The following is a 58,338-nucleotide window of genomic DNA, read 5'->3' as shown; positions in this document are numbered from 1 at the left end:
CACACAAGAAGTGACAGTAGTGGACACACAATAAGTGACAGTAGTGGACACACACAATAAGTGACAGTAGTGAACACACAATAAGTGACAGTAGTGGACACACAAGAAGTGACAGTAGTGGACACACACAATAAGTGACAGTAGTGGACACAATAAGTGACAGTAGTGGACACACACAATAAGTGACAGTAGAGTGGACACACAAGAAGTGACAGTAGTGGACACACAAGAAGTGACAGTAGTGGACACACAATAAGTGACAGTAGTGGACACACAATAATTGACAGTAGTGAACACACACAATAAGTGACAGTAGTGGACACACAAGAAGTGACAGTAGTGGACACACACAATAAGTGACAGTAGTGGACACACAAGAGGTGACAGTAGTGGACACACAAGAAGTGACAGTAGTGGACACACAATAATTGACAGTAGTGAACACACACAATAAGTGACAGTAGTGGACACACAAGAAGTGACAGTAGTGGACACACACAATAAGTGACAGTAGTGGACACACAAGAGGTGACAGTAGTGGACACACAAGAAGTGACAGTAGTGGACACACACAAGAAGTGACAATAGTGGACACACACACAGCCTTGTTAGTTTCAATGGTACCTTTATATGCTCTTCCTTCACCACTCTTCATCCCAGGAATTAGAGCTGCCTTCCTCCACCTAGTATCAAGTCTTGGTTGCCTTCCACTCCCATGTTGTATCACCCCTACGGCTTTAGTAATCCTTAGTCAATAATAATAATAATAAAATTATTATAATTATTATTATTATTATTTTTTACAACAATATTAACAACAATAATAATAATAGTAATAATAAAATAATAATAATCATTATTATAATTAACAATAATAATAATGGAGTGACATTTAAACTGTCATATCTAGGCCTCCTCTGCAAAGACAGTGATCATGTGTGAATGATGGTGAAAGTGTTTCTTTCTTGGGTCACCTTGCCTCGGTGGGAGACGACCCACGTCTTGAAATAATAATAATAATAATAATAATAATAATAATAATAATAATAATAATAATAATAAACTTTTACTTACAAGACACTGGAACACAGAAAATTGCACTTGGGAATTTCTTCATGGGAAGACAACAGATCCATCACATCGTGACAATATAATTGTTTTATCGGTATATACATACTAAAAACTGCACGTTTTATTTTTATTAAAATATTCATCATAAATGCACTTTATAGATCCCGTCGCTCGACTGGCAGCGCACTCATCTCACACAAAGAAGTCCGTGGTTCGATGCCCGGTACAGGTGGAATAGGTACCTGGATGTTAGCCGACTGGTGTGGGTCGCATCCTGGGGACAAAATTGACATAATTTACCCGAAATGTTCTGCATAACAAGGCGTTTCCTACATAGTAGTGTTATTGATGTCAACTAGGTCCGTATACCTTGTACATGTACCTGGAGTTTACCTGTACTTGTAGAAATAAAGATTATTATTATTATTATCATTATTATTATTATTATCTTTTATTTTCTATTGGGTGGAGTGGTAAGGCAGCGGGAGGTGTCATTTATGAGACCGACAGCTCCAGCGTTGGATCAGCGTTGAGACTAGCGTCAAGAAACACTTGTCTTGAAGATTACGGTGTCACGCTGTCGGAAACTTCATCAGTAAAAACTTGCATTTATGGTCACAGTGGTGGCCCATGCTAACCTCCCTATGGTGTATAAATATACCTAGTTGAGTGAATCTTATTGTAACCAGCTGGTTCAAGGGTTTATGCACTGGCCTGGAGTTTAACGGCTCACTTGCCATGGGTTCTAACCGCACCCGTACCGTGGTCTGAGGAGTGAATGTTTGTATCTGAATTTACAGCATACTTGCTGCCTGCCAACACTTCTCTTCAGCTACCCACAACCTCCACGCACCACCCAATCAGCAATAACTTCGTATTTTACTGCATGGTATAGTATGCTCGCATATCACCTGGAATAACACCTTGGCCAATCACCAATCCCTTTAAATTTAGGGGTCGTAACCCAACAGCCACTTACCTTCCACCTTATTCTTGAGTGCCATAAAGCCTAGTCACATCTTAGCTAGGATATTGGCTGGGAGTCTGGCCCATTGATAAAAGCCTTTCCTCAGGAGAGATAAACGTGAGGTCTTATACAAGGCGTGTACCTGCAGAATTAGACACCTGTTCAACGTCTGGGTATCTTTATTTGTAGACGTTTCGCCATCCAGTGGCTTTATCAGTACAATACAAGGATGTAATATGAAGAACCTAGAACTATATACAAAATATGAAGTAATCATTCTCTCAGCCTTGAAGTTGGTGAAGAGCACCATAGTCGTCAAGACAACGGTGCCCTTTGCATATAGTTCTACGTTCTTCATATTATGTCCTTGTATTGTACTGATAAAGCCACTGGATGGCGAAACATCTACAAATAGAGATACCCAAATGCTGCACAAGTGTCTAATTCTTCATGTTGTCGGTATTTAATACCATACATTGAGAGTGTGTGTGCGGTTATTGGAAACACGTACAGAGATTACCTGGAGTTTACCTGGAGAGAGTTCCGGGGGTCAACGCCCCCGCGGCCCGGTCTGTGACTAGGCCTCCTGGTGGATCAGAGCCTGATCAACCAGGCTGTTACTGCTGGCTGCACGCAATCCAACTGGTCAGGTACCGACTTTAGGGGCTGCTATAAACTCAGCTTGGCATGCCAGCGTTTCAATTTAATTATCCTTGTTTAACTTATAAGACTCATGCAAGATTTGGTGCAGTCAGAGATGTGTGTAAATAGTGACTTAGTAACTTAATGGAGACTTCACTTGTTTCGGGCGCTGAGCGAAAGTTACCCTCGTGTTCCATTATCCCAGCCTCCTCTACCTCAGTGATCCCAGAGAGTTATCCCCGTAACTCATAACCCCAGTCTCATCTACTTCACTTCACTAGCATTATTGTAATTGTAGAAATAAAGATTATTATTATTATTATCATTATTATTATTATTATCTTTTATTTTCTATTGGGTGGAGTGGTAAGGCAGCGGAAGGTGTCATGTATGAGACCGACAGCTCCAGCGTCGGTGTCACGCTGTCGGGAACTTCATCAGAAAAAACTTGCGTATGTAAGCGTGTGCGTGCGTATACACGTGTGTATGAAATGGTAGGTCTTCGGCAGTGATATACCTTTACCTTTGATGAGTTTCGAGTCTTACTACTCTCAGGGCCCGGCCATGGACCAGGCTCGTCTGGTGCTTGTCTGGTATTGTATTTCAGAGGAGTAATATATTACCCATGGGAAATCGCTAAATACGTAGGGGAGGGATGTCACAGCACCCGAAGATCGAAACGCAATCAAGTTTGATCCGCTGAAGGGGAGAGCAGCTCCATTTCCTCGAATTAGAAGCCCCTCACTCCCCTCTTGATGGGATCCCCCTCCCAACAACACGTTATACATATTGAAAAAAAAATCCCCCATCCAGATTTCCTTTGTGTTCGCAGATTTCCCCGGATTTCTGTTCCTCCACATTAGCCACACTGCGCCAGTATTTACATTCAAAGGCATTTTCAAATGGTCCAAGTCGAAGCGAAACGTCGTGGTAATGTCGTGTCTCCTATGTTCGGGTTATTTATGTATAGTTCCAGTCGCAGTATTGTGTCTTATTGTTCTTTAAAGTGGCATTAGTTTTGTCACTGAGAGTGGATTAAAAAAAAAATGGGTGTGGGCGAGATTTTGACCCGCCTTTCTCTCAGTTCTCGTATATTGTGATGTTTTTCTTGCTGTTTATTGAGCGTTTTGTGCTGTAAATATTGGCAGAGAGACCAGAGAGACTGATATTTTTTCCCTTATCATGCGATTTATGTATGTGCATATTATAGATAAAACTTTAATTGAAAGAGAGAGAGAGAGAGAGGAGAGAAAGAGAGAGAGAGGAGAGAAAGAGAGAGAGAGAGAATCATTGTAACGAGAGAATTGCAAAGGAAATCTCCCTTAACATCTTACAACAGAGTCAGATCAAGCTGCCACTTTCTCACTGGTCTTTCATTGTGAAGTTATCTTGAAAACTGCGTATCAAAGGTGCAAACAGGTGACAACACTGCTGTGAAGTTATCTTGAAAACGAAATGTGTATCTGGAGGAACACACAGGTGATAACACTGTTGTAAAGTTGTCTTGAAAACTGTCTAGCTGGAGACATACACAGGTGATAACTTCTAGACTCCAAGTCCTCATGAAGGGATGGGGAGGGAAGGGGGGGTTGGCAGGGAACTTAGTGCCGGTGAAGGGCTCTTGATCCTGGGAATTAAAGCTACCTTTCCCTTATGATGATCAAACTTGACCACCTCCCCACTCCCCAGGCGCTCTGTGACGCTCAGGGCTTCCCCATAATAATAATAATAATAATAATAATAATAATAATTATTATTATTATTATTATTATTATTATTATTATTATTATTATTATTATTATTATTATTATTATTATTATTATTATTATATGAATAAGAAGAAGAAAAAGAAGATAACAGCAAAGCAACTTTAGAGTCAAAAATAAATATCTCAGTGGGAACATTTCCTTTTGAGAGGGTGAGCATTATATAATCAGCTTAGGCATGCCAGGAGCCTTGGTAAGAGGAAGGGGAGAGGGGTGGGGGGAGGGGAATGGAGGAGAGGGGAGGGGAATGGGAGAAATGGGAGAGAATTTTGGGATAAGAATCTAAAAAAATTAATTTGTGACCACCTAGATTTGTGTGTGTGTGTGTGTGTGTGTGTGTGTGTGTGTGTGTGTGTGTGTGTGTGTGTGTGTGTGTGTGTTAACCTATTTGTGCTTGCAGGGGTCGAATCACAGCTCCTGGCCTCTCCTCTTCATTGGTCAGTACTAGGTCCACTCTCTACCTGCTCCAAGAGCGTTATCATACCTGTGTTTGTGTGTGTACTCAACTATTTTGTGGTTGCAGCTCCTGGCCCCAAGTCATAGCTTCTGGCCCCGAGTCACAGCTCCTGTGTATGTGTGTGTGTACAGGCACACTTTAAGTTCAAAATAAGAGTACTAGAGTTGAGTGGTGCAGGTGGTACACACCAGCAAGAGGCTCCGACTTCAACTTCAACACATATATTTTTTCTGTGTTGAGCTGACTGGGGCTGCTCCCTGACAAAAACTTTTACCTCTAAAAAGGTCAGAGTGAAGATTAGATCCTGCCAACTCTGAAGGGCAATCGTTAAGGACGGAAATAAGAAGAAAAGGGAGAGAGAGAGCGAGCGAGAGAGAGAGAGAGAGAGAGAGAGAGAGAGAGAGAGAGAGAGAGAGAGAGAGAGAGAGAGAGAGAGAGAAAGAAAGAGAGCCCTGCACCGACGTTAATGAGAAAGGGGAAACCCCGCTGGAGGTTATATAGCGTCTTGGGAGTGAAAGCTAATCAGGTTTGCCCTAAAGAAGGGGTGGGTACTTCCAGTTCCTTGGATGAAGAGCCTACCATCATATTGTATCCCTCACCCCCCTCCCTCTTGAAGAGTCCCGCCTTGACGAGGCTGGGCCAGGAGCTGACACTCGACCCCCGACACTCACACACACACACTAATATGCAAGAATTAGACGGGAAGCTCAAAGACAGTTTCAAAAGGATTTATCATCAGAGATCATCCCCCCCCCCCCCAAAAAAAAAAAAAAGAAAAATGGTTAGTCCATAGCCACGTAAGAAAGACGACGACTGTGAAAGAGAAAGTGATAAGACTGAGGAAGGAGGATGGGACGCTGACGGGGAATGACAGTGAAGTATGTGAAGAGCTTAATAAATAGCTCAAAAAAGTTTTCACGGGAGAAAATATGGAAACTGCGGGAAGGTACTGTAGACAACACAGACCAACAAGGAGAGTACCAGCACAACAACACAAGAAATGAGACTTGGTGCCCCGTGGCCTGGTGGCAAAAGCTTTCGCTTCACACGGCGAGGTCCAGGTTCGATTCTCGGCGAAAAGGTGGAAACATCGAACGTGTTTCCTTACACCGGTTGTCTGTGTTCACCCATCAGTAAAATGGGTACTTGGGTGTTAGTGGACTGGTGTGGGTCGCATCCTGGGACAAAACTGACTTAATTTGCCCGAAATCCTCTGCATAACGAGCGACTTTCTATATAGTAGTATGTCATTGATGTCAGCTATGGTCTGTATACCTTGTACATGTACTGGTAGTAAATAAAGATATTATTTATTTATTTGTTGATTTATTATTATTATTATTATTATTATTATTATTATTATTATTATTATTATTATTATTATTATTATTATCCTGGTGGCTAAAGTTCTCGCTTCACACACGGAGGACCCGGATTCGATTCCCGGCGGGGTGGAAACATTTCGACGTGTTTCCTTACACCTGTTCACCTAACAGCAAATAGGTACCTGGGTGTTAGTCGACTGGTGTGGGTCGCATCCTGGGGGGGGACAAGATTGAGGACCACAATAGAAATAAGTTAGACAGTCCTCGATGACGCACTGACTTTCTTGGGTTATCCTAGGTAGCTAACCCTCCGGGGTTAAAAATCTCAACGAAATCTTATCTTATCTTATCTTACAAGAGCTGGATGTAAGAAAAGCAGTGGGACCAGATAACATATCTCCATGGATGTTGAGAGGAGCGAAACCTTTATGTGACACAATGGTATTTACCCACTCTCTCCAGGCAGGACAGCTGTCATAAAATTTGAAAATGGCAAATGTGGTCCCTATTTATGAAAAAGTACAGACAAGAAACTCTGAATTACAGGCCAGTATCTCTAACATACATACTATCGAAAGTTCTGGGGATATGTTAGGCCAGTCATTGAGTACGCGTCCCCAGCATGGAGCCCACCTGGTCAAGCATGTGAGGAAACTAGAAAAGATCCTAAGGTTTGCAACCAAGCTGGTACCAGAACAAAGGAATACGTACGCTTTGAGTGGTTGAAAGAACTGCACCCGACGACCTTACAGGAGAGAAGGAGAGACATAATTACTACGTACAAAATCTAAAAAGGAACTGATAAGGCTAATAGGGATATACTGATTGAATTAATAAGAGGACCAGGATCAAGGGGACACAGGTGGAAACTGAAGACGCGGATGAGTCATAGTGATGTAAGGAATTATTCCTTTAATCTCAAGAGGGTTGAGAAGTAGAATAACTTGGATGAGGCAGTGATGGAGGCAAACTCAATACACAGCTTCAAGGGTAGTTACGATAAGACCTAAGAGGCCCAAAGTCAATGTCGCCGATAAAGGGGGTCTAGAAGGTGGGGCCAGGAGCTGAATATCGACCTCCCGCAAAAACAAATCGGTAAGAAAGGGCACGCACGCGCGAACACACACACCCCAGCGTCTTATAGGCGGGGCCAGGAACTGCGACTTGACTCCTGCAACCACAAAGTGAGTACACACTGACTTCTATATCCGTTCTGTGAAGGTCAGTGTCTGAGCGCCATCTGTTATATAATTCTGCCACTCGCTCCTCCCACCTCTATTTTGAAGTCTCTCTAATTTCTTTATTAAAATTTTCTCCAGTATACTCAGTGACTGCCCGCTGTCTGGAGGGTCACTCCACTTCGCAGCATATATACCCTCAGAGGTGAATTTCTATCAGCGCATATATGCTGAGAGTTTAATCCCTATTTAACTGATTAAAGTATACTTGTCTGGTGATGTAAAAGTTACCGTGAAGCCTTAATAATCTTAGTGTAGTAGATAATAATCTTAGTGTAGTAGATAATAATCTTAGTGTAGTAGATAATAATCTTAGTGTAGTAGATAATAATCTTAGTGTAGTAGATAATAATCTTAGTGTAGTAGATAATCTTAGTGTAGTAGATAATAATCTTAGTGTAGTAGATAATAATCTTAGTGTAGTAGATAATAATCTTAGTGTAGTAGATAATAATCTTAGTGTAGTAGATAATAATCTTAGTGTAGTAGATAATTTTTATTTCAACAAGTACATAATACAACTTATATAGACCATAGCTGACATAAATGATATACTATATAAAGTGCCTCTGGTTATGCAGAGCATTTCGGGCAAATTAGGTTCATTTTGTCTCCCCAGGATGCGACCCACACCAGTCGGCTGACACCCAGGTACCTGCTTATTGCTAGTGGAACATGGACAGCAGGTGTCTTGAGAAAACACGTCCCAATGTTTCCACCAGTACCGGGGATCGAACCACGGTCCTCAGTGTGTGAGCTGAGTGCGCCACCAACCAACCACTCAACCTATTTCCTGACTCTCCTAATCTCTTATTTAATTTTGGGGGTTTTATTTACTTTTTTAGCTTACATAATTTAGTATTATAAGTTAAAACTAAAAACTAACCCTCACATGGAAGAAAGAAAATTACGTTTCGATCCAGCTTGGACCGAAACGTCGTCATAAGATTCTTTCATGTGTGGATTATGTGTGCATTGTTCCAGTCACATTATTGTTCCTTTTTATTCTCAAGACAACAGTTGTGATCATTAACTAATGTTTAGTGAGACATCAATGCTGCCACCATCTCAACTGGGGGATCTCTATATGACTCTTGTGGGTTTAGCGCCTAGTTTTGATTGTAGTAATAATAATAATTATTAGTAGTAGTGGCATTAGTATTAATTTTGGGACGGCAAGCTCAGTAATCATATGATGTAAAAAAACATAACGTAAATCGTCGTTAAAAACATGATTTTCTGTCAGTATGTACTGTAGGTGGGTAAAATATTGGTCAGGAAACAGGACAAGTGTTTCCTAACGCGGATCTTAGTCACATGATGACCCACAGCATCTGACCATCTGACCGAGGCCTTCAGCCGGCTTACCCCTCCACCTCTTTAAAAATTATGGTTATGAAATAAGTCACTCCGCGACTTTTTTGGGTTATCCCAGGTTTTCTATACATATGCTGCTATGTATGAGTAATCTATGTAACTATTTGTGTATACCTGAATAAACTTACTTGTTTGCTTACAGTATGTGTTGTATAACCGTACGGGTTTAGCTCTTGGTGCTGATTGTAATAAAACTGTAGTTAAACTATCGTTCTTTCGTGGTCACTACTCAATATAATAGTGAAAATTAACCATTAAAAAAATAAGTTTTTGCTTCCCTTAGCCCCCTGCCCATGTCATCAGACTTGCTTATTTCCAGTGTGGTCCTTTAATGCTCTCCCTCAGGATGTGAACCACAGCAGTCAGCCAACAGGTAGCTACTTCTAATGTAATTACCATAATCGTACGAGGCTGGGGGAAGGGCAGGAACAGCTGCAGATTTCGGCCAAATTGCCTCTGATTCGAGCAAAATGGGAAAAAATAATGAGAGACCAATTTAGGGAAAGAATAACTTTTCACTGAAAATTTCTTTGTAATTTGTTGAAGGAGTTAGGTATATCTATATAAGATTTACTTGTCTAATATACGCAACACACTGGAATATACTGCACTGTTGAATGAATCTTGTATGATCTGTTGTATGAAACGAGTGGTGTGTTCAAGTGGCTTGGTAGGCAACGCTGTAGTTTCACACACTGAGTGTCCGTGGTTCAATCCCCGGTACAGATGGAAACATTAGGATTTGTTTCCTTGAGACACCTGCTGTCCCTGTTCACCTAGCAGTATAATAGGTACCTGGGTGTTAGTCAACTAGCGTGAGTCGTATTCTGGGAAAAAAATTGACCTAATTTGCCCGAAATGCGCTGCATAACAAGGGACTTTCTGTATAGTGATATATCAATGATGTCAGCTAGGTCTGTATACCTTGTACATGTACTTTGGAAAATTTCACCGACCTGCTGCTGCCGTAAAAAGTTGCTTTGTCTATTACAACGTATGAGCTCAAGTAATTTATCGCTTCTTCTGACCATTCTATCCTCGTCCGTTGTCAGACTCCTCGAGGGGCTATTTGATCTGAGAAATTGTACCTGGGCCTGCACGCTATCCATTTCCCAAGGCATTAATAACCCTTCTGGGCTTAGCGCTTTCCTCATGGATGTAGTAGTAATCGGTTTCAGAAATGAGTCGGTTTATCAGTTATCTCTACCATTCAGAATCAATTACAAGTTGATTTTAATATATATATATATATATATATATATATATATATATATATTTATATATTTATATATATATATATATTTATATATATATTTATTTTTTTTTTATTATCACACCGGCCGATTCCCACCAAGGCAGGGTGGCCCGAAAAAGAAAAACTTTCACCATCATTCACTCCATCACTGTCTTGCCAGAAGGGTGCTTTACACTACAGTTTTTAAACTGCAACATTAACACCCCTCCTTCAGAGTGCAGGCACTGTACTTCCCATCTCCAGAACTCAAGTCCGGCCTGCCGGTTTCCCTGAATCCCTTCATAAATGTTACTTTGCTCACACTCCAACAGCACGTCAAGTATTAAAAACCATTTGTCTCCATTCACTCCTATCAAACACGCTCACGCATGCCTGCTGGAAGTCCAAGCCCCTCGCACACAAAACCTCCTTTACCCCCTCCCTCCAACCCTTCCTAGGCCGACCCCTACCCCGCCTTCCTTCCACTACAGACTGATACACTCTTGAAGTCATTCTGTTTCGCTCCATTCTCTCTACATGTCCGAACCACCTCAACAACCCTTCCTCAGCCCTCTGGACAACAGTTTTGGTAATCCCGCACCTCCTCCTAACTTCCAAACTACGAATTCTCTGCATTATATTCACACCACACATTGCCCTCAGACATGACATCTCCACTGCCTCCAGCCTTCTCCTCGCTGCAACATTCATCACCCACGCTTCACACCCATATAAGAGCGTTGGTAAAACTATACTCTCATACATTCCCCTCTTTGCCTCCAAGGACAAAGTTCTTTGTCTCCACAGACTCCTAAGTGCACCACTCACTCTTTTTCCCTCATCAATTCTATGATTCACCTCATCTTTCATAGACCCATCCGCTGACACGTCCACTCCCAAATATCTGAATACGTTCACCTCCTCCATACTCTCTCCCTCCAATCTGATATTCAATCTTTCATCACCTAATCTTTTTGTTATCCTCATAACCTTACTCTTTCCTGTATTCACCTTTAATTTTCTTCTTTTGCACACCCTACCAAATTCATCCACCAATCTCTGCAACTTCTCTTCAGAATCTCCCAAGAGCACAGTGTCATCAGCAAAGAGCAGCTGTGACAACTCCCACTTTGTGTGTGATTCTTTATCTTTTAACTCCACGCCTCTTGCCAAGACCCTCGCATTTACTTCTCTTACAACCCCATCTATAAATATATTAAACAACCACGGTGACATCACACATCCTTGTCTAAGGCCTACTTTTACTGGGAAAAAATTTCCCTCTTTCCTACATACTCTAACTTGAGCCTCACTATCCTCGTAAAAACTCTTCACTGCTTTCAGTAACCTACCTCCTACACCATACACTTGCAACATCTGCCACATTGCCCCCCTATCCACCCTGTCATACGCCTTTTCCAAATCCATAAATGCCACAAAGACCTCTTTAGCCTTATCTAAATACTGTTCACTTATATGTTTCACTGTAAACACCTGGTCCACACACCCCCTACCTTTCCTAAAGCCTCCTTGTTCATCTGCTATCCTATTCTCCGTCTTACTCTTAATTCTTTCAATTATAACTCTACCATACACTTTACCAGGTACACTCAACAGACTTATCCCCCTATAATTTTTGCACTCTCTTTTATCCCCTTTGCCTTTATACAAAGGAACTATGCATGCTCTCTGCCAATCCCTAGGTACCTTACCCTCTTCCATACATTTATTAAATAATTGCACCAACCACTCCAAAACTATATCCCCACCTGCTTTTAACATTTCTATCTTTATCCCATCAATCCCGGCTGCCTTACCCCCTTTCATTTTACCTACTGCCTCACGAACTTCCCCCACACTCACAACTGGCTCTTCCTCACTCCTACAAGATGTTATTCCTCCTTGCCCTATACACGAAATCACAGCTTCCCTATCTTCATCAACATTTAACAATTCCTCAAAATATTCCTTCCATCTTCCCAATACTGACTTTCCTTGATGTGACAGGCGCTGCACATCAGTCAGTAAGCAAGTCTTGCTTATTAACTGGTTAATGAGAGGACCATCTGTATCACCCTAGCGGGTTTAGCGCTTCTTTTTTATTATAATAGTTAAGGCATTTCAATCCCTTAAGTAGGGATTAATGTATTATTTTTTATGTTATTATAATCAAAACTAAGCGCTAAATCCACCAGGTTATACAGCTCTGCAGAGATTAATGTAAACTCCTTGTATTTACTTAGAGAGACGTACACATCTGTTCATAAATACCGCATAACCTATTCAGAGCTTACTTACTTGGTTTGTGACTTAACAGTTACTGTTTTTTTATTTATATTTGTGAAGTACATATAAATATGTGAATAAATGGCTTCGTATATCAGCATATAATTATGTTAATTGCTTTAGGAACAGTGAGTTTCTGGCACTGTTTGCATTAATTTAAAAGTCAGGTAGTTTTGTGTCTTCCACCCCACCCGAAAGAATTTGGTGTCATACACCGGTCCAGTGGTAATTATACTACCAGCTGTGATTTGATAGCACGTTGTGAAGTTCAAGACGGGTTCTGCTTGTGTTGGGGGATTGACCTCAGATTAGTTTAGTGTTATTTCAGGCCATCGGCTGAAGCTGATTCTCTCTCTCTTGGCCGATGGAGCTGCTTTTGGAGCATTTCGTATTGTACTGTGACTTGGACATTAGCTTAATTGACCATGTTATTCTAGCCCTTGTTGGTAAAGAGATATCATGTCTGTCCTGTTTCCTTCCCCATTCGATAGTTAACTTTTGTTCTCACTGTGTAATTATCGTATAGAAAATTGTAGCATCACACTGCTGATGCATCCAATTGTTAAAAGAAAAAATCTCCCCTACCTGCAACTGTATTACTAGTGTGGGAAAAGACCCAGACTAAGACTTTGTACCTCCAACTGCTCTTCCCCCTCCCCATTATTATTATACGTAATCAAAACTAAGCGCTAAACCCACCAGGGTCATACAGCCATTGAGCATTCTAATGTAAGACTGCTCATGGGTTTGTATGACACTTGTGGGTTTAACAGTTATGATTATCATTGTGCTGATGGGTGTACAGTATTGTTTTGGTGTAGGGAATGATTAAGTCCTAGATTTCTATTTTTTTTTTTTTTTGGCTTGACACTGGATATTTATTTTTAATGAACTATTCATCAGTTTCATTAAACTGATTTTCCCTTTTAGATTGTAGAATATTTCCTTTATTTTTTATAACAAATAACTCCTTTGATAATGACTCTGTCTGACACTCACTCACTTTCCCCATAACCACCAGTTTTCCCTCACTGCCCAGTGCATAAAATGATCATCTCCCCTTCATCATTAGCATTCAACAACTTAACATCCAGGCTTCTGGACTTTGCTGATCTCTCTCCCAATTGTTTTCAGTTCTTAGCAAGAATTTGCTGTTAAATTATTATTATAATCATAACCAAGTGCCAAACCCATAATTTGCTGTTAGAGACTCGTGTGTTCTCACTGATTCGTCTTTTTTGCACTCCCTCATCACTCCTTTTTTCCTCTCCATATACTCTGCCTTCCGCACATCATTTTTTTTTTTACTTGTAAAAAACTCGTGTGTTTTTTTTTCCCTTAGCATCCACTTGACCTCAGCAGTGGAGTGCTAATATACTGCACACACTAGCATTGCACTCTTAAATTTACCCCCATACCTCAGCCTCATTGCTTATACACTTCTAGCTCATGTTTTTTTCCCAATACGTAGTTGGTTTTATCTTTCCAAAACTTGTCTCCTTTGGTTCATTCACTTTCACTACTCTCTTGCCCGTTGTTGCCATACTTATATTTCATCTACCTTTTATTCTTATGTAACTATCACTAATTTTTTTATTTTTTTTTTTTTTTTTTATTTTTTTTATATTTTATTTAAAAAACTTTACAGCTTAATATTAAATAAAGATATAAAATGGGTACAGTAGGATCCTCAATCCTACACAACATACACTAACAAGTTTTAACAACACATTGTAACGGACATAAAAGAGATTACCCATATACATTCACCAAATTTTCCATATAACATACTACTATAATATAAACAATATAAACTATAACTATATAAACTATATAAAATATAAATTATATAAACCTTTCAGATTTGTATAGTTAACATACTGTGACTGACTTATGACAAAGGTTCACAACCTTCACAGTATATAATCGGACTAATAGCCTACCTAAATTTACCCCTATACAATAAGAATTGTTTATTTTATTGAAAACTCAGGTACATTAAATATGTCAACGAGATACCAGGCACTAACTAGATTCTTATATAAATAAATAATAAATTCAAAACACAGGAAAATAAACACTATACACACAGAATTACACACATACACGTATTATACGGGATACTTCATCTGGCATATAACTAGGCGTGGCTTCCGCCTGCCAACACACAACGTATCCAAGACTTAATCTAAGAACTCAGGTGCCTTAAAGTGCACAACAATACGTTAATTTGGGCGACTACCACGGGGCTATTATCATGGACTAAGAATAGGCATTACAGTTCAAAGGTGGATCAGGATGGAGCCACCATTTACTACAATGAAAATATCTAATATAACAAAACGAAAATACACTGTGATATTTGACATCTCAATAAAACACAAATGCCAGCAGCTATAAGTGAACTTATACACTGACAAGATGCACACATTGAAAAATACTGCCTCCACATATAGTTCAAGCTCCATCACAGCTTACAGGAAAACGAAAACTTGCATATATACATATATTATTGAAAAGCACACGGACACGGCATAAAGTATGAACGGAAATAAGAAAAACGTTTCAACTGTGCTAGGAAGCACACCATATACAAAAAGTACACCAATGACTTGTAAATGAGGCATAAAAGACGAGAAACATTCCTAAAAGTTGTATATACAAAGCACGTAAGATATTTTGTCATCACCGTTACATAGGAGACGCACATAAACTCTGAGAACACAAAACATTCACGCACTTGACAAACACAATTAGACACAGCAGACCAGCCCGTTAGATTACCCACTGAACACTCACAACTATCTCAAATCTCGTAACTCCAAGGCTTTATATTCAGGCGGGAAGTCTCTCTCCCATCTCCCCTCATATACCAACCTATTTCGACATTTTGTCCTATAAATCGTCCCTGCTAACACCCTAATTCTACTGTTACTATCAACGTGCCTCATAGCCCATGACACGAAAATATAATCGGCCACAACATACGACACCGCACGCTGTACACGCAAGTCAACCCCACCTACATCAAAACTCAACGCCCGGAGTACCGACAAACCTCCCCCCCCTACCAAACGCAAAACCCTACTGAACCACTCTCGTACCATACCTAAAGTCTCACAGAAATACACAACATGAAAAGCAGATTCCTCCATCCCGCACACCGGACAACCCCAGTCTTCCTCCAAACGCCTATTATACAACACCACCCCAGACGGCAAGATTCCATGTAAAAATTTAAAAACCACTTCCCGTACTTGAGCAGGCAGACGCAACTGTTGAACTCGCCTCCATATATCACCCCACGCATACATGGGATACATTCCTTCAACTCGCACCACGACTACCTCCCTACCCGCCCTTTCTAAGGTACATAATTTTACACAGCGCACGTCCCTCATGTTCAATAATACGCGAAGCATCGCGTCGCACCAAATTAAATTCCTCCCTCTCCACCACCTGCGCAGGTCGTGATACAATTCGCTTAACCCGCCATGCATCCCACCCAGTCGGAGAAAACGACGCTTCACGTAACATGCCATGACACGAGCCTCTAGAGGAATGAGACCCAACCCTCCCTGATGCAGTGGTGTCTCCACCACCGCTCTTGTGAGCCAATCGCATCCAGAACCCCACAAAAATCGATAAATTCTATGCAAAAGACGTTTGACGTCCCCCTGCAACAGAGGATACAGTGCAGCAACGTGCCATACTTTGCTATAAAGCAGGACATTAATGACCACCGCCCTCTGATGCAGGGTTAAATGTCGCGGCCGTAAACTATTTAAGCGCCCCAAGACACTATGTACAACCCTCCCCGAATTGCACGCCCTCATCTGATCGACCTCCCGCATATAATGAATACCACATAGTGATACGATCAACCACAGTCCACCCCTCTGCATCCACCCCATCCCCCACCCACTCCCCCAACTCCATAATTTTCGATTTTTCTCTATTAACACACATCCCCGTAGCCTTGCCAAATATGTCAACAAGTCTCCCAACAAAACCCAATTGCTCCCGTGAACGTAATAACACAGTAGTATCATCAACATAACCCACAAGGGTTGGTCGACCACTACTCGGACCCAACGATGTCTCTATTGCCCTCCCACAAACAGCCCAGTAAAAAGGGTCCTGCATACATGCAAAAAACATTTGAGACATGGGGCATCCCTGACGAATGCCCCTGCTCATGTGTACAAAAACACCTAACTTGCCATTAATTTGTACTTTAAAACCCGCTCCATTGTACAACGAACGGGCCCACATGATGACCTCATTTCCAAAACCCTGCCATCTCATAAATTTCCACAGAACCTCTCTTTCCACACTATCAAAAGCGGCTCGCCAGTCTAAAGCCAAAACACCACCCCCACCCCTCACCCCGCATTCCTCAACAAACTCCCTGATATTCCCATGACCATCATACATTGACCTACCTGGCACACCAAACTGACTCTTATGGATTACCTTATCAAACACTTTCTTAATTCTATTCATCAATATTTTCGCATACAGTTTATAGTCACTACACATCAACGATATGGGACGGTAGTCCTTAATCGCTAACGGCACATCACATTTCCTAACTAAGGCCAACACCGCCGTACGCTGAGACAGACCTAACACCCTCCCCTCCTTCATCGCATTGAGTAAACGAACCATAAAAGTCCGTATTACCTCCCAATGTTTGATATAAAATTCACAAGGGATGCCATCAATGCCTGGAGCCTTCCCCTTACTCATTCCTTGTAGTGCCTCCCACACCTCTGCCTCAGATATAGGCCCACCCATGAGAAGGCGATCATAATCATTTAACTCGCATCGTACGCCTCTCCCCAAATCCTGTATCGCATGCTCACTCACGTCTTTACTTTGCATCTGGATCTTACTCCAAGTATCGACATAAAAACTTATCCCTTCAGTTGTTGTTAAGACCTGTCCCTCACTATACCCGTCAACTTCATCCTGCACCACTAAACTCACAATTTCAGTCGCTTTTCGCCTTTGTGTCTGACTTTGTAAGACGCAAGCAGACGGCTTGTCACCCCACAAAGCCTCCTCCACCCCACTCGAAATGCGCGCCCCATCGAAAACCTTATTTTTCATTACTTGGATTTGTTCTTTAATAGCATCGATCTCATCCACTGGGTAAACCCCAGATGCCTCTCCCTGTGCATAACATTGTCGTAGATGACCCTCCAGGTACCTCTGAAAACCATACTCCATGCGAGTGGCCTCTTTACACCGATTCACATAAAAATACACCGATTCACATAAAAATCCTTAATTCGAGGCTTCACAACCTCATCCCACTGTCGTACTAAATCCCATCCCTCCCAGGAGTCTACTCCCATAGACGCCCAGAAGTCCTCGAATAGTTCCCTATCATCCGCACTTTGTAGCATCCGCGTATTCAGTTTCCAGTATCCCTTAAAACGATGCGGGAGACCTCCCCAGTCGAGCTCCACAAAAACTCCCCGGTGGTCGGAGAAAAAGACGTTCAATACACGCACATTGATTACGACCACCCGCCGAGACACATACACCCTATCTAAACATGCTGCATAGCCCCTACGCACAAAAGTATGCTCAATCCCAAAGTCACGTCCTCCGCGTACATCTACCAACCCCAAACCAGACAACAAGTCACCCAAAACAAGGGAACAGAACCCCGCCCCCCTCGGTTCAACATCTTTACGGCGCACTACACAGTTCCAGTCACCACCTACCACTGTAATTTCTGGCAGGGACCTCAAATAATATACCAAGACATCTCTAACAAAAGTATTTTTAATGTTAACATCATGTTCAGCCGGCCCATATACCCATACAAAACCAACTCTTCTACTACCCCAATCCCCCACGACTCGCACCACGCGACCCTCCCCCCCTTCCTCCCAATGTCTCAGCACAAACGGGCTGGTCGCTTTTATCAACACAGCCACTCCACCTTTCAGACGTCTGGAATGAGTCACATAAATGTCATAACCATCCATCTCAAACAAACTTCCTACTTTATGGTTATGTTCTTGCAAAAAACACATCCACTGCAAAACGATTCAACCACTCACGCACCTGCACACACTTTCTGACAGATTTCAAACCATTAACATTAATAGTTACACACCTAACTGTGTTAAAGGTGGCTTTCCTCTAGGGGCTACCACTCCCTTTTTCTCTTTGCGCCGGCAAGCACCCAAGGCACTTCCCGCACCTTTGGCAATCCCCGTGATATTACCTGCTGTCCTGGACTCGCGCGACCTCCCCGCACCCGTGATTTCCGACCACGTCTTCTTCCCTGAACGTTGTCCAGGGGTCAAGGCATCATCGGAGTCGGACGGGGTAGCCGCACGCTTCCTAGAAACAGCATCTTCAGACATGTCAGTACTTGGGGTATTCTCCTTGTGAATTTCTGCCTCAACAGTGTGAAAACTCGAACTCTCCAAATCTCTCACTTTAGCTATCTGATCAGCATCATCTGCACGTAATTTCCCCTCATTAGAACACAACACAGAATCAGACTCATGCGACGCTAATAGGTCACTTAACGCAGATACAATGTCGGCTTCCATCTCACCTGCCTCTCTTGCTATAGGGATTTCACTGTTCACATGTTCCACCTCGTCAAGGGAGGCAGTCCCAGGTAGAGTCACACAAGATGACTCTAGTAGCATGGCCCTATCAACCTCAGCACTCCATGATGTCATACGCGGCGATGTCTCGACAACCTCCTCTTCCAGAGCCTGACGTGGTACCTCACCGTCAGGTCGACGACCACGCCCCGATGGCGGCTGGCGCTGGACACACTGAGCCGCTATGTGATCCAGAGCGCCGCAGAGGCGGCAAGTTCTTCTCTGTCCAGGGTACGTAACGTACACCTGGGTACGAAACTCCTCCAGTTGAATGTACGAAGGAATCGGCTGACGCAGGGACATTTTCAACGTAAATGACCCCTCCTGAAGGCCATTATAGTGGCCGTCAGACCACCTACCCATGGTGACCAGGTGGATCTTCCCATAACGTTCAAAAACGTCACGTATATCAACTTCATTGGCCTCAAAAGGCACGTTTCGCACACGTACCCACGTATAGTATCGTGAAACGTCATGCAACTGGACAGAAACTGCTGGGGTGACTTGCTTACTTATATCCTGGTACTGGGTCACAATCTTCTCGTACATCTGAGTGTCACAAAACTTAACGAAGATCCGTGTAGTTCCATTCAAGGCGACGCCACACAAGGATTCACGTTGAATACCATAAGTATCACGAATGATAGCTGGCAGTAACACATTTACTGATTCGCCGGTGATAGATCCCTGCGTTAGTTGAATACAAACAGTATTAACGCGGCGGCGAAACGCAGTCGCCATTGTTGTTGATGGTGTAAACACTCCTATCTACCTTTTATTCTTATGTAACTATCACTAATTGATAATCTGACATGTCTGACACTCTACAACGTGCATGTCCATAAATCTACCTACTAACCTTTTATCTACTAATACATAAGGCACAATGATAGCTTGTTAAACTACGTATGTGATATATTGAGCCTTTTTTCAAAATAGGTATTATTTATTACTACACCCCTTTCTATACATAAAGGCCCCTCATTTTCATTTATCCCTGGCACTCCAAAGTTGCCTACATCAGTCTCATTTATTTTAGCAGTTGAGTCCCTTACAATTATTCTCACTCTGTTCAGAACTCCCTAAACATTTGCTAAGCACTCTAAAGTAGAGTTTGTTCCATCTTGCAGTATTATTATTATCATAACCAAGCACTAAACCCATAATGGTCATACAGTGCTGGCCCATCTTGCATGATGTTCATAGTTAAAGCTTTTATAATGCTTGTTCCTGTAATTGGTGGTTTGTAATATAATTATTACTTATATACTGAATTTGACGGTTTTCTTCTTTTTCTTTTTAGTAGGCTATACGGGAAAAGGGGTTACTAGCCCTTTGTTCCCGGCATTTTAGTTGACTCTACAACACGCATGGCTTATGGAGGAAAGATTCTTACTCCACTTCCTCATGGACATAAAAGGAAAAGCAATAAGAACATAAAAACAAGAAAGGTTTAAGACAAAATCAAAGAAAACTCAGATGTGTGTGTGTATACATAAACGTGTACATGTATGTGTAGTGTTTACCTGGAGTTTACCTGGAGAGAGTTCCGGGGGTCAACGCCCCCGCGGCCCGGTCTGTGACCAGGCCTCCTGGTGGATCAGAGCCTGATCAACCAGGCTGTTGCTGCTGGCTGCACGCAAACCAACGTACGAGCCACAGCCCGGCTGATCCGGAACTGACTTTAGGTGCTTGTCCAGTGTGATCTAAGTGTAAGTAGAAGTAGCAAGACGTACCTGAAATCTTGCATGTTTATGAGAGAAAAAAGACACCAGCAATCCTACCATCATGTACAATAATTACAAGCTTTCGTTTTACACTCACTTGGCAGAACAGTAGTACCTCCCTGGGTGGTTAGTAAGTAAGTTTATTCAGGTATACACAAATACAGTTACAAATACAGTGGCCTGGTGGTTAACGCTCTCGCTTCACACGATGAGGGCCTGGGTTCGATTCCCAGCCAGAGTAGAAACATTGGACGTGTTTCTTTCCACCTGTTGTCTATGTTCCCCATCAGTAAAATGGGTACCTGGGTGTTAGTCGACTGGTGTGGGTCGCATCCTGGGACACTGACCTAAGGAGGCCTGGTCACAGACCGGGCCGCGGGGGCGTTGACCCCCGGAACTCTCTCCAGATAAACTCCAGAATACATAGCAGCATATGTGTAGAGAACCTAGGATAACCCAAAAAAGTCAGACAGAGTGACTTATTTCCATTGGGGTCCTTTTACCTTATTATTATAATATAAAGGTTATAATATTTTCTTATTATTCTACAATGAAGATAACATCTTATTATCATACTAAAAAGACTATCTACTACACCAAGGTTATTAAGACTATCTACAATACGAGGGTCATTACTAGGAATATGGTAAAATTTACACGTATGTTAGCTAAAAAATAGAAAATCATTCCCCTCCCTTTCTGTAGCTACATTCATCAGACACCTTTTGGCACTCTTCTTGAACTGGTTCATGCTATGACTGGCTTTGACATGTGCGGGCAGTCTGTTCCATTCCTTTATTGCTGTACAATAAAAGGTGTTTGAAGCCTGTCCAATGACTGTGGGTACTACAAAGTTGTGCTCTCTCCCCCTAGTACTATGATTGCTTTGGTTCCCAACCTTGACAAAATTGACAGCAAGATATTCTGGACATTGTTTGTGAGCAATTTTATAAACATGATTTAGCTTCAGTTGTTTTACTCCCCACAGGACCAGTATCACTACACCATCTTTCAGTTTTTTTGTCAAGGCAGAGTACCAAGAAGAGCAAGCGTAATCCATATGGCATTGTATAAGGGCTAGACATAGGGTCCTGCGAGCCTCAGTAGGTAGACACTGTGCTTGTCTATACAGGAACTTCAGTCTGGCATTCGCTTTCTTTACTACACTGTTCCCTATCAATTCTCCTGACATGCATGGGTCAAAGGGGATTCCCAAATATTTTACTGATGAAACCAAAGTGAGGGGCTCCCCATTACATTGAACATTAAAATTATTTACCCTTCTCAGTTTATGTTTCGTGCCAAAGAGAATGGCTTCAGTTTTCCCTAGGTGTAATGATAGTTTGTTGTCTACTAACCATTTGCTGCAGGACTCCAGTTCCAATGTTAAAACATTAGCAATATCTTGTGGGTCTTTACCTGACACTAACAGAGCACTGTCATCTGCATACAGTAGGAGTTTGCACTTGACACTGATAGGCATATCATTGACATAACATAAGAATAATAAGGGACCCAGAATACTACCTTGGGGAACTCCACATGTTATCGGCAGGGGTTCTGATTCTGTTTTGTTGATTTTGACTATTTGTCTCCTGTTGCTAAGGTAGGACTTAAACCAGTCTACAGAACCTATGCCGATAGCTTGAAGTTTATTACATAATATATTGTGGTTGACAGTATCGAAGGCCTTTTGCAGGTCTAAGGTTACCATACCTATGAGGTTCCCCTTTGACATTTCAGTTCTCAGGTAATCCATCAGATTAATAAGGGAGGTGTCGGTTGAGTAGGATCTTCTAAAGCCCGATTGATAGCTATGGAGAATGTTGTTGTCATTAAGGTACTTAACTACTTGAGAATACACCGCCCTCTCTAGAATTTTAGATATTATACTGAGTATATTAACAGGCCTATAGTTGCTTACATTAGACCTACTATTTTTCTTGAAGATAGGAGTAACTCTGGCCTCCTTGAACCCCTCCGGTATGGTATTAGTGGTGATTGATAGATTTATTATGTGAGCAATAGGGATTGACAGTTCAGAAGCACCATCTTTTAGGAACTTAGACGGGATGTTATCAGGGCCTGTGCTCTTAGTTGGGTTTAACCTGCTTAGTTATTTTTGAATAAAGTCATGAGATACACTTACTAGTTGACAACTGTTTGGGGTTACCCCTTTATTGGTATAGTATGTTTGAAACTTATCAGAGTCTGTGTTAAAGGTATTTGATGCAGCTGGTAGTTTACTTACTAGTGTTGATGCAACAGATGTGTAGTAGGAATTAAAGCAATTTGCCACCTTAGATGTTTCGTGGCATACCTCATTATCGATAGTGAGTACTATGTTAGACCTATCTACTGGCTTATGGCTATACCCCAACTGTTTTAGTTGTTGCCAGAGCTTTCTGGGGTTATGCTTATACTCTTCAATTTTTGAGCAGTAGTGCTTTGCCTTTGCTCCTTTTATAAGTCTCTGTACTCTGTTCCTCACCCTTTGGAATTCATTTAGTGCTGCAATATCCTGTCTGTTTGCTTTAAATCTTTTTAGCAGCTGGTCTCTGAATTTCATATTATCTAATATCTCAGTATTCATCCAGGGTTCAGTTCTTCGTTTAATCCTAACCTCTTTAACTGGTGCAATATTATCAAGGATGGTAGTGAACATTGTTTTGAATTTTTCCCAGGCATCGTTTACGTCCGTGCAACTTGTTATCTCTGTCCAGTCACAATTGTGTAGCCTATTTACCAGTGTTTCTTTACTGTAGTTTCTAGTTGACCTCATTTTTATTGTCCTGTGTAGGCCTATCCTATCCCTAGTGATTTTCCTGGTGCAGTAAATGATGAAATGATCACTAAGACCTGTGGTAATGACGCCTGACTGACTAATGTTCTCAGAGCGGTTACAAAGTATGTGGTCAATTAGGGTGGCTGAGAACTGTGTGATCCGGGTTGGAGTATTAATTAGTTGAGTGTAACTATTTAATCCTGGAATTTGCTTATACCTTTTGCATAGCCCGTTATTTTGCTGCTGAAAACATATTGAAGTCGCCCAGTATTATTGTCTCGCAATTGTTTTCAACTCCGGACATGACTCTGGAAAAGTCTTCTAAGAACTGGTCCTGGGTCGGAGGGCGGTAACTAGTTCCTATTAAGATCGGTTTGGTCTTAGGAAGCAGCACTTCAAACCATAGAATCTCCAGTTTATTGCTATTTAAATCAGGTCTTGGGTTGTAAGCTAAGTCATTTCTAATGTAGGCACATACTCCACCACCCTTTCTGTTCCTATCTAAGCGTTTTATATTGTAACCATCTATTTTGACCTCGTCAGTCACCGTATCATCCAACCAAGATTCAGAGATGGTTATAACTGCCGCCGTAATTTTGTTAGCTAGAATCCTAATCTCTGCCAATTTAGGAAGAAGTGATCTTGCATTGACATGAATAATCATCAACATATGGCAATGGGTCATTTGTATTAAAATTAGGTAAATCAATGTCATCACTGCTAAAGGGTAACTGTGCCAAAGTGCATTTGTTACACACAAAATGAATTCTGGCAAGTAAGTAAGTAAGTAAGTAAGTAAGTTTATTCAGGTAAACACAAATACAGTTACATAGAATTATCATACATAGCAGCATATGTGTAGGGAACCTAGGATAACCCAAAAAAGTCAGACAGAGTGACTTATTTCCATTGGGGTCCTTTTACCTTATTATTATAGTATAAAGGTTATAATATTTTCTTATTATTCTACAATGAAGATAACATCTCATTATCATACTAAAAAGACTATCTGCTACACCAAGGTCATTAAGACTATCTACAATACGAGGGTCATTACAAGGAATAAGGTAAAATTTACACGTATGTTAGCTAAAAAATAGAAAATCATTCCCCTCCCTTTCTGTAGCTACATTCATCAGACACCTTTTGGCACTCTTCTTGAACTGGTTCACGCTATGACTGGCTTTGACATGTGCGGGTAGTCTGTTCCATTCCTTTATTGCTGTACAATAAAAGGTGTTTGAAGCCTGGCCACTGACTGTGGGTACTACAAAGTTGTGCTCTCTCCCCCTAGTACTATGATTGCTTTGGTTCCCAACCTTGACAAAACTGACAGCAAGATATTCTGGACATTGTTTGTGAGCAATTTTATAAACATGATTTAGCTTCAGTTGTTTTACTCTGTCTTCAACATTTAGCATATCCAACTGCTGTAATTCATCCTGGCCTACATGTTCTCTTGGTCCCAGCCCCAGGATGAATCTTACGATTTTGTTCTGGGTGATTTGCAGTCTATCTTTCAGTTTTTTTGTCAAGGCAGAGTACCAAGAAGAGCAAGCGTAATCCATATGGCATTGTATAAGGGCTAGACATAGGGTCCTGCGAGCCTCAGTAGGTAGACACTGTGCTTGTCTATACAGGAACTTCAGTTTGGCATTCGCTTTCTTTACTACACTGTTCCCTATCAATTCTCCTGACATGCATGGGTCAAAGGGGATTCCCAAATATTTTACTGATGAAACCAAAGTGATGGGCTCCCCATTACATTGAACATTAAAATTATTTACCCTTCTCAGTTTATGTTTCGTTCCAAAGAGAATGGCTTCAGTTTTCCCTAGGTGTAATGATAGTTTGTTGTCTACTAACCATTTGCTGCAGGACTCCAGTTCCAGTGATAAAACATTAGCAATATCTTGTGGGTCTTTACCTGACACTAACAGAGCACTGTCATCTGCATACAGTAGGAGTTTGCACTTGACACTGATAGGCATATCATTGACATAACATAAGAATAATAAGGGACCCAGAATACTACCTTGGGGAACTCCACATGTTATCGGCAGGGGTTCTGATTCTGTTTTGTTGATTTTGACTATTTGTCTCCTGTTGCTAAGGTAGGACTTAAACCAGTCTACAGAACCTATACCAATAGCTTGAAGTTTATTACATAATATATTGTGGTTGACAGTATCGAAGGCCTTTTGCAGGTCTAAGGTTACCATGCCTATGAGGTTCCCCTTTGACATTTCAGTTCTCAGGTAATCCATCAGATTAATAAGGGAGGTGTCGGTTGAGTAGGATCTTCTAAAGCCCGATTGATAGCTATGGAGAATGTTGTTGTCATTAAGGTACTTAACTACTTGAGAATACACCGCCCTCTCTAGAATTTTAGATATTATACTGAGTATACTAACAGGCCTATAGTTGCTTACATCAGACCTACTATTTTTCTTGAAGATAGGAGTGACTCTGGCCTCCTTGAACCCCTCTGGTACTGTATTAGTGGTGATTGATAGATTTATTATGTGAGCAATAGGGATTGACAGTTCAGAAGCACCATCTTTTAGGAACTTAGACGGGATGTTATCAGGGCCTGTGCTCTTAGTTGGGTTTAACCTGCTTAGTTCTTTTTGAATAAAGTCATGAGATACACTTACTAGTTGACAACTGTTTGGGGTTACCCCTTTATTGGTATAGTATGTTTGAAACTTATCAGAGTCTGTGTTAAAGGTATTTGATGCAGCTGGTAGTTTACTTACTAGTGTTGATGCAACAGATGTGTAGTAGGAATTAAAGCAATTTGCCACCTTAGATGTTTCGTGGCATACCTCATTATCGATAGTGAGTACTATGTTAGACCTATCTACTGGCTTATGGCTATACCCCAACTGTTTTAGTTGTTGCCAGAGCTTTCTGGGGTTATGCTTATACTCTTCAATTTTTGAGCAGTAGTGCTTTGCCTTTGCTCCTTTTATAAGTCTCTGTACTCTGTTCCTCACCCTTTGGAATTCATTTAGTGCTGCAATATCCTGTCTGTTTGCTTTAAATCTTTTTAGCAGCTGGTCTCTGAATTTCATATTATCTAATATCTCAGTATTCATCCAGGGTTCAGTTCTTCGTTTAATCCTAACCTCTTTAACTGGTGCAATATTATCAAGGATGGTAGTGAACATTGTTTTGAATTTTTCCCAGGCATCGTTTACGTCCGTGCAACTTGTTATCTCTGTCCAGTCACAATTGTGTAGCCTATTTACCAGTGTTTCTTTACTGTAGTTTCTAGTTGACCTCATTTTTATTGTCCTGTGTAGGCCTATCCTATCCCTAGTTATTTTCCTGGTGCAGTAAATGATGAAATGATCACTAAGACCTGTGGTAATGACGCCTGACTGACTAATGTTCTCAGAGCGGTTACAAAGTATGTGGTCAATTAGGGTGGCTGAGAACTGTGTGATCCGGGTTGGAGTATTAATAAGTTGAGTGTAACTATTTAATCCTAGAATTTGCTTATACCTTTTGCATAGCCCGTTATTTTGCTGCTGAAAACAGATATTGAAGTCGCCCAGTATTATTGTCTCGCAATTGTTTTCAACTCCGGACAAGACTCTGGAAAAGTCTTCTAAGAACTGGTCCTGGGTAGGAGGGCGGTAACTAGTTCCTACTAAGATGGGTTTGGTCTTAGGAAGCAGCACTTCAAACCATAGAATCTCCAGTTTATTGTTATTTAAATCAGGTCTTGGGTTGTAAGCTAAGTCATTTCTAATGTAGGCACATACTCCACCACCCTTTCTGTTCCTATCTAAGCGTTTTATATTGTAACCATCTATTTTGACCTCGTCGTCAGTCACCGTATCATCCAACCAAGATTCAGAGATGGTTATAACTGCCGCCCTAATTTTGTTAGCTAGAATCCTAATCTCTGCCAATTTAGGAAGAAGTGATCTTGCATTGACATGAATAAAGTGAAGGCCTGTTTTCATAAAACAATCATAATCATCAATATATGGTAATGGGTCATTTGTATTAAAATTTGGTAAATCAATGTCATCACTGCTAAAGGGTAACTGTGCCAAAGTGCATTTGTTACACACAAAATGAATTCTGGCACCGTTGCTATAATTGTACATACATCCATCATGCACCCACCCCTTACACCTTTTACATAAGGTGCCTTTTCTGTTTTTCATGCGTACTTTAGTACAGTGTATGCACCTGTTTGGTAGTGTTTGAGATAATAATGGCTGTATTGTCTCACACTGACCTATGTATGCATTACATATGGAGTTAAGGTTATCATTCCTAGCTACTAGACCGTCATTATTGCCGTCATTTATCTGTCTGTTTTGCCTCTGCACAATAGTTTGAGGTCCTGGATTAATTTGGATATCACCACTTAAGAGCGCTACAATAAGAGCTGTGTGCCACTGTTTCTGTTTAGGTATGCGGTGTTGCCATACCTTGCGGCGATAGTGAGGTTTACTTTTCTGGTAGGATGGCAACTGTTGGGCTTTTACTGTCCAGGGCGCTGTTACTCCATTCACCTTTTCCAACCCCCGTGACTGGTTTCTTTCTTCATGGAATTGAAGAAGAAATATAAATATAATTATGCCAGCCTGTACCCCCCTAATGCCTGCCATTTTCACTCTTCGCTCTTTTACTCATATACAATAATATTTATTTCTCTTTTCCAGTCCCTAGTACACTTAGTATCTGCTTTAGCAATCACCACTGCATTACTAGTAAAATTTCCTCTTCAGAAACCATCTTCACTGCTCACTTTTCCCTTAACTTCACAACACCCTTACATTTAACCCCTTATTCACCCTCCCCTACCCACCTCACTTCACAGTCTGGCTTCACCAATTAACTTCTAACTCCTTTCCATTCTGGTAGACCAGAAAGGTTTAATCCATGGTTTTATCCTTCCAAATCCCCCTCAATTCCATTTATCGGGGGTTGTGTCGTGTTGTTGTCTCCTGACCTGTTTTGCTGACTCAACCATTTTTAAAACACTGAGGGGAGTAACACCACCTGACTTTCCTTGAGTTTATAGATATATTTGGCTTTTTCTGCTATGATTCTCTCACTGTACACTGGTCAGCTGAATATAGGTCAGCTACTAAAACATTAACCTTGACTATTTAACTATTCACTTCTTTCCCAAGACTGTCACTGAGGGATAACCGTCCTATACCTTGGAGTTTTATACTGTTGATTTGACGATGTCTCCTGTGTTTCCCTCTCGTTAGCACTGGTACAGGTGATATGATGGTGGTACAGATATGATGCTACTGTCAACAGATGAACGTCAGTAAAGATGAGAATTTCACTTCGCTAGTTGTACGTCTGGCAGTAGCGGCTGTTTGAATGCCGGTCAGCCATGTTTAAAGGCTCAAATCTTTCCCTCGTTTGGCACTGACGAAAAAAGTCCTACAGACCTGTCATTTCCTTGGAGATTTAGTTGATCAGGTTTTCTGCCATGTTGTCTTCCCGTTAAACACTGGTGCAGTTGATTTGTAGGTCAGTTATTTCACTGTAGTGGAAAACGTCTCATGTCTGGTTCACGTCTGGCAACAGCAGGTCTGGTACTTGAATGCCAGTCCCTCTTTTGTCATATTTAGTCCATTTCGTTGTCGTCACCGTCAGTTTTTATGTCACTATAGGTTCCTTGCATGTTGTTGCAGCAGTACTTGCCAACTTGGCCATCACTGGAGTTCGGATAGGCCCAGGGGACGGCAAGATGTAGGAGCAGCCTTGTTGCTGCTTGCTGCGGCCAGCCAAGGGAAACCCGGAGGGGTTCAAGGAGGCCAGAGTTATTCCTTGGTATGTTGGTCGTCATCATAGAGGTATGAGGCAGCTAGAACTGCAGCCCCAGCACCAGCCACACCTAGCCCCACCACTCGTCGCCTCATACTCATACTACAGCTGCAGCCACAGCAACAATAGCCACAACTACGGCAACAGCAACGAGCAACTGTAACTCAACCTTACAATGGAACAATGGTGACCACTGCTGCCATTGGTCCGCCTCGTTCTCACTCCTAATTGCTATAATTGTACATCCATCCATCATGCACCCACCCCTTACACATTTTACATAAGGTGCCTTTTCTGTTTTTCATGCGTACTTTAGTACAGTGTATGCACCTGTTTGGTAGTGTTTGAGATAATAATGGCTGTATTGTCTCACATTGACCTATGTATGCATTACATATGGAGTTAAGGTTATCATTCCTAGCTACTAGACCGTCATTATCGCCGTCATTTATCTGTCTGTTTTGCCTCTGCACAATAGTTTGAGGTCCTGGTGGCCTGGTGGCTAAAGCTCCCGCTTCACACACGGAGGGCCCGGGTTCGATTCCCGGCGGGTGGAAACATTCGACACGTTTCCTTACACCTGTTGTCCTGTTCACCTAGCAGCAAATAGGTACCTGGGTGTTAGTCGACTGGTGTGGGTCGCATCCTGGGGGACAAGATTAAGGACCCCAATGGAAATAAGTTAGACAGTCCTCGATGACGCACTGACTTTCTTGGGTTATCCTGGGTGGCTAACCCTCCGGGGTTAAAAATCCGAACGAAATCTTATCTTATCTCTTATCTTATCACCACTTAAGAGCGCTACAATAAGAGCTGTGTGCCACTGTTTTTGTTTGGGTATGCGGTGTTGCCATACCTTGCAGCGATAGTGACATTTACTTTTCTGGTAGGATGGCAACTGTTGGGCTTTTTCTGTCCAGGGCGCTGTTACACCATTCACCTTTTCCAGCCCCCATGACTGATTTCTTTCTTCATGGAATTGAAGAAGAAATATAAATATAATTATGGCAGCCTGTACCCCCCTAATGCCTGCCATTTTCACTCTTCGCTCTTTTACTCATATACAATAATATTTATTTCTCTTTTCCAGTCCCTAGTACACTTAGTATCTGCTTTAGCAGTCACCACTGAATTACTAGTAAAATTTCCTCTTCAAAACCCTCTTCACTGCTCACTTTTCCCTTAACTTCACACAACCCTTACAGTTAAACCCTTATTACACAGGTTGGTGTCTACCAGCCTACTACCTGTCTAAGGGCAGTAGTGTGGTGTATTATTATTATTATAAAGGGGAAGCGCTAAACCCGGAGGACTATACAGCGCCTGGGGGGGGGGATGTGGAAGGCATTCAGGATTAATTCGGGGAACTGGAGCACAGATCCAATTTCCTAAATCAAGAGCCCCTCACCAACATCAAGGAACCTTCCTTGAGGGGTGTAGTGTGGTGTAAATAGTATTATGCAGAAAATTCGGAGTGTAGAAATTAAGAGGTGTAGAGTTAAAAGTATTAGAGGGCTGAAGAGGGGTTGTTGAGGTGGTTTGGTCATTTAGATTATTATTATAATCAAGGGGAAGTGCTAAACCCGTAGGATTATACAGCACTTGGGGGGGGGATGTGGAAGGCATTCAGGCTTAATTCGGGGAACTGGAGCACAGATCAAATTCCCTAAATCAAGAGCCCCTCACCAACATCAAGGAACCTTCCCTGAGGGGTGGTCATTTAGAGAGAAGGGATCAAAGTAAGGAAGGCAGAGTAGGGGGTCGTCCTTGAAAAGGTTGGAGGGAGGGGGTAAAGGTTGTTTTGTGGGCGAGGGGCTTGGACTTCCAGCAAGCGTGCACGAGTGTGTTAGGAGTGAATGGAGACGAATGGTTTTTGGGACATGACGAGCTGTTTGAGTGTGAGCAGGCTAATATTTAGTGAAGGGATTCAGGGAAACCGGTTGTTTTTATATAGCCGGACTTGAGTACTGGAAATGGGAAGTACAGTGCCTGCACTTTAAAGGAGTGGTTTGGGATATTGACAGTTTGGAGGGATATATTATATATCTTTATATATGCTTTTAAACTGTTGTATCTGGGCACCTCTGCAAAAGCAGTGATTATGTATGAGTGAGGTGAAAGTGTTGAATGACGATGAAAGTATTTTCTTTTTGGAGATTTTTTTTCTTGTTGGGTCACCCTGTCTCGATGGGAGACGGCCGACTTGTTGGAAGAAAAAAAAATTGATGAGGGAAAAAAGGTGAGTGGTGCGTTGAGGTATATGTGGAGTCAAAAAACGTTATCTATGGAGGCAAAGAAGGGAATGTATGAAAGTATAGTAGTACCAACACTCTTATATGGATGTGAAGCTTGGGTGGTAAATGCAGCAGCGAGGAGACGGTTGGAGGCAGTGGAGATGTCCTGTCTAAGGGCAATGTGTGGTGTAAATATTATGCAGAAAATTCGGAGTGTGGAAATTAGGAGAAGGTGTGGAGTTAATAAAAGCATTAGTCAGAGGGCAGAAGAGGGGTTGTTGAGGTGGTTTGGTCATTTAGAGAGAATGGATCAAAGTAGAATGACATGGAAAGCATATAAATCTATAGGGGAAGGAAAGAGGGGTAGGGGTCGTCCTCGAAAGGGTTGGAAAGAGGGGGTAAAGGAGGTTTTGTGGGTGAGGGGCTTGGACTTCCAGCAAGCGTGCATGAGCGTGTTAGATAGGAGTGAATGGAGACGAATGATACTTGGGACCTGACGATCTGTTGGAGTGTGAGCAGGGTAATATTTAGTGAAGGGATTCAGGGAAACCGGTTATTTTCATATAGTCGGACTTGAGTCCTGGAAATGGGAAGTACAATGCCTGCACTTTAAAGGAGGGGTTTGGGATATTGGCAGTTTGGAGGGATATGTTGTGTATCTCTATACGTATATGCTTCTAAACTGTTATATTCTGAGCACCTCTGCAAAAGCAGTGATAATGTGTGAGTGTGGTGAAAGTGTTGAATGATGATGAAAGTATTTTCTTTTTGGGGATTTTCTTTCTTTTTTGTGGGTCACCCTGCCTCGGTGGGAGACGACCGACTTGTTGAAAAAAAAAAAAAAAAAAAAAACTTATAGGTAACATGAAAGTGGAGACAGCAACCCTTATGTAAGTAAGCCATATGACTATGAAGTCTACAATATCAAGTGACTAATGAGCAGACTTACAGATGGGACCTGGAAGTGTATTGTTAGATTTATGTGGCACTTGAAGCCTATAGGGTTGTACAGTACATGGAGGAAATATTGGTAGTCTTGTTCAATCCAAGGGAGCACAGGTTGTTCCTTAGATCAAGATCTCCCACCTCAAGGAACTTCCCTTGAGGGGACCTGGAAGTGTAGCCAGGAGTAATTAACAAGTCATACAGAGACTACTTTGGAGATCAATGTTGCAATTTAAATTGCAACAATTCCAACATGCAGATCACCCTTAAAGAAATTTCTTCCCCTCCCCTTCAGTAATGTGCCATTTATTTATTTGCCCTCTGTTTTGTAGATATTTCTTTTCTTCAATGCAAGGTTTCAATATACAATGTACTGAGAAAAAACATTAACCTTTTCTTCCCTTATAATGATAAAAGGATAAATAATAGTCTTATCTTACATAAATATATAATTTGTGCAAATATATCTCGAGGAATGTAAAGAACACTAAACATAGGCATATAATGAAGGTAAAGGAAGCAAGTGGAATATCAAAACATTTTCTTGTCAGTCTTAGTAATACAGGTCAGCCATCACTAATCCAGCAATCAGTTATCTGGTTGCATCAGTAATCTAGCTAGCATAATTTCAAATTTCATCATTATACTGACTCGAATCATTGTACTAACTCAAATTTCATCATTATATCGACTCAAAAATTGTGCAGATGGTTGTAAATCCACAGCAGCAAACCAGTGGAGGAGAAAGCAGTGATGAAAATGAGGAAGATGTAGCAGAAAGTCTCTCTATTGATAGGTTAATTAAGTGTATTCTAACCTAACCACTCTGTAATCCAGCAAACTCACTACTCCGGCACACTACAGGTCTCTAAAGGACCCCAATGGAAATAAGTCACTCTGTCTGACTTTTTTGGGTTATCCTAGGTTCTCTACACATATGCTGCTATGTATGATAATTCTATGTAACTGTATTTGTGTCTACCTGAATAAACTTACTAACGATGCCAGATTAGTGATGGCTGACCTGTACGGTACGTAACTGATTTCCAGAGGTTTTGAATGTCAAGAGAAATTAGAAACCCCTATTACTGCCTATTATTTACAACGTTCGCTTTTTTATACCAAGATTATTCTTTGTATCTAATAAAAACAATAATTTCTTCAAGCTTTTAACAACAAAATTACAAAAAAATACATATATAAATACTAAAACAAGGCAAAAAGCTTCATTGCTCATAATGACTTTGGACAAGTGATGGCAGTAAATAATGAGAAAGGACGGAGAGAGAGGCTCACCCAGTGAAATACTTTCCTAATGAAAATTCTCCTTGCCATTTAATTTGACTTATAATTACATACATTATATATTATACTCACTAAAATATGAAACTCTGTTATTATACAAGACTAGTTCTAAAGTTTATTAAATAGTATTAGACACATCTATAACCAATGAAGCATAGAGAAAGCAAGTCAGTTATGCAGCTGACAGTGCTAACCACCATTATTTCTCTCTTGAATAGGGTTAGGATTACAGCTCTCTTAATTAATCCAAAACAGTTGCACAGTATTACCTTAATGCTTTGTTGTTGTTGCATGCAATATACAGTAATCCAAAATGTTCTTAATATGAAATGCCAAGTAGCTATGTTTTGAAGTGATGAAACAAACTTAGTAAACCATAGTAATGAAGTGTTAGTTATATAGTATATATACATATACAGTGGTACCTTGAGTTTTGAATAGCTCCCAACTCGAACAATTATGTAAGTGTATTTTTGTTAGTGTATTTTTGGGGGTCTGAAACGGACTAATCTAATTTACATTATTTCTCATGGGAACAAATTCGTTTGGTATCGGCACTCGAACAGCCTTCTGGAACGAATTAAGTTTGTAACTTGAGGTACCACTGTATCTTGATTTCTCCAAGCTACTGCTAGTGTCGCATTATTAATGTTAAATAAGGATGAAGTAATGTGAGGAGTGCACATTATAATTATAATCATAACTAAGTGCTAAACCCACCAGGGTCATACAATACTGGTAGTGTACTACTTATTTGGTTGTGCAATATCAGATACCAGGAAGTAATTCTTCTGCAGATACCTTATACGTATAACACAATTTTTTCTAGTTATTAGATACACGATTCTTTCCAGTTATTATTATTACAATCAAAACTAAGTGCTAAACCCACAAGGGTTTTCCAGTTATTAGATATTTTGAGTACTGTATTTTGAATTTCCTTTAAGGGAATGTGCCTTGATGCTGCTAAAGGGTTCTCTATGTAGTGGTTAGAGCTACCCTTCACTTCACACCAAACTTGATTTCCTCTTTTCCCAGGTTCTGTATGACACATAGGTTTAGCACTTAACAGGGCTATTAAAATACTATATATACCCTTGAAAGAGGATGCCAGGTATAGCCCTCACTTCTGCATATCAAACTTGATTACCTCCCTTTCCCAGGTGCTATATGACCCATATAGGTTTAGCACTTAATAATGTTTTTAAAAATACTGTATATACCTTGAGAGAGGATGTCATTTAAAGATCTTGATCCAAGGAACTTTACCTATCCTCCTTTTCCTTGGATTGAACATGATTTCCTCTCATTCTTCAGGTGTTTAGTACATAGGTTACTGTAATTACATTCAGCAGTTGTAAGAATTTTAAAGGCCCACTTTTTTATTATATGGCAGGCTAGACAGTGAACCAAATTATGAATAAATACTATAAACTGAAACAAATATTTTATGATCATTATCCACTAGGAAGTACTGAACCTATAGTATTTGATTCATTAATAGAGTAGACAACTAAGTCGCACAATCATACCTCAGGATTTCAATATTCTACGACATGAATTTAGTTATTCATTCATTTCTAACAGAAGCGTGCCAATTCCCTTAAGGCACACCGGAAAGGAGTCCATTTCCATTAAGAAGCACCATGGCAAACAGGCAGGAGATTCCCCACTAAGAATAACAGTTTTTTCAATTCAAGCCAATGAGGCAAAGATAAGGCTTTAGAATTGAGTAATCCTCAGTGATGGTGAAAAGAATGAGAAATATGCCATTTACAAAATTAGACAGAAAAAAGTATTTTCGAAGAATTATAATAGGAAAAAATTTTGTTTAGGTTTTTGAAGAATGCAACTCTTAATTTTCTCCATGTTTTTCAGTCCATAAATTATAGAAATCGTTGGTAGCACAATTTTCAGAAAGATAACTCACATGAATTACAAATATCCACTGTACATGTATTTTTAGACAAAATCTGAATGTGTATACATAGGCCCTCCACATTTATGGCAGAATTGGTTCTACAAGAGCCACTGTCAGGTTGTAAGTTAAACCATACTTCCCATAGGTGCAATGTTGTTGTTGTTATAATCATAACGAAGTACTAAACCTGTAAGGGTCAGTGCAATGTTATGTGGAGCGAGTTGCAGTCGTAGACTGAGGGCCACCTGTACTATTTATAAAAGCATATACACTTATGTACATGTATATGTACATACGGTCTTAAATCAATACCCACATTAAACTTGAGTGACCTAGATAATTTTTCATAGCCCTTGTTCACTTTACAAAAACCAGAACTAAACATAAAACAACTTATTCATAATTCGCAGAAAGCTTTAAAATTAATTAATATGGGGCTAATACTTTAATTTGTTTAACAAATACAACTCAGTACTGCAGGAAATTATATACATACATCTCTACATTCTTATATGTATACATGTATTAGTTTCAAAGTAATGCCTGGCTATGAATTAGTCACTAATTTTGCAGTGACATGAAAGTCAGAATTTTTTAATGCACTGCATGAAAAATTCCAGGCTTACCAATGTTTATATAATAATGAATGAAAAAGTTTGTCACTGCATCATGGAACATTTAATATAAGATGAATTACAAAATTTATAACACCAAGTATTTGAACTTAAATACAAATTAATTTTGCAACATTACCATAAGAAAAAGTAAGGCTCTGTATAATCTAGCCTAACACCCTACAGAGTTCACATACAATACCTGTACCTGTGATCATTCTCGCATTCAGGCCTAGGGCCAGGTTTCTGTTAATTGCCTGGTCAACTAAGCTGTTGCTATTAGTGGCTCACTGGCATACATCCACCAGTCTTATCTGGCACTCTGCAGAGGTAGTAGTACAGTTTTCTCTTGAAAACCTCTACACTTGCTCCTGCAATATTACTGATACTAGCTGGAACAAGGCTAAATACCCTTGAACCATGCATGTTAAGTTTTCTTAATATGCCCTTGGTGCCCCTGCTTTTCACTGGGTCTAGTTTACACTTTTTATCTCACTGCAGTACATTATGTGCAGGTTTGGGATTATACCCTCAATTATCTTACCTGTACATGTACATATCAGCTATTTCTCCTTTCCTCCTACTTCTCCGAGACATTCCCAGTAGTTTAGCTATATTGGCTCTGGGGGATCAGTAATCATCCTCTATACCTTGTCCACCTCTGAGAGCTCACTTATTTGATTTGCAGTCAACTTTAATTTAATCCAATCTCCAATGATAAATTAGACAAGTGCAACTCTTGGGTAACTTTACTGAGGAAATGTTTCGCCACACAGTGGCTTCATCAGTCCATACAAAGGAGAAATGTGAAGAACAGGGAGAATGAGGTAATCAGTCCCCCAACCTTGAGTCGATGTGGTCAGTCCATCAGTCTTGAATAGAATTGATGGACTGACCACATCGACTCAAGGTTGAGGGACTGATTACATCATTCTCCCCCTGTTCTTCACGTTTCTCCTTTGTATGGACTGATGAAGTCACTGTGTGGCGAAACGTTACCTCAATAAAGATACCCAAGAGTTGCACACAGTTCTCTGAACCATTCATCTACAATCTCCAATATTGAATTTGTAATGTGCAGTTTTTGGTAAATATAACAAGCACAAAATAAGTGAAGAGAAATAATAGTTCCAGATGTATGAAATCCTTGAAGACAACACTCTTCTGAACCTTCAAAATACATTTAAAAAATGAGTTTGCTTCTTTTGATATCACTTGTGTAAGGCCACACTGTGCTTACTCTTAGATACCTAACACAATGAAGTTGCATCCCCTTTAGAAATACAATTAGTAATTATCGTGGTATATATGAGTAATTTTCTAGGTCTTCACAGTATCAGTGCAATCTAAATTTACATCATCTTTATTAAGATACACTCATCATTTAACTTACTTATCAAACATTTGTCTTGCCTCTGTACTAATCACAACCTAATATGTTTTCAAAATTATAATACTATAAAGAAAATGTTCAATAAATGCAAACTTTCAAGAAACTTCTTTAGAGGATTTATTACTTATTTAAGGAACTTTATGGACATCTTTTGCTCAACATCTGAACGCTCCAATGCAGCGCAGAACTCTTCAAAGCTTATCATCTGGTCACCATCAGTGTCCGCCTCAAGAATGGTTCGTTCTGCAATGCTGTTGAGTTGTTCATCACTGTAAACAAAAAAAAAAAAAAAAACAGTTACATTTACCATAACTGTGATACACAGATAATGTGTAACTGTCTTATTGCCGCATAACATTTTCCTACAAACAATCATACGAGAATTCTTGTAAAAAAAATTGCTTAAACTTTTTATCACGGGCAATAATTTAAAGGTGTCCCATAGCTTGACTGCTAGCGCACTCAGCCCACTCTGGAGGGTTGATCCCTGGTATGACTGAAAACATTAGGACGTGTTTCCTTAAGACACTCCATGTTCACCATGTTCGCAAATGGTAGATTCATGACCTATGCACCTAATAGGCTAAAGAAACTGATCTACAGTACCTTGGCCTCTTGAGGATTTTTAAGTACAGTTACTATGCCTCTTGTGTGCACTAAGGTACATGCGGAGGAGATGAACATGAGGGAAGGATGGGGATACTTCTCTCGAATTGCAGAGTGACCACAACAGAGTACATCTGTTAATAATACTACACCATCCCACTAAAAGAAATCCGATTATTATGCATCCCGCATACGGTAATATAGATTAAAATTTTACCAGTAAACAAAATGGTAGCAGAGAACTTAAAGAAAAGACTGGCTATAATATCAAAAGCTAAAATACTGAAACTTCCTACCTACCTATCTGTACATTATCAATCAACGAGATGGACAAAACACAACTGCTGTATACCTTTTTGCAAAATATAAAAAACGTTATGATTAAGCAAAAGATTCACTCAACAGGAAGTATGTGAAAGGAAACCAAGAAAATAGATGGAGATTAACCCTTAAACTGTCCAAACGTAGATCTACGTTCACGCACGTAACACTCTGAACGTAGATCTACATTCGATTTTACATTCTTATATATAAAAAAAGTAGATTATGTTCAGAGCATTACGCGCGTGAATGTAGGTCTACGTTTGGACAGTTTAAGGGTTAATACCTATGGGGAAGTGAAAAAGAATTTTTCCTCCATAAGCCAAGAGCAAGGGGCAAGTAACCCCTTATCCTGTATAAATTACCAAATCTAAAAAGATAAACTTCATAGTTTTTTCTATTTTGGGTCACCGTGCCTCAGTTTAAAACAGGCAGCAAGTTGGAAAAAAAACCTATAGTATACAATTAGCAGACCATTAAGTACATATACATTTACTTAAAAAATAAACCTATATCATGAACACAACAACTATTACCTAAATTAGAAGTGAATAGAACATTTAGTTTCACCCTGGGCCATTATGTCACTACTGGGAAAATGGCTCAGGATAAGTAAAACATAATCCAATTTTCATTTACATTTTGTGGATTATGTTAAATCCAGATAACGTACTGCCACTAATATTGAAAAAAAAAAATGTTGCAGAACAAACTTTTATTTAGATGCTTCACTCTGTATAGAGCTTTACCGAATCATTATTTGATACAGCTCTACACAGTAAAATGTTATCCCAATAAAGGGCTGTTCTGCAAGATGTCATTTCTTCACACTTTATAGATCAGTTATGAACATATTTAATTCACATGATAAAGTTTTTATTAATGGTAATTTAAACCTGATGTATCCAATGAAATGCTACACTTCAATGTATAATGAAATTCACTTACCTAATATTCTCTCCAACCATCATATGAAGAACGGCAAGAAGTTCTTCACGAGAAATGCGCTCATCATCGTCAAGATCATACATTTTGAAGGCAACTAGGAAAGAAAAAGTCAGAATTAATAATACATTTTTCTAACACACCAGCCATCTCCCACCAAAGTAGGGTGACCTGAAAAAGAAGAAACACTTTCACCATCATTCAATCTATTACTGTCTTGCCAGTGGCATGCCAATACTACAGTTCAGATGCCCTTCCAAACTGCAAATATCCCTACCCCTCCTTCAGAATACGTATTGTATGGGTATGTATGTATGTGTATGTATGTATGTATGTATATGTATGTATGTATATGTATATGTATGTATGTATGTATGTATGTATGTATGTATATATATACAGTGGACCCCCGGTTAACGATATTTTTTCACTCCAGAAGTAGAGGTAAGACAGAATGTAGGATTGCGGATGAGCAAGGAGGTTTCAGAGTGGGTAGGGGATGTGTAGATCAAGTGTTTACATTGAAGCATATATGTGAACAGTATTTAGATAAAGGTAGGGAAGTTTTTATTGCATTTATGGATTTAGAAAAGGCATATGGATAGGGGAGCAATGTGGCAGATGTTGCAAGTATATGGAATAGGTGGTAAGTTACTAAATGCTGTAAAGAGTTTTTATGAGGATAGTGAGGCTCAGGTTAGGGTGTGTAGAAGAGAGGGAGACTACTTCCCGGTAAAAGTAGGTCTTAGACAGGGATGTGTAATGTCACCATGGTTGTTTAACCCCTTCAGGGTCCAAGGCCCAAATCTGAAGTGGTGCCCCAGTGTCCAAGAATTTTCAAAAAAAAAAAATTATTTTTTCTTATGAAATGGTAGAGAATCTTTTTGTGAAGGTAATAAAACAAAAAACACGAAATTTGATGGAAAATTGACGAAATTATGCTCTCGCGAATTTTGATGTGTCAGCGATATTTATGAATCGGCGATTTTGCCCACTTTGACTCCCATTTTAGGCCAATTACATTATTCAAGTCAACCAAATTCTTAGCTATTTCACTAGTATTACTTCTATTCTATCGATTGAGCACAAGAAATCGCCAAGTCAACTGTTTCAACTACAAATTAAAGTGATCAGAAATTGTTAATTTGGCCAATTTAACACAAAGTTCAAAACATTCCAATTTCAAAATAGGGTCCAGAATAAACAATGTAGGTATTCCTGGAACTAAACTAACATTTCCTCTGTTCATTAGTTATGTTTTGAGGCTTTACAAATAAGTTCCATTTTGATTTTTTATTCACATAATGAATTTTTATTCACACCAAAAAATAGAAGATTTACTGTTATGCAATACTGTAATAATTGTATAAATATCATCACCATATTTGTAAATGCATATTAGACCCACCAGCTGGCGTGTATTAGACGTGTGAGGTCGTTTGTTTACTCTTGAATATCGGCAAAAATTTAACATTTCTGCTACTTTGAGCTCAGTTTCAAGCCATTTCCAGTGCTAAAACCAATCAAAATCATCTCTATTTCTGTAATATGTCTTCCATTTTATCAAATGAGACCAAGAAATCGCAAATAGAACTATAAAAAACATACGAAAAAACACTGCAAAGTCGCTGTTTTAATCGAAAAATCATGATTTCAGTTTTTTCTCTCATTATACACAGCGTGCTGCAGGATCTGTTTTATGTGGTGCACACATACCACATAGATGTATTCTCTCATATCTAGGCCCAAATGTACCACACAGTTTATCAGAGCGAGCTGAGCTCATGACGTAGATCTACGGTTTGGACCCTGAATGTAAAGCCGTAGATCTACGGGACGGACCCTCAAAGGGTTAATATATTTATAGATGGGGTTATAAAAGAAGTAAATGCTAGGGTGCTCGGGAGAGGGGTGGGATTAAATTATGGGGAATCAAATTCAAAATGGGAATTAACACAGTTACTTTTTGCTGATGATACTGTGCTTATGGGAGATTCTAAAGAAAAATTGCAAAGGTTAGTGGATGAGTTTGGGAATGTGTGTAAAGGTAGAAAGTTGAAAGTGAACATAGAAAAGAGTAAGGTGATGAGGGTATCAAATGATTTAGATAAAGAAAAATTGGATATCAAATTGGGGAGGAGGAGTATGGAAGAAGTAAATGTTTTCAGATACTTGGGAGTTGACATGTCGGCGGATGGATTTATGAAGGATGAGGTTAATCATAGAATTGATGAGGGAAAAAAGGTGAGTGGTGCATTGAGGTATATGTGGAGTCAAAAAACGTTATGTATGGAGGCAAAGAAGGGAATGTATGAAAGTATAGTAGTACCAACACTCTTATGTGGGTGTGAAGCTTGGGTTGTAAATGCAGCAGCGAGGAGACGGTTGGAGGCAGTGGAGATGTCCTGTCTAAGGGCAATGTGTGGTGTAAATATTATGCAGAAAATTCGGAGTGTGGAAATTAGGAAAAGGTGTGGAGTTAATAAAAGTATTAGTCAGAGGGCAGAAGAGGGGTTGTTGAGGTGGTTTGGTCATTTAGAGAGATTATTATTATAATCAAAAAGAAGGGCTAAGCCACAGGGGCTATACAGCGCTGCAGGGTAGGGAAGGAAGCGAGGGTATAGGATGGCAGAAGGGAGGAGGGATGATCAGTAGGTTACAGAAAACAGCGGGGCAGGGGATAGTACGGGGGTAGAGGGTAGCAAGAGATTGAAGTAGAAAGGGCTGAAGGTATCAGAATTTGTGAAGTAAGTCGGTTGTTGTCAAAAAGTCAATGAGAGAGTCTGGATGAAAGGTGGGTCCATCAGCGAGAAGGGAAGGTAGAGAGAGAGCAGCAGAGCGAAGACGACGACGGAGGTAAATTCTGCGTGCTCGTTGATAAAGTGGGCAGTCCAACAGAATGTGGCTGACTGATAATGGAACTTGGCAATTCTCACAGAGAGGAGCAGGGCGCCTCTCCATGAGATATTCACGAGTAAGACGAGTATGGCCAATGCGAAGACGGGAGAGAGTAGTCTCCCAACCTCGACACTGGTGATAAGAAGACGGCCAGTAACCTATACTCGGTTTAATAGATTGAAGTTTGTTGCCGAGCATAGTAGACCAACGTTGTTGCCAACGGGTGTGAAGTTGGGAAGATATTGCAGCAAAATAGTCCGTAAATGGAATACCTCTACATGAAACTGGTAGGTCATGTACTGCTGACCGCGCAGCAGTGTCTGCCTGTTCATTGCCCTGTACGTCAACATGACCAGGGACCCAACAAAAAACAATATCTTTATGCTTGGTAAAGATACGGCATAGCCAAAGTTGGATACGGAGGACTAAGGGGTGAGGTGTATCAAATTTCTGTATAGCCTGTAAAGCACTAAGGGAGTCTGAGACAACCACAAATGATGACACAGGCATCGATGCAATACGGATAAGTGCTGTAAGGATGGCATACAATTCAGCAGTAAAAATACTAGCCGAAGATAGTAAATGCCCTTGTATGACGCTGTCCTGAAACACTGCTGCGAATCCTACGCTGTCAGAAGACTTAGAGCCATCTGTGTACACAGCAATGGCATGAGAATGAGAGTGAAAGTGGTCAAGAAAAAGAGAGTGGGAAGCGACCGTAGACAGTTGGGCTTTCGAGCAAGGGAGAGAGAGAGAACAGACTCGAACAGCTGGAACTTCCCAGGGGGGTAGGGAAAAGTGAGATGCTACATGTACATAGAAAGGTGGTAATTGAAGAGAAGACAAGAGCGAATGAAGGCGAAGAGAGAAGGGACGGAGTAAACAGGGGCGACGAACAAATAAAGAATGTCTACTAATATCAGTGACCATTCTATAAATGGAAGGATTGCGGAGATCATGAGAGTGTACATAGTAGCGAAGGCAATGGGCATCACGGCGATCGGATAAGGATGGAACGTTCACTTTTGCATAGAGGCTCTCGACAGGGGAAGAGCGAAAAGCACCAAGGCATAAACGTAATCCTTGGTGATGAATGGGATTAAGGCTAGAGAGAGTAGCAGGAGATGCCGCTGAATAGATCTGGTCACCATAATCAAGTTTCGATAAGATAAGGGTGGAATGTAGGCGAAGGAGGGTTCGACGATCAGCTCCCCATGAAAGATGAGCAAGGGTTTTAAGAAGGTTCAGCCGGCTGTGACAAGTTGCCTTCAGAGAGGTAATGTGAGGTTTCCAGGATAACCTACGATCAAAGAGGAGGCCCAGAAACTTGACTGTATCACGTTCAGGGATACGGGAGCCATAGAGGTACAAAGGATGATCGGAGATGACAGAGCGTCTAGTGAAAGTAATTTGGTGGGTTTTAGTGCTGGAAAATTTAAACCCACGTGTGGTGGGCCAATTGGAAACATGGTCGACTGCATGCTGGAGAGAAACTGTAATAAGGTGACAGTCAGCGCCTGCATAGGCAATAGCGAAGTCATGAACATAGAGTGATGACCAAATATTTGATGGAAGACTAGAGGCCAAATCATTAATAGCAAGGAGAAAAAGTGTTGTGCTCAGAACACATCCCTGGGGGACACCTTCAGCTTGGATAAAGTCCAGGGAGAGCACATTATTAACCCGAATACGGAAATGCCTGTCAGTTAAAAAGTTCTTAAGGAAGGATGGTAGATTGCCTCGAAGGCCTAAGGAGTGGGCTTGGGCTAAAATATTATACCTCCAAGTTGTGTCATATGCCTTCTCAAGGTCAAAAAGTATGGCAATAACTGAGTGGTTATTCGCAAAGGCATTACGAACATACGTATCCAAGCGTAGTAAGGGGTCTATGGTAGAACGTCCCTTACGAAAGCCATATTGACGAGTGGAGAGACTGTTGTGTGTCTCTAAATACCACACTAAACGTCTATTTACTAGGCGTTCCATCATTTTGCAAACTGCACTGGTAAGAGCAATGGGACGATAGTGGGAGGTTTCATGCCCCGTAGTGCCTGGTTTGCAGAAAGGGAGAACAATGGTGGATTTCCACAGCTGTGGAAGAACTCCTTGTGACCAAATAAGATTGTAAAGGCGTAATAGGACTGCAAGGGCTGACTGATGTAAATGTTGTAGCATACGAATATGAATGTCGTCGGGCCCAGCTGCCGATGATCGGCAAGCTGAGAGTGTTGCCTCCAGTTCTTGAAGTGTAAAAGGCACATTATACTGTTCTTCTCTGAGAGAAGAAAAGTCCAAGGGTGCTAACTCTCTGGCAGACTTTGAGGAAAGAAATGAGGGGCATAGATGGAGTCCCTGAGAAATACAGACCAGATGATTGCCAATTTCATTGGCAACATCTAGTGGGTTTGCTATATCAACACCGGCAACCCGCAGAACAGGAGCCGGGTCAGGAGAATATTTACCACTCAGTTTTCGTACTTTTTTCCAGACTGCACTCATAGAGGAAGCAGAGGTGATGGTGGAGACATAATCTCGCCAGCAAGTGCGTTTAGCGTCACGGATGACACGGCGAGCGATCGCACGCTTCTGCTTAAAATCAAGAAGTCTCTCTGTGGTTCTATTGTACCGGTACCTGCCCCATGCAGCGCGTGTCAAACGTACTGCACGAGCACAAGCAGGAGACCACCAAGGCACGCATTTCTGAGAATGCCTGCCCGAAGTTTGGGGTATAGAATGAGAAGCTGCGCTTAAAACGGAGGACGAGAAGAGGTGTAAAAGCTCATCGATGGAGGACGAAGAAGGAACCTCTCTAAAAACAGTTAGGTGTGAGTAAAGGTTCCAATTTGCCTGATCAAATTGCCAGCGTGGGATGCGAAGAGGTGGTGAATATGAAGGGGAAGTAAGAATGATTGGGAAATGATCGCTGTCATGTAAGTCCGGAAGAACAGACCAAGTGAAGTCTAATGCGGCGGAGGAAGAGCAGACTGAGAGATCGATGCACGAGAGAGTGTGAGTCCGAGGATCAAAATGGGTGCGAGTACCTGTATTTAAAACATGGAGGGGGTGGGTGGCAAGAAAAGCCTCTAACTAAATGCCACGGGAATCACAGTGAGACCCCCCCCAGAGGAAATGGTGGGCATTAAAATCACCAAGTAACAGAATCGGTGGTGGTAATGACGAAACAAGAAAGGCAATATCCGGAATAGATAATGCCCGAGAAGGAGAGAGATATAAAGAACAGAGCGTATACCACCTATGCAAGTGGATACGGGCTGCTGTGTAATGCAGCGAAGTACGAACAAATAGCTGATGGTACGGAATATCAGTGCGTAGAAGAAGGGCACTTTCATTAAAGGTCCCATCAGGAAAAGGATCTGAAGAATACAATAAATTATAGCCTGAGATGGGAGAGATAACAGCAGTGTAATTTTGGTTCCTGTAAGCAAACACCAACAGGGAAAAACTGGGAGAGTAACATCTGAAGCTCACCCCGATTACCCCTGAGGCTGCGTATATTCCACTGTAAATAGGCCATGATTGGCAATGATAAAGATACCTGAAATCCGCAGGTAAGGGTTCCTACGGACTAGAGGGGTTAGAAAAGTCCACATGCGGAGGCAGTGGAAAACGTTCAAGCAGCGAAGGAACGGTGCGCTGTGAAGAAAGGAGTTGCGCAGATGGAGTAGAGGAGAGAGAAGGAGCGGAGGGTGGATCAGTGTCTATTGATGGTTTGGTCTCTGCAATATATTCAGAGATGGCTTCAAGTGTTTCAGAATTCAGAGATGTCGTATGGGAGACAATATTGGAAATGGTAGGGGGAGGATGAGTAAAGATTGGAACTGTAATGGACTGTACCAAGGTAGGGGGGGGGCAAAAGGGTGGAGGGAACTGGAGAAGTGTGGAAGGGGACAGAAGAGGCAGAAACCTGGGAGGTGGCAGAAGAGGAAGAAACTTGGGAGGGAACAGGGGAGGAAGGTACAGTACGAGGAGGAGGGTGAACCTCTACACTTGTAACAGAGCCAGTGAGAGGGGGAGAACCAGGTACAGAGACAGGGAAGGGAAAATGAGGTGGAAGATGGGTAGGAGGTGTTAATGGACCTTTTTTTGACTTTTGAGAAGTAGAGGGACGATTGGGAGGAGGTGTCATACAAGATCTCGTCGCTACTGAGGCTCGTGAGAGAGAACACGAAGAAGCAAGATCAGACTGAGACGTTGAAGTAGGGACGTCTGAGCCGAGGACAGCAAAAGAATTAGCTACAGGAGTGACTATGGGAGAGGAAACCACAGAGGTGGGTGCAGAAGATGGGATACCAGAAGTGGGGGGACGTTTTGAAACACCGGAATAAGAAACACGAGGTAGTCTCCCTTGGAGGCGGAGATGAGAAACTGCCATGGCATAAGGGAGACCTTCTGCCTCTTTGAGGTAACGGATTTCCCGCTCGTTTTAAGTAGACTTGACAACGGCGAGAGTACAAAGGGTGAGCCTCATGACAATTAAGGCAAGAGGGAGGTCGATTGCAAGACGTATTAGACTGGTCATCGGCACCACAGACTGGGCATTTGGCGATAGATCTGCAATATTTCGCTGGATGGCCAAATCGCCAGCAATTTCTACACTGTTGCGGTGTAGGGATCACCTTTCGGACTTGTAACCGATGTCCTGCTACATAAACTGAGGATGGGAGTTCACGGCTGTCAAAAGTTAAACGAGCCACATTGCTAGGGTATGGTCTCCGCCCACGGGCAGGAAGAACGTAAGTGTCTACCTTGAGGATTGGAAGAACTTGGATTTCCAGCTGTTCAAGAATGTCAGTGCCACATGTCTGGAAATTTTGTTGAACTATGGTATGGGGCAGAATGACGGTACCACTATAAGAATTGAGGGAATGATGCTTTTCAATAGTTACAGGAACAGTATCGATATGGGAAAGACGAGAAAGCTCATGAGCCTGGGTAGCATTCTGTACGGTGACGATGCGCGTACCGCTCTTAAGAGCATGAAAAGAAATATCTTTACCAACATGGCGTAGGAGTGCCTTGCCAATACTGTGGTCAGAAAGATAGGCAGTAGAGGAAGTCGGTCGTAAAGTGAAGAATTTAGTCCATTGTGCAGTCTGAAACTGAGCGTGGAAAGGTAGTGAAGGACGTGTCAATCTTTTCTGAGAAGAACGAGAAGGTGGAGAAGTATCATCAGCAGGTAATTGTCATTGTCGTTTAGGCGTGGGACCAGAGTTGGTCCGATGTGGAACGGGCCGGCGATTCGAAAATTGCCACACCATAGAGGGAGAGGCCGGAAGCATAGTCAGAGGAGAGCGAAGGTCAGATAAATCGAAGGAGTCAGTCGAGGCCTCAGTACCTGAAGCGGGTGAGGAAACAGCACCGGCAAGAGGTACAGAGGCATGAGGAGTGTCCGAAGAGTGGTCCAAAGACGAAGCGGGGTCAGAACGGGGTGCGGTATCAAGAAGGGGCCCGGGGGTAGCAGGTTCATGGACTAGGGCTGCCATGGTTAGGTTACTTCTTTCTTTTTGTTTTTAAGAAAAAAAAAGAAAGAAGAAAAGAAAAGAAAAATAAAAAAATAATAAAAAAGGGGGGGGCTAGTTCCTAGGAGGAATGAAAGGGCCAGAAATCTCCCTCCGCGCCCAAGAGGACCTCAGCACCGCAAGTAGTGCAGATGCAGCATGGAACCCGTGCCATACCCTACCCATCATGCCAGTAAACCGGCAATCCAGGATAGCAACCTCACATCTGCCGAGCTACCTCGGTGGACAAAAGAGAGCGCGGCCGGAAATCCGCCACAAAGCATACGTCCTTTGGCCACCACCCCCGGAATCCGAAAGATGGCTTCCAGAGATACACCCGTCGCCCGAGAGACACCCATAGCCACCCTCCGGGATACCGTAGAAGGATCAGGACATCCCCAGGCAATCCAGATTCCACGGTAAACTATGCCACCGCCAAGAACCTCAACGGAATGGGATGGACCCCGGTACCCTTTCCCCTACCTAGGAACTAGCGTGCCTGTGGAAAAAAAAAAAAAAGGCCAAAAAGGAAGGGCAAAAGGGAGGGGTGGGGAGGAGGAGGAGGAAAGGAAAAAGGGGAGGATGGGATAGGGAACGGGGGATTGGGGGGTAATTAGGTTCGGTCTGAGGAAGTAGACCGACAGGTCTAATTCCTCGGACCAAGAGCCTCTTCACCACGCCAAGGAGCCCCCCTTGAAGAGGCATTTAGAGAGAATGGATCAAAGTAGATTGACATGGAAAGCATATAAATCTATAGGGGAAGGAAGGTGAGGTAGGGGTCGTCCTTGAAAGGGTTGGAGAGAGGGGGTAAAGGAGGTTTTGTGGGCAAGGGGCTTGGACTTCCAGCAAGCGTGCGTGAGCGTGTTAGATAGGAGTGAATGGAGACGAATGGTACTTGGGACCTGACGATCTGTTGGAGTGTGAGCAGGGTAATATTTAGTGAAGGGATTCAGGGAAACCGGTTATTTTCATATAGTCGGACTTGAGTCCTGGAAATGGGAAGTACAATGCCTGCACTTTAAAGGAGGGGTTTGGGATATTGGCAGTTTGGAGGGATATGTTGTGTATCTTTATACATATATGCTTCTAAACTGTTGTATTCTGAGCACCTCTGCAAAAACAGTGATTATGTGTGAGTGTGGTGAAAGTGTTGAATGATGATGAAAGCATTTTCTTTTTGGGGATTTTCTTTCTTTTTTGGGTCACCCTACCTCGGTGGGAGATGGCCAACTTGTTGAAAAAAAAAAAATATATATATATATATATATATACAGGTCTCCCTCAACATTCACGTTTTCAGCTTTCGCGGGCTTCACACATTCGCGAATTCCCAACCGCCAAATTCCCAGCCACCAAATTCCCAGCCGCCAAATTATATTCAAGTTTCCCCCCGTCCCTACTACCCTCCCTCCGACCCCCGCAACTGGCAGCCAGCTCCCACCACTCAGTGTGGTGAGTGTTTTGTTTGTTCATTATTTTCTATTAAACTACAGTATAAATAATGTAAACCCATTCATGACTGCATATTGGAATGGCTATTCGGACAGGTATTAGACGGTGACATCATGTGTTTACTCTTGAACACAGCAAAGAATCAAACATCTCTGCTACTGCTAATAATAAGAATAGTAATAATAATAATAATAATAATAATAAATACGATATAATTGAAGAAGGAAGTTGTACAAAAATACGAGGGAGTGGTTGACACATCATCAGTGTGGCTTTGTTTATGCTGGAGTGAACATTAGTCTCCCTGCTCTTCCAAACATTTCACAATAATTCATTGTGTTTGGTGCTTGTAGATTGAGTGCAACTGGAGTGGTAGAGGCAGCTGTTGAGGCAGCGATTGAGGCAGTGGTTGAGGCAGCGATTGAGGCAGTGGGTGAGGCAGCTGTTGAGGCTGCTGTTGAGGCAGCGATTGAGGCAGTGGTTGAGGCAGCTGTTGAGGCAGCGATTGAGGCAGCTGTTGAGGCAGTGGGTGAGGCAGCTGTTGAGGCAGCTGTTGAGGCAGCGATTGAGGCAGTGGGTGAGGCAGCTGTTGAGGCAGCGATTGAGGCAGTGGGTGAGGCAGCTGTTGAGGCAGCGATTGAGGCAGTGGGTGAGGCAGCTGTTGAGGAAACGATTGAGGCAGTGGTTGAGGCAGCTGTTGAGGCAGCGATTGAGGCAGTGGGTGAGGCAGCTGTTGAGGATGCGATTGAGGCAGCTGTTGAGGATGCGATTGAGGCAGTGGTATTTAATAACATACATGTTATTAATAATAATAATACATGTTATTAATAATATGTACTATTATTATTTATAACATATATGTTATTAAATACCACTACCTCAACCTCTGAATTATCATGAAATGTTTGGAAGAGCAGGGAGACTAACGCTCACTCCAGCATAAACAAAGCTACACTGACGATGTGTCAACCACTCCCTCGTATTTTTGTACAATTTCCTTCTTCAATTATATTGTATTATTATTATTATTATTATTATTATTATTATTATTATTACTATTGTTATTATTAGCAGTAGCAGAAATGTTTGATTCTTTGCTGTGTTCAAGAGTAAACGCATGATGTCACCGTCTAATACCTGTCCAAATAGCCATTACAATATGCAGTCATGAATGGGTTTACAATATTTATACTGTAGTTTAATAGCAAATAATGAACAAACAAAACACTCACCACACTGAGTGGTGGGAGGGCTGGCTGCCAGTTGCGGGGGTCGGAGGGAGGGTAGTAGGGACTCGCAGTGGTTGGGGAAGTGGTGGAGGCAGTGGTGGAGTCTGTGGTATTTAATAACATACATGTTATTAAAGCATAACATGTATATATTTAGTACAATTTACGACGTTTTCATGTATTTTATGATTGTTCATGGTTCAACAAGTTAAGAAAGCAGTATTGTATTATATTCCCCTACAATATATTGGGGGCACCAAACATTCACGGTTTTTCAACATGCGCGAGGCTCTTGATCCCCTAACCCTCGCGAATGTTGAGGGAGACCTGTATATACATACATACATACCTACCTACCATCTGACTTATGACCGAGTTCAGTTCCGAGAAACCGGTCGTAAGTCGAAATGGACGTAAGTTGAACTTTACTACTGAATATCAACATAACATTTTTGTAATGACGTTATTTTATTGTTTTATTTTGGTATTTCATGTTTTACTTTACTTTTTATGCTGTTAGTACTGTATTTTATACTGTAAGGTTTAGGATAAACATTGTGTACAACACAAACACTTCTTTATTTCCCAGAAATTTGGTATAAAAAAACACGGTCGTAAGTCGAGTCGTCGTATGTCGAGCAGGTCATAAGTCGGATGGTAGGTGTATTTGGGAACACTATATCTATACGTATACCTTTAAAACACTAATTTCAACTTTTTTTTTGAAGCCTACTGATCTCACTTTAATTTTCCAAGCACAGAAAACAGAAATCTGGGCAAAACCAAGCTGCAAGGAATTGGTGATTGGCATTTCACATAACTACTCACAGCCACAGAATGCCAAATGGTATTTTCATGGCTAATGTAAAAACAATCACTTTATTTTTTCACAAATCATACTCTACTTACATCTTAGTTTCTCTTCCCGGGCATTAAGGTTATTTTCTTGGTTGTGCTTTATTGGTCGGAAGTGAGCCAGGACACGCACAAATTGGCGGAAATTCACATGATCGTCTTCACTCTCCTAAAGAGAAAAATATTACATGTTAATATGGGCAAATAAATATGCTACAACATAACATTAATATAAATTGCAAAGCAATTACACAGGAAAACTATTTCACATCTGTTAAGTTGCACACCAAATACTGAAATGTTCTCTTCTCTAGTATACCTTTTACAACTTTCACCACTGTATGACCCTAGTGAGTTTAGTGCCGAGTTATGATTGTAATAATAATAATAATAATACAACTTTCACCCTTTTATATCCTTAAAGATGTCTACACACATTTTTGCTTCTCTTGCACAGAGACGCAAAAATGTGTGGAAGGCAAGAAGGGATGGCTCAGCAAGCATATAAGGGAAATTCTTAGGAAGAAAGCAGAGTGAAAGACTGATTAATCCACTACACAGTCACTAAGATGTAACTGGGTTTCTTTAGAAGGCAGTAGATTATACAAGCACTACAACTAAGTCTCTCTACAACCCATATAGATAAAAAAAATGAGAACCATAGCCTCACAAGAAATTACATACAACTACTCAGAATATTTTTATAATTTTAAAGTTAAGTCTTCTACCAATTCAGTTAGCTGTACTACCAAACTCTTCAAATTTAACTCTCACATGCATGTACAAATATTAATACCTTCACTGTCTAATTTCAACTCAAACTTGTAACTATTAATCTATAAAATAACCTTCATCAGCATAAGTTATGCCAGAAATACTGTACAAACTGTAAGATTTATAGTGAATACTTTGGATTGGATGCACATAAGAATATAAAATACTGAACCAGATTTTATTAAAGATTGTTTAAGGTTACATGCAGAATCACAATTTTTGATGAAGTTTTTTCTAGTTTATAAAAACAAAAAGAAAACTTACTTTAAAGAATGCATGAACAATGCGGTCACCAAGCGGGTTGATTGCCAACTCAGGAATGCGAAGGAAATCTTCCCGAGAGAGTGAACCATTGTCCCCTTTATCCAAACTTGTGAAGCGGCTGTACAGACGCTCTATTTGACCAGGCAAAACTGTGGAAATTGAAAGAATTAACTATAAGACTCACAAATACAGATGTCATGTAAACAAAAGATTAGAACAGGTGCTAAGTTTTAGGCAGAAATAACAAACTTTTCACATGTGATTTAAAGTTTTAAAGGTTTACCCAGCTTACTGACAGGATTTTTGAGAACCTAGCAGCATTATTAACGTTCTTGTGACGAAGACCAAAGACCATAAATATGAAATAAACTTAACCAACAAAACTTACTGTGTAGTACAATATCTTACTACACTTCAGGTGAAGTCTACGAGTTCTTTTCTGTTTTATGATGCTTTGGACAAGTAATAACAGAAAGTGGCTTTACAACTGATTGACATATTTCATTTACTGTTGGGTTCTTTAAAATTCACTTAAGTTTACCTTGTAATTTGCTCACGTTCAAAAACTATGATGCTATTCATGGATTACCTATCAATGCTGAGGCAGTGAAAATGATTGAGGTTCCTGTAATTGTTGAACAAGCTGAATGACTATTTTAGTACTGTGCAATATACAGATCAGTACAGTATTACAGTGGACCCCCGGTATTCGATATTAATCCATTCCTGAGAGCTCATCGAATACCGATAATATCGAAAACCAAATCAATTTTCCTCATAAGAAATAATGAAAATCAAATTAATCCATGCAAGACACCCAAAAGTATGAAAAAAAAAATTTACTACATGAAATATTAAGTTTAATGCAATAGAATAATTACAATAACAATAAAATAATTGACACTTACCTTTAATGAAGATCTGGTGATGATTGATGGGATGGAAGGAGGGGAGAGGTGTTAGTGTTTAGAAGGGGAATCCCCTTCCATTAGGACTTGAGGTAGCAAGTCCTTTTCCAGGGTTACTTCCCTTCTTCTAATCCCACTAGGACCAGCTTGAGAGTCACTGGACCTCTGTCACACAACAAATCTGTCCGTAGAGCTCTGTACCTCCCGTTCCTTTACGATTTGTCTAAAATGGGCCACAACATTGTCATTGTAATAGCTGTGTTAGGGTGATTTTCATCCATAAAGGTTTGCACTTCAACCCACTGTGCACACACATTTCCTTAATTTTTGAAGTAGGCACAATGTATTCCACAACTGGTATAGGCTTCTCAGGGTTAGCCCCAAACCCTTCAAAATCTTTCTTAATTTCCATACTAATTCTCACCCTTTTTACCACAGGGTTGGCACTAGAAGCTTTCTTGGGGCCTATGGTGACTTATTTTGCAGAAACAAGCACCAAACACAGTGATAATATGGATAATATGGAATGTACCGAATGTATCCTTAGATGCGCGCACACTGGCTGGCTTGTAAACACTGGCACACAAGGGGCAGTTCAGGCCACATGTGGACAGGTCTTGTACGAATCGTATCGAATACCGAGGAAAATTTTTTGCGATATAATGCATCGAATACCGGATTTATCGAATACCGATGCCATCGAATACCGGGGGTCCACTGTAGTTGTAAAAGAATGTACAAATGATCTAAGCTATCCATCCACCTTGGAAAAAAATTCAGACTTTATTATAAGAGGGTAAAATGGCAGATAAATAGAAGTTGGCACACATTAATGCCAATATTTAAGAAAGGAGACAGTGGTGACCAATTAAACTATAGGCCAGTTTTGCTGACAAATACTGTTGCAAAAATATTGTGAAGTCATTAGAGAAAAGTGGAGAAAATACTCTGAGATTAATAAGTATTGACTAGTAAATACAGTAATTCAACGTCTGGTCTGAAAATTCCTGTGTATCAAATCTATTATCGAGGCTACTGAGATGGTCACAGAAATTATTCATGAAAAAATGGATGAACAGTTTGCATTCATCTAAATTTTCTAATTTGGAGACCTCAAAATACGGCATAGAAAGCATTAAACACAAGCTATAAAAATGGATGAGAGATAGAAGACAATGCAAAAAATGAAAGAAAAATGTTCTCTTGGAGAAATGTTACCAGTGGGTGCCACAAGGATCTGTGCAGGAGGAAATGTATAACAGACAGTAAATATAACAACATTTTATCAATATCCATAGGCCTGGACTTTTCAGTATGCAACCAGCAGATATTGCAAATATTGCTGGAATCAGCGTAGAAGCCTTCTTGGTGTTTACCTGGAGTTTACCTGGAGAGAGTTCCGGGGGTCAACGCCCCCGCGGCCCGGTCTGAGACCAGGCCTCCTGGTGGATCAGAGCCTGATCAACCAGGCTGTTGCTGCTGGCTGCACGCAAACCAACATACGAGCTACAGCCCGGCTGATCCGGAACTGACTTTAGGTGCTTGTCCAGTGCCAGCTTGAAGACTGCCAGGGGTCTGTTGGTAATCCCCCTTATGTGTGCTGGGAGGCAGTTGAACAGTCTCGGGCCCCTGACACTTATTGTATGGTCTCTTAACGTGCTAGTGACACCCCTGCTTTTCATTGGGGGGATGGTGCATCATCTGCCAAGTCTTTTGCTTTCATAATGAGTGATTTTCGTGTGCAAGTTCGGTACTAGTCCCTCTAGGATTTTCCAGGTGTATATAATCATGTATCTCTCCCTCCTGCGTTCCAGGGAATACAGGTTTAGGAACCTCAAGCGCTCCCAATAATTGAGGTGTTTTATCTCCGTTATGCGCGCCGTGAAAGTTCTCTGTACATTTTCTAGGTCGGCAATTTCACCTGCCTTGAAAGGTGCTGTAAGTGTGCAGCAATATTCCAGCCTAGATAGAACAAGTGACCTGAAGAGTGTCATCATGGGCTTGGCCTCCCTAGTTTTGAAGGTTCTCATTATCCATCCTGTCATTTTTCTAGCAGATGCGATTGATACAATGTTATGGTCCTTGAAGGTGAGATCCTCCGACATGATCACTCCCAGGTCTTTGACGTTGGTGTTTCGCTCTATTTTGTGGCCAGAATTTGTTTTGTACTCTGATGACGATTTAATTTCCTCATGTTTACCATATCTGAGTAATTGAAATTTCTCATCGTTGAACTTCATATTGTTTTCTGCAGCCCACTGAAAGATTTGGTTGATGTCTGCCTGGAGCTTTGCAGTGTCTGCAATGGAAGACACTGTCATGCAGATTCGGGTGTCATCTGCAAAGGAAGACACGGTGCTGTGGCTGACATCCTTGTCTATGTCGGATATAAGGATGAGGAACAAGATGGGAGCGAGTACTGTGCCTTGTGGAACAGAGCTTTTCACCGTAGCTGTGATGGTTATATGGCCCAGTGGGCTGCCAACAGCAAGAACCTGGTTGACTAGGCAAACAACAATGAGGCCTGACCCTGGGTAGGCCCACAGAAGTAGGAAAACTGTATTTGTATCAGTAACAATTACATTATCTGTATTCAGAAACTGGTATTCCTAGGTTAAGTCATCATAAGAGATCACATGTATATGTCAATATTTAAATGCAATATTAGAATTTTCCTATTCTAAAAATAACTGACTTAGCTCACACACTGAGTGGTCTGGGATCGATTCCCAGCATGGGTGAAATATTAGGCATGTTTCTTTAAACCTGCTGCTCCTGCTCACTTAGTGGTAAGTAGGTACCTGGGTGTCAGTCCCCTGTTATGGGTTGCATCCTGGGGGACAAGATTAACCTAAGTTGCCTGCATAACCAGGGACTTTCTAAATAGTATGTCAATGATATTACCTCTGGGCTCCATCAGTTGTATCGTGTACTCGTAAAAACAGATATTATAATTAATTATTATTATTATTTATACTGGGGCGATGAGCCCCAGAAACTTATATAATAAATTTTAATACAAATTTAACTTAAATAATATAGCATGTATCCAAATGCGATATTATTTAAGTTTGCTTAACCAGTGTTTAATATAATATATATATATATATATATATATATATATATATATATATATATATATATATATATATATATATATATATATATATATATATATATAGTTAATTTTGTTCAAATAAGTGAGCTCAGCTTTTCTTAAATGATCTATTAACTATTCTACGAAAATCAAAGACTTCCTAAAATATAAAAAACTTAACATAACTATATAATAAAACCGTGTGGAAATGTTCTTTCAATATTTTCATTGTATTCTGTGGTTACGGTATTTAAACAGCTCACAATACAACAAAATGAAAAAAATAAACAGGTGGATGCTGCTGCAGCAACTTGCAGAACAAACCAGGTACTTACAGCCAGTTTCTTCTTGGATGTCCTTGATATCTTGTTCTTGCAGCATCAGACTGCTCTTATTGCCCATCTTGATCACGGGGAATGATTGTTTAATAACACTTTAAAGAGCAGTAATGGCAGAGATGAAGATAAGAGGAAGGTGTGTGTTGATAACTCTCAAGGTCTGGAGTAAGGTGAGAGAAGCAGCAGCAGTAACTGGCACTGTTTCACTGCTACACTGAACCAAGCTTCACTCCTGTACCTTCATCCTCCCCTCTGAATCACTGCAGATGATGAATCTTAAACGGAACAAATAATACTGTTCTTCTGTGTTCTTGTGTTCCTCGTTGCCTTTCTGAACTTGCTCTGCTCAAGTTGACATTTCAAACCCCTATTGATATATCACTTTGATTTTCTTGGGGTTATCCTAAGTAATTTACATAAATTACCCTGTAAATTTATTTAGGCACAGGTACACATGTACAATTATAATACAAAGTGTAAATTACCTAGGATAACCCAAAAAAGTCAAAGTGACTTATTTCCATTGTAATAATTTAAAATCGAGTAATTGTACCTAAATAAACTTACTTATGTGACCCATCATGTGTGATGGACTATGACTAGGAAACAATACAAGAGTTTGTTTCCATTGTAATTATCATATAACACTGCCGATGTACCTAATTTTACTAAATAAAATAAAAGAATTATGGAAGTGCCTTGCTGCTGGTCAAGTGAGTAGACTGTATGACACTATTGATAAGACACTCGGGCAACAATTGCATAATCTCTTCTTAATCAAGTCAACACAACTATAAGTAACTATCAAATTAACCACCTATTGATCCATGCTAGACATTCAGGTCCAGTTTACACCCAAGTTAAAATCATGCTAAAAATCTATTAAAACTACTGTACATTTTCGTATCTAGATACCTTAATCACTGTGCCATAGACGTTAACTATAGTCATTGTCTAGGTTTGAGGGTCTGTAGATCATGCCTAAGATTACATTTTCATGTCCTTCGAGAAACTACAGCCAATCATATTCCTTGTCTGTCCCTTCCACTTTTATATCGTATCTCATGCAACAATTTAAATTTTCCCTGACATTTCAACTCCGCCTCTCCTGCTGAGTCTGTGATCATTTATACCCCTGAATGTGACATTCAGCGGGCATGTCCGCCTTTCAGAATGAACCAGGTCTCGATTTTTCCATTAATATTTGTTTCTTGAGCATGCAATTAGTCCTAAGTTCGACTACTTTGTCATGCACTCCGGATATTTGTATAGTAGATGATAAGAAACATTTGCCTCGTCACTCTGTACATCAACTCCCTTGCATTTATTAATAACTATTTTATGAGCAGTTCTGTTTTTGTGAAAATTTTCCTGACACATCTAAGCAATA

At 40.8% G+C, this 58,338-nt stretch overlaps 1 protein-coding gene across 1 annotated transcript; it reads right to left on the bottom strand.

Moving 5' to 3' along the window:
• Window positions 1-32,940: 32,940 nt before the first annotated feature.
• Window positions 32,941-57,278, bottom strand: elm (calcineurin like EF-hand protein 1 elm). Its single transcript, XM_070097537.1, has 5 exons — window positions 56,946-57,278; window positions 52,606-52,754; window positions 51,622-51,736; window positions 39,618-39,711; window positions 32,941-38,011 (listed from the first exon to the last, which is right to left on the bottom strand). Exons 1-5 carry the CDS (start codon window positions 57,010-57,012, stop codon window positions 37,867-37,869), a joined length of 570 nt encoding a protein of 189 aa, XP_069953638.1. The 5' UTR covers window positions 57,013-57,278; the 3' UTR covers window positions 32,941-37,866.
• Window positions 57,279-58,338: the final 1,060 nt, after the last annotated feature.

This window comes from Cherax quadricarinatus, chromosome 58, assembly GCF_038502225.1.
Source record: "Cherax quadricarinatus isolate ZL_2023a chromosome 58, ASM3850222v1, whole genome shotgun sequence".
NCBI lineage: Eukaryota > Metazoa > Arthropoda > Malacostraca > Decapoda > Parastacidae > Cherax > Cherax quadricarinatus.
The sequence above is the reverse complement of the archived record's forward strand: the minus strand, read 5'-3'. Positions and strand labels throughout refer to the sequence as shown.

Coding starts and splice junctions, on each gene's coding strand:
- elm (XM_070097537.1), bottom strand. CDS start 57,012: ATGGGCAATAAGAGCAGTCTGATGCTGCAAGAACAAGATATCAAGGAC. Junction 51,737..52,605: donor TTGTTCATGCATTCTTTAAA/GTAAGTTTTCTT, acceptor TTTTCTCTTTAG/GAGAGTGAAGACGATCATGT. Junction 38,012..39,617: donor ATGGTTGGAGAGAATATTAG/GTAAGTGAATTT, acceptor TTTTGTTTACAG/TGATGAACAACTCAACAGCA.